The following is a 70,937-nucleotide window of genomic DNA, read 5'->3' as shown; positions in this document are numbered from 1 at the left end:
ATTTTGGTGGCCACCATGTTGTAAGCTGCTGTCGCAACTCCATCGTCGTTGTGTTAGACCCGTTAATAGCTTGCCAGGTAGATAAGCCAGTTTGTGATTGGTTCCTGCATAATTGTGAACGGAAGCAGGAGAATCAAACGTGCAGGTTTCCAGACCGAGCTGCAGGGCGAAATCAAATCATCGGCAGAGTGGATGTGGTTCACCCAGTCTAGGTGCCTCTGCGAAATAGTCTTGGGAGTGGTTGAACATTTGCAAAAGAAAATGCCACATAGAAAATTAAGTTAACTGTTCACACAAAAGAACAATGCAAGCTTTTCAAATTAGCTGGATACGTGGTCACACAGAATGTGCCCTTACAAGTGTATGGATTTGTGAACTTTGTCCACAGCAATCCCCACCAATCGGCCCCAAAATGTCCCACTTAGGTAATAATTGCTGTAAAAATATTACAATCGTTCCCCGAAAGAATCAAGCTGGCATGTTTATTAAGCTATCCGAATTTTCTTAAAAACTTGCTTGCTAGCTCATAATTTGTTGTTGTTTCCCATAGCACAGGGATTTTGAGAACAGCAACACACAGAGAGCAGAAGCTGAAAGGCAAAGTAGGCAAGCATTTTTGTTGCCTAAACTTAGCTAGTTCACAATAACATAACATAACATTTACTACATGTTTAAAACATGTGCCTGTTACTTTGAATAGAACGTTGGGGGATATCATATTTTGGGGTCTGGATGTCCTCCCCCAGGGAAGTTGTGAGCATCAACGACTTGTAATCGGATAAACTTTTACGCACCATTTTACAGTTGAAACACCTTTATTTGGCCTACGTGAAGAAGAAAAATACAGATCACAATTAAAAAAATATATCCAAATCATAATGGAAAGTATGTTGTTGCATGCGGGGCATTTTTAAGTGGGTATATGAAATTCCTGTATTTTTCTTAGTGAGTATACTGTGTATACCTGCGTGTCACGTTGACTACACCACTGGGGATGGACAAAGATTTTCAACTCTTGATTGTCAAATGTCAAAATCATACACTCCGTCTATATTTCACACAGATCTTTAGCATCTTTTTCAGGATTATTTGTGGACCATGACAAAAAATTAATCGGTAAAGGAAAAATCACAACCTCCTACCTCAATTTGTCAGCCACTGATTTGCCTCCAAGAACAATAGTGTGTGGTAGCAGTGTACTGGCATACAGCAGCCTATGACTGACTTGTTAAAAAACAAATATTACCAAAACAAGATGGTCTTTTTATTTAAGGATGCAGGAATCTGGCATAGAACATGCACACACACACACACATATATAAAAAAAGCATGCAGAGGCAGCACTAAAACATGCAACATTTTACTTTGTTACATAATCTTCTCCACATACACACACTTTTCTCAAAACAGCCACTGCAATGTAGAAGAGAGAAAGCCTTTCACACTGACAGCAGAAACAAAAGTATTGATATTAAAAAGAACATGTGTTATTATTTTACTGTTTTCCACAGTCTGTCGTGCTGATAAACACATGACAGTAGGTTCAAGTCTGCAGAGAGATGACACCCTTGCCCTGAGTTGAGGCTCCTGTATATGACCCCTGAATTTGGAGAAATTAAATGACCTTTCTCATTTGGCTGAAATACAATCCTTGATTTAATTCAAGAATGCAATTTTCATTATCTTCGTCTTATGCCTGTAAGCAGCGACACAGGTCTTGGGCTTTCTCAAACGAAGAGGGAAACTTCTAGTCTCACAAAATTTGGAGAAAGAGAAATGAGCACAAACTCTTAAACTGACTGGCAAGACAAGTTATTTGAATCCATCGTCTCCTAAGTCACTTTTCTCTCTTCCATTCTGACTGCAGGCTAGACATCCAATGGTGTGGAAGGTTATGTTTCCCCTGTAAAGTTGTTTCACATGACAAAGAGATGAAGTAAAGTGGTTTTGTGCCTTATGAATACTGTATCATTTCATACATAATGAGAAAAGTTCAGTGATCTTAACATTCCACATGTTAGATAAACGTTTTCCACATGAGTTACATTAATGCACATCTTTTGGACATATGTATTGTACATTGCATATTCTTTTTATTCTTAGTACTGTACACCTTTGCACATACCCTGGAAAGTCTTGCATATTCCTAGGTAGCTCTTTCAATTTAAACAGTTATAATGTACACATTTTTAAATTTCTAAATAGTATTATTATTTTTTTTGTATGTTGTCCCCTGATGTATGAAGCAGCAGCTATTGTAAAATGACTTTGCTTTTTGTACAATCTTTCAGTTTGTGTGCCTAAAGTATTTTCATTACAAAGTGGCTTATTTGGCTGATGTTAACATATGCTAGAAAGGCAATTTCTTTTTAGCAAATAGCTTTAACAGAAGTTGGGTAACCAGTATTGTGCAGCTGAAGAAGTCAGAGCTCATTCACAATGTATGAAATGTTGTTATGAGTTGTTTACCTTTTCTCTGTTGAATGCATTTGTAAAATGAGTCACTGTCCTTACCACACAGAGATGTGTTTGTAGTTAAACAAGAATGATTTAGGGACTGTAAACTGCATAGATGACTGGAGTAACACAACAAATGGAGATTACTTCACGAGGGGTCACTGAATTGGTTTGATAAGTATGAAAATGAGGTAAATCCTACCCTGCAGGCCTGCACATTTAATTCTCCTGCTTCAGGTCACAATTTTGTGGGAACCAATCACAAACCGGCTCATCTACCTGGCTTGCTATTTCCGGGTTTAACACGATGACGATAGAGAAGCAACCAAGCAGGTTCTTGTTTACATTCAACATAGCATCCCCCAAACACCACCAAAGCACAGCAACCCATTGATGCTGCTGTAGCTTCTACATCACCTGGATCGTTGGTCTGATTGGTTGGAGGACTATCCAATTGCGTACAGAGTCATTTGAGCTGTGCCTGTTGATGAGAGACTTGTATGAAGACAATGTGCATGAAGGCTGCATGTGTTTTTTCCATTACGTCTTAGTAGAAGCCATGAACACAACTGTGCTTAGTGCTTAACTGTGTTTAGAGGAAAAGGTGCCCACATTTAACTCATCGCCTCATGTCTCATCAGGTTTTCTTACTGCACCAGAAGCTTACAATATATCCATTATAAACCCTGCCAATTCTCAATGTTCTTTAAGCTCAACAAGCTCCCTTTACAATGCATTTGTTTCCCAGTATGGCAGTCAGCCAAAGAACAGCAAGTTCAACTTGTTGACTAAGGTGTAAAAAATTGTGAACAGTGTGTAGACTGAGCAGACGACCTGTGACCTTGCTCAATACAGACCCAAACTCTGGTCTACCATACTGCAACATAAATCACTTTAACAGTTTCATACTGCATACTGTGTTTGTTGGCAGTATGTAGGCGGTTTTGACTACAGCCTAGTCTTCTTTTAGTTGACTGTAATGAAAAGCACTGTACAAATAATGCATATCTTGCATTGGTGTTAGTATTGACTCAGCATTCTTTAAAGTGCTCACAAAGGCTTTTTGGCTTTTTCCCGTTCCTTTATTGTATTATATTTCTTTTTTGTGCATTTAATTGGTTTACAAAGTGAAAAAGCCCAAAGTCCACTCCAAAGGAACTTACCATCTCCAAGAGAAAACACTGTTCACAAACTGCTCCAAACAGCTCTGTTGTAGTCCCGCCTTTACTTCCGTGACAAGCGTGCATCACTTTGTAGTACACGTTATAATGCTCGCCTAGCTGCTGGCATGGCACGCCCTCATGCTCTACAACTGCCTAGTTAGCACACAGTGCTTAGGTACTGTGCATGTGCGACGCCAAACAAAGATGAAACAGAAGTGAGATGCCTCACTCTGTAGCTAAAACAGAGAGCTCAGCACACAGGGTGAAAAGAGGAGCTGCAGCAATGTGCAGTACAACAAAAATACAAAGTTTTTTTCAAGATTAAACCATGTTAACTTATTTTCTGGTTCAACCTCTAAATACAATTATGAACCTGAAAATGAGCATTGCGTAAGCACTTTAAGTGGAACCGAACCAAAACAACCATCTTTCAAATGTTCCTCTTTTTTTCTTTATTTTTTTCTTTTATTTACATAATTATGATTCCATGATTATTTGTTATGCTAGTTAAATATTCATTCTGACAACCACATAAAGTATGATCTCATTTCAGCATGTTTTACTTTAAATATAGGATTAAACATGATCTCAATACATGATGAGTCATTTATGGGAATCCCAACTATTACAGTAAGCAGTAATTGGGATACCCAGTGAAAACAGTGTAATAGTCCCAATGGTTAGAGGCAGCAGAATCCTCTAATTACAATGCCAGGCTGCAGAGGGGCCAAACATGAGCGCGCGCACACAAACACATACACACACACACACACACACACACACACACACACACATTCCACTTGTCATTATCGTTATGCAAATGAAAAAGAAAGCATGTCACTGTGATTAGCACACACCGTGGGCAGAGAGAGCGCTGTGGTTTGATGTTCAAGCTGACGGATTATGGAAATTCATCACTCCCTGTCAGTCAAGAAGGACAGCATGCATCATCTGTAACCTAATGAAATTATCCATCCCCTGTTTTTCATTGCTTTATCTTTTTTTGTCTTCATTCGAGCAGGGGGGAGACTCTTTTGTCTTCGCAAATGACCATGCATTGTTGCCATGGTTACTGGGTCACAACAGGCAAAATGTCATTTTTAATGGGTATTGCCATAGAAAGAAAATTTGATTCATTTAATCCATTTTATTTCTATGGGTATTGCATTTGTAGACTCATCGCATAACTGAAACGTTTGGTACAATTGGAGTTTATCAAAAAGTTCTTTTAAGCCCAGTGAGTTGTCCAAAAATATAGTCAACTGTGATGTAAGTAACACACTGGAGATCCATTTTCACAAAGCTATTACTGTAACGTGTCAGAGACCTTAATTGTGGCAATAAAACTCTCCCACTCTGCCTTTTGTTTTGGTCTAGTCCTAAATTTCCAAAGTCATGACAATATGCATCAGAATCAGCTTTATATGCCACGCATGAGGACACATGCGAGAATCTTTCTTTGGAGCATCGTTGCTAACAATGTGCTTACACTTACAAAACAACTAAACAATATTTACACACTAATACATACACACACACAACAAAAGAGTAAGAAGGGAATCCATTTTAGGTCCTTATTCATTTCAGAGTCGGTAAGAATTCATTTTAAGTAGTGTGAACTCAAACTTTGGGTTTCTTGTGTAGGGTAAAGTGCATGGTAACTGAAAATGGGGAGAAATTGCCTTTCCTCTTTACATGTAAATACAAGCTGTCACTGTCTGCATTGAGATAATCTGTTTGAAAAAGAGAAATACTTTTGAACCCACTGCATCAATCGTCAAATGCACACTGGTCAATCTGACTTCCCCGACCATCCCCCTCAAGTTATGAAATCTGACATCTGGGAGATGGAAGGTTTTCACCTTTCTACAATGTCATGCTAATCAGCAGGATGTTCGATGCAATGCTCAGAGCCTGCAGAGAATCCACTTCTGCTAATGCAGCTGCTCTAATTCAGTGTGAAAAACACTGAAGTGTGATTTAGCACACTCTGTGTGTGATTCAGCATTTTCATTCACAATAAATACAATTACTTGACACTTGATTAAATAAGACTCTTCAAGGGGGATTCATCGTCACAGCTCTGCAAAGCTCAAGAACATAACAAAAACTAGACAAACAACACCAAGTGTATTAACTAACCAAACTGCAACTCAGTGAGGTCAGTGTGACATCAGCAAGGGAGAAACCTGAACTGTGGAACCGAGCACACAGATTTGTATGAAGAGAAATTAGACATATTAATGGCAACAAATGTTTGTTTGTGATCCACAAATAAAATCTAAAATAGTAATGTGTTGGACAATTTGAGAGTATTTGGCATTCACAAATTACTTTTCCAGTCCACAAACATGTACCCAAAAAGTGGAACCAATTTTACAAATAAATCCAACCCAATTAAAATAATATTCTACATTTAGATGAACAACTTCCGTCTCATTAAGCCATTAACATTTGCTTTTGAAAGTATTTCTGTGTATATTTCTAGAAGTTTTAAATACCTACAAATTACTCAAAATCCCCACACACATTTGGAAATCTTGGTTTTATTTGTGGATCTTGAAATCAATAATGAGACTCATTTTAACAAATCAAAAAGCTGAAAACCACAATTTGATGCAGAAGTGAAGAGAAGAGCTGGTGAAAGGCTGCACAGTGCCCTTTTTCAGTCACACGTCATTGGTTTACTTCACCCATCATCGGTGAATATGTGTGTGCATTGCTGTGATTGACCATTATCTTTTCTCCATAATCAGGAGAATCAGTTGAAGAGTAGGAATAATTATAGATGTTGAAGTAAAACCTCAGTCCCTTTTTAGGTCATCAGCAGGGTGAGAGGAAGGACACAGAGAGGCTCCACATTCATAAAACATTCATTCAGCACTTCCTTCCTCTGGGAACTAGCTTCACGTGCTGTGAATACATGAAAAAATGTCAAAGACATGTGGCTCAAAAATATTCATGCTAATTATTTTGAGTAAAGGTGAGTTCAAGTACACAACATGCAGTTCAACCGCTCTGGCCCTAGGTGAAGAAAGCAAGACACGACACTGTGGAGTAACATCGTTTACAACAACAGGTGGCTAATTTGCTGTGACTCAACAGTTCAACCGCTGCTACTCAAACCTTGAGGAGCCTGAGGTCTAACACAATCGTTTCTACAATTATTAAATCAATAATATTATCTGTCTTTGTGATACGGGTCATACAAAGGGTGTGTATTTTAGAGTCCCTTGCAGGCAGAATATGTGTGCATGTGTGTGGTGTTGCTCATGTCTTGTTAGATCTTTAAGTGTCCCCATGCTACAGCTGGCCAGAGGGTACAAGGACACAAGGGGAATCAAGTGGCGACGAAAACAACAGCTGTCTCATTCAATCAGTACTCTATCTAATTTTAGATTAGAGTTTGTAATAGCCGTAGTTATAAACAACAAATTTATAAGAATCATAGAACAAGATGTGGTTGTTCAGGACCCACTGGTGCTGTATTTTTAGCTACGCTAGCCACGTGGCTATGGGAACAGCAGTGTCTGTGGTTTGATCTGTGCACCACTTTGGTCCAGACTGAAATCTCAACAACTTTTGGATGGATTGCAATGACGTTTTGTACAGCCAGTCATGGTCCCCGGAGGATAAAAACCTACAAAATCTTCTGATACCTTGACTTTTTCTAAAGCGCCACCATGAGGTCAACATTTGTGGTTTTGATTTAAATATCTCAACAATTACTTGATGGATTTCCTTGACATTTGGTACAGACATTCACATCCCCCTCAGGATTAACTGTAATCATTTTGGGGATGCCTTTTTTAATACGTTCAGTACTTTGGTTTATTACCAAATAGCCATTAGCCATTCCCATCAGCCTCCGCTGTACTTTGTGTTAAGTGCAAATAAGAAAACATCAGCATGCTAAAATGCTAAACTTAGACAATGAACATAGTAAACAATATACGAAACATCACAATGAAAGCTTTCTAGCGTTTCTGTTCAGCTCAAAGCACATAGTCTCAGCTCTGTGAGACTATGTGACATAGTCTCACAGAGCTGCTATCATGGCTGTGCACTCCTTGTAAAAATGTCTTGTCCTGTTGCTCTTGATTTGAACTTCTTCCAGAGAACTCCAAAGAAAAAACTAAACTTATTGAAACAGTTTCTTTGTAAGAGATGCAACTGCTAAATTAAACTATATGTAAGTTAATTTGTTTTTTCTTCATGTCAGAGCAAATTGCACGGCTGAACAGGAACATCTGGCATAAGGATGAAAAACAGCTGGAGAAGTGTTATCTGCTATCTCGTCAGAACTTTTGAGCTTCTCCACTGAACACATTAGGATAAAACGAGTTTACTGGGATCAATAAATAAATGTCTATCTTTGTTCATTTCAAATCAAGGTTAAAAAAAAAAATCTCTGCTTTCCATGTTTGAGAATTGATTAGAAAACATGGCTAAATCACTCTGCAAACAGTAATAAATCAAAGGAAATTCAGTTAATCATGTTTTTCTTTTGTTCATTTTGACAGCGGTATATGGAATCTGAACCCTTTGATGATCTAAATTTATTGTTTAGTCATTTTTGGTCTGTGTTACTTGTTTCCTCTCTCAGAGAGGTTTCAAGAGTAATTTGCAAAAAAGGTTGACTTTAATGCTAACAATAAAACTCCATTCATCTTAAGGACCCATCTCTTACTCCAGGGACACACCAGTCCAAGTCAAACCACTCAACACATAACAGAAAAAATCAAACACTTTTTTTTTTTTTTCTTGCAAGTGTCTTTCCCTATTCTATGCACTCAATCAACGTCGACGCTGAGTTAAAATGACTGTGTTGACATAATGTGTGAAGCCAGTGTTGCTTGTCTACAAACCTGTCTGTCAAACCTGTCCACAAACACACACACACACACTTTGTACTCCCTGCGGTCTGGCAGATGAGCACCACTGTATGTGTGAAATGCTGTTACTGTCCTGTGAAGCAGAGGTCAATGTGGCTGTGTTCTCTGGAGACACGGGTAGCTGGATAAATGACATAGGCTAGTTGTTATGCATGTGACCAATAAAATAAATAATAATGTACCATGTTATAAGAAAAGGTTAATTTCCAAGATGTTATTGGTGTTTTGATGACATATTTTGACATATCTAACAAGACACTCCTCTGTAAATATCTGAATTGATTACAGCCACAGTTCATTGCATAGTGCATTCTGTATAATTCAGAAGATATGAGTTTACGTACTTCTCCACGCTGCAATGTGAAGCTAAAGGTTAGGTCTCCTTCAGGCAAGGCAATGAGACAAGCAGCTGTGTGCTTGATGAATCTGCCAACACGCAATTAACATGGTAAATGAGGAGCCGTGATGTTTCTGAAGTGCACTGTAATTAGTGCTCACTGCAGAGGAAGGTGAAGGTGAAGCCCTCAGGTTTTTCTTCTAAATTCAGAGGGGCAGTGGAGGAGATTATAATGTGGAAATAGAATTTATTGATGCTTTGTTGTCTGTGTAAATGTTCTTCTAATGACTTGTATTATCTGTAAATTTAAACGGGTGAGGCAGAAACAGGTATTGCGTTTACAGTAAGCTTGGTTAGAAAAATGGCGGGTTACGACTTTTCTGTATTTGACTTGTCAGTAACAGTTAGTAGTACCACACTAGTTACCAAATAGAATGCACCAGCACCAGCACACACTGCACACTGACTGATCCATTGGATCCAACCTCAGGAGACGATACCTGAAGCTGTTATCAACAAAGAAAGAACCCGTCTGTGTTTATCTACGCCACCTCTTCTCCAGTAACTGTTTCTGCCTTTCATTTACTGTAGTTCAAACCCTCAAGTAGTGTACTGTAGTACTGTGGTGCATTCAGGCAATGAGGTTGACATGATACACGATACAAAGAGGAGTACAGTGATGAAGTCTGGTGTCTCCTCAGATTTATTACAGCCAGAAGCTTCAAGCTAGACCTTGAAATGCATGGTTATTCTCTCTCTGTGTGTGTGTGTGTGTGTGTGTGTGTGTGTGTTTGTGTGTGTTTAGTATGAGGGAGAATGAAAGCACAGTGCTGTTGGTTCTTCATCTGTACATTTTTTGTAATCTCAATAACGACCACATTGGCAGGAGAATTAGCTGTTGGATTTATGTACATGCAAATTAAACTTTACAAAAAGAGTACACACACTGTGTGCATACTTACATGACTTTTGGTCTTTAATTTCTTAAAAGTGTTCGGTAAGGGAAAAAAGAGACAATGTTTAATCTGAACAATTCCAATTAATCCATTCCAATTAGCTGCCAGTGTAACCTAGAGAGCCTTTTGTTTAGTGCATGGCAGAAAATGTGACATTTGTTCATTGGCAAACACTATTTAATTCTGTTTAATGTGGCAGTGCTTTTAAGGACATTTCAATCTTCCTCATGATTATCACAAAATTACATAGTTTTTTCCAGGAAGAACTCATCAAATCAAAATTTGGGACTTTTACAACTGGCTGCAAACAAGGACGCAAATAAAGACTGGTGACGATGCGTCGACATATGAGGAAAAAAATAAAGGATAAAACAAACCTAAAAGTGGCCGACCACTACAAATGGCAAAACACCTTTAATGCTCCGTGCCAGAGATCATCCAATTCTCTGCAATGCTACTGGGTGATTAACTGCTATTCTATTTCAAATCTAATTCTTTATTTGGTGTTTTGATGAGCGCTCGTCTGAAATTCCATTGTGTTCAATAGGGTTGAAATGTGGTTACTGCAGAGGCAATGGCATCATCGTTTTCATACTGATCAAGCCATCCAGTGACCCGTGCCGTGTGTGGAAACATCTGCATACCTCATGTTTCTTTGCTTGTTGATTTTTCTTTTTGATATATCACCCATCAGTATGTGTGTGAGACATAACGGGAATTCTATAAAGAATGAAAAAGCTTGTCTTTCTGTTTCCACAAAATTAATATTCCAGTCACTGTGACTGTAGACACTGGAGAGGGCTCAACTCCTGATTTAGTTCAGTAAATGTAGAGCAAGTTGTGTTGAATCAGAGTTTAGATAACAGTACACTGGATTTGTATAACTATTGTTTTTCTCTAAACTACACACACACACACATATATATATACATGCATATAAAGTAGTACATTTTTCTAGGGAACACATTTCTCAGACATATTTACATTCAAATGCAGTGTCAGTAACAACAGTTGCTTTCCCTTTTAGTGACAGTTGTTTCACCCTGCGTGATGGACATGTGTCTCTTAGTTACACGTGCTTGGTCTCTGGGTGGATGCTGGCATCACCCTTTCATCAAAAGGTCATTAAATAAGTTCAAACTAGTTTGTGCTCGTCCGCTCTGTTCATCATGATCTACACACACGACAAGTTCCCAACACACGGCCTGAAACACCTCCCACCTCCTTCTGAAACCATCAGCACCTGTCCTGCATCCTGTCAACCATCCCCCAGCCTCATCTTTTGCTAAAAGAAGCCACTCAATGTCATAACAAATGTTAACTTGCTTTTTTACACAACAAATAATTTATAACTTTCATTAATTAACTAGTCACAGACTTAAAGTAATTTCAAAGGGCTGTATTAGAAGTGGTGAATAATGTAAAAATATAATAAAAAGGACTAACGAGCCAGACTGACTTACCTGCACATTTCCACTTGTGTCTTTAAAACAAGAGATTGTTACTTTTGAGAGAAGAAACACAATTTATTTTTTTAAATGTGAAGTTGAATTCATGAGCAGTAAGGCATCCTTGTTCAATTTAAAATGCTGGCAGGTTTTCCTGCTTAAACTGTTGTGATACGACAAGTATCTTATGTTGGCCAGCTTTAGATAGTTGCAGTGTAATGGTGTTTTTACATTACATGGTACCTGCTGGACTCGACCGCGGTGCCCCGTCCTACTTTTTCTGTTGCAGATAAGTACCATCTCATGGGAGCATGAGGCGAGCATGGCTGGTTGTCATTCTCAGCATTTGGCTGTTGCCACAAACGGAAGACAAATTTAGTTTCAGAAGAAGCTGGAGGCAGCAACTACAAAAGAAAACCTGCTGGCTTAAATACTGGACACACTAAAAAAAGAACCTGTCAGCAGGTACCAGGGACTTTTTTTGTAATGGAAAACCAAAAATGGCGAGTACAGTCGAAGCGAGTCCAGGAGGTACCATGTAGTGGAAAAACACTGTTTGTGACATTAATGAGTCAGTTTGCTTACTTTAGAGCTCCTGCTCTTCCTGTGCTGCTGTTACAAGCCTTTCAAGGGGAATCTGTTGCTGCACGGTCAAGGGCAACAGTAGTTTATCCAACACAATGTCCATTAATGTAAATGTATTGATGAAATATTTGTGTTGTAAATTTTTTTTTAATTTATAGTTTGATGATGAATGACTCTAATATGGGCTCAGATAGATCATGATTTATTTTCTGACACAAAAATGCCTAATTAGCACCATAATGTTTTGTGAATTGAGTTTCCTTATAGAATAAAAACTGGACTCAAATGTAATGAGGATTGCTCTTTCTCTCTTTAAACGTACCATACGTCTAAACAGCCTTGGAGTGCTTGCCTCTGGCACCAAGATTCCACTTTCCATCACGTTAGCAGACTTTAAGCCTCCTGCTCTTTTCTGGCTTCATTGTCTCCTGTCAGAAAGAAGCAGCAGCCTTTCTTGTCCTTTAATTCTGTCGACTTATATTTTGTCTGTATTGTCTCTCTTTTGCACTTCAGTAGGGAAGCTTATTCTCACCACAGTCAAGTGCCAGCAGGTAATTAAGTTGTGACATGGTGCCACCATGTGGCCTCACACACAGTCTTCTCTAACATGCTTACAGCAGACACCAGCAAGTACAACAGGAAAACATTTTTTGAGGAATGTTTTACATTTAGGGGTGGCAGTAACTCAGACTGTAGGGAGTTGGGTTGGGAATTGGAGGGTTGCTGGTTCAAGTCTCAAGTATGGAATGAAAGTGATGTAGTGAATGGTGGATTGGTGGCTGGAGAGATGCTACTTCACCAACTGGGCACTGCAAGGTGCTCTTGAACAAGGCATTGTATCCACCCAACCAGCAATGGCAGCCCACTCACTCTGACATCTCTCCGTTTGTGCATGAGTAGGACCCGAGCGTGTTTGTGCATTTCAGGCCTGTGTGTAGTGATTACTAACAAAAACAGAGTGTAAATTGTAATTTCTGTACACACAAAACACTGTAAATTATTATTATTTCCAAGAGTGTATATGTGAACATTGTGTATGCATTACATTTGGAATGCTTTGTCCAGGTTGCATTGCCCTATCTTGTGTGTGATGTGCAGAGTCCTTTGAGAATAGCAGGAAGATGGCTGCCCAGACTTCTCTGCAGAGGCTCCATAGTTCCCTGACGCAGTGTTTTGTGTGTGAATTGACATAGTTCAGTCACATTAGGAACTTTTTGATTTAGAAAATGTTATAAAATAGCTGTTTCATTATAATTCTATAAAACCAAATCATCTGGCTTTCAACAGTGTTTCAATTTTTTTTTCTTTTAACAAAGAGACCATGTATGCTGAGCCATAGTCCAGAGTAAAAAGATGTAAAAAGCAGCTTGGCTACTGTAATAGGATCAGCACCCCTCATACTTTGACTCACACCAGCCTTCGCTATGACTAGCTTTGAGCAGGACTATTGTGCCTGTAGATGAAACTTATTTAGGTGCTGATGTGTGTTGGGAATTTGTCCATACATCCATCTTCATCCGCTTATCCAGTATCCACGTAGCTTCTTCGGGCTGTGACCGTCCGGGCTCTGTGGCAAACCCGGACACCAGGCCTCTGTCTGGGCCTGGCTCCAGACGGAGGGCCCTGGGTCACTCCCTCTCTGCCTCGCTCACTCATGGGGTTCTGAACCATTCTTTGTCTGGCCCTCACCTGAGACCACTTTGCCCAGGGAGACCCTACCAGGAGCACACAGCTCCAGACAACACAGCCCTCAGGTTCATAGGGACACACAAACCTCTCCACCACGACAAGGTGATGGTTCCCGGAGTTGGCAATTTGTTGATGGGTGTATTCCATCTCAATTCAAATTTAATGAACCGCACTGACTCTATTTCTTTTTTTCTATGTTTATTTTTAATTTATATTGGTATTTCATTTTTGAGGACTCTGTATGTCTATAACACACTTATGTTACTCCTCACAACATTACAAATATTACCATGAAAACCCAATTTAGTATATCTTCCATTTGATGTCAAGTTCTTTTGTACTTAAGTTGCATCTTGAAAGAATATGGTTATTGCCAATAAATTAGAAAAGCATTTTGTAGAGATTGTGTGGCCTTTTCTCTTATTTCCCAAATACCGATAATTTTATTATGCCTCCCTACTTGTTTGCCGTCCTTCATCCCTCAGGCGTTGTGAATCCTCTTAGAGGTGGATTATGGGACTAAGATATCTACACTGAGGGGGAGAGAGAGAGAGGGACAGAAGATAAGCATGAGGCACACAGAGTGAGAGAGAGAAAGCAATACAGGAGGACACATAGAGAAGGATAGGAGGACAATGGAGAGAACCCCTCGGCCTGAAATGGGCCGGGAATGGGATAGAAGATGGTCTGTAACTGGGGTGAGTACACCACCTTATCTACATTTGCTACAAGACAAAAGTGATTCAAGAAATCTATTTTCTGGGACAGTACAATAGTACAGTACATGTCATGATATCTGTTCATTTGTGTGTGTTTTTGAGCGAGACTTAGACAGAACACACCATATACCTATTAACCTGCCTCCTAATTAAGCTTAATTAAATCCAAACCTCAGTTTGGCTTTAAGAGCAAGTGACGCAAGCTTGTGTGTGTTTAAGTTACTTGAGGACACACTAATGTAATAAACTGACAAGATCACCTTCCTCTTAATTAATCTCACTTTTGTTTGTGTCCTATTAGTTCTACTGAGAGAAAGTAGTGTGCACTGTAAGAGACAGAGAGAAAAATTCATCTTGGTGGCTTAATGAGTTAGACAAAACTCTATTGTAGGAGCATAATACACTGATTTTTCTCAGTTTCCTTCCCGGTAGGAAGAGCCATCAGAGCCTCACATGGTGAAGCACACACTCCCGTGTCCCGTCGCTCTCACTGACAAGGCAGGGACAGACTAAGTGGGCGGCAGCAATGTCTCTTCTGTCCTTAACCAACCCTCCTGGCTGGAGCGTGTGCTCTGCTCTCTGTATCCTCATCGTGTTGCTCCCTGAGGCCCAAGCAGACGACCTGAACACTACCACTCGTATTGGCGGGGGATCCCAGTGCGGGGAGTACACTAACCAGGTAATTACATACTACTTGAATACAGGCTACAAGTCAAAGTGTTGTTCTCAAGCTTGTTTCCTCCTTTTACTCCAGAGATGTGTCAGCGGTGTGAAATTGCAGCTCAGCTCTGCTGGAATCAGAAAGAACTTCATGAATGTAATGCTCTGCCAGAAATATATAACTAAACATGCGAGACAGCCGTGGGAGAAGTTTGTGTTCTGCAATTTGGCCCCTGTGACTGATATGTTAACATTATTAAATGGGTATTAATGATATATCAAGAAGTATTTTACTAATGTAGTTGGTCATGTTGCAGGTAGAGTAGTCCAGAAGTTACCAACCTATGGCTCAGGTCCCCTCCAATGGTCTACAAGTGAAATAGGAGGGATCTTGAGTTAACAAATGCAGTTGGAAAGTTGAGTAGTTTAATCTTCAGCATCGCATCATATTCTATTTTATAAACTAAGGATATGTTTTTAATTAATATTGTAATCGTAAAATCACCTAGAATGATAATGGGGACCATCAACTAGGCCAGAATGATGTCTTTAAATACTGTCCCTGCATTGGTAGGATCGTCTGCCAAAAACCAGAGGCAGCCGTGTTTTTATTGTAAACAGGGTTAGGTGATACGGATATCCTGAAAATCGTCTGTAACATGAAAATCGTTTGTAACATTTTCGAAATGTATCAGGGTTAGAGCAAATTTCTGGAAAATCTATTTAGAAACAGTTAATGAATGGAATAACCAGATAGGAATGTATGTTTAGTCTAATACAGCAAATTTAATAATAAAATCAAAGTATTTCATTAGAATGTTGCCATTTAAAAAGCCCTGTTTCTAGACTTGCAACATTGCACACTGGCCTCATAAACATAGGCATATCAGAGAGATAGCTGTCAATGTATAGTATAGTAAAGATCTATGACTATACATTTACCAAGATGTACTCTATACAGGCATGATATGACATGTGATATCAGCACTAATTAAGCTGCAAAATAAAGTATTTGACCAGCACAAAGGTTTGAAAGCATGAGATCAGCTTGTGGCTGGTTTGAAACATTGAAAATAAAAAAAAACATACTGCAGTTAAACCTTGAATGTGACACATTCCACACAGTGGAAATAATTGATTTGCCAGAGAGAAAATCCCCCTCACAACAGGTCTATTGGAGGCTGTAGATACATTTTGTATTAACAGATATTAGGACACTATTAAGCAACAGCAGGTCTGGAAGTTAGAAGTTGTTTGTCATCTAACAGGTGATGAGGGATGGGATGTGTCGGCTGGTGGCCACGCTGCCTCAGCTGGACGAGCAGAAATGCCCGGATATGTTTCGCTGCACAGACGAGGTTTCCTACTGGCTGCATGAGAATGAGGAGAGGAAGCAGCAGATCGTGACGCTGAAGGAGACCATCTCAGAGCTTCAGGAGGAGCTAAGGGGCCACAGACACCGCATCAGAGTCCTCGAGCTGCAGGTGAGAGCTCCGCATCGACTTAGCAGAGCTGGGTCAACTATCAGCAACAATCCTTTCAACTGCTTTGAGCGCTTGCTTTAGTCCACCTGCAGCTCACCGGATGTTGTGACAATGTGACTGCTACTTTTTTTCCAGACTGGACAGGACTGTGACAGAATATACCTGTTTAACTCATTTGGGAAATAAACTTATTGGTGTGTGTGTGTGTGTGTGTGTGTGTGTGTGTGTGTGTGTGTGTGTGTGTGTGTGTGTGTGTGTGTGTGTGTGTGTGTGTTTGTGTGTGTGTGAGGGGAGCATTAACTATAGGCCTGTCTTTTTAGAGCCAGACTTTTTGGTAAATGTAAACTTTTTTTTAATTCTCTCTGCCTCTGGCCTTTTGGTAGAGAGACATTTCAGACATAACTGTTTCAAATATCATGATCAAATAAGTCTTGGACGTGGTTTAATGGAAACAATCTTCTTTCATTTCAAAGGAGGACGTTTTTTTGAATGTGTTCTGAGTATACACTGAGTAGCTGTTTAAAATCGTGCTTTGCAATTTAATGGAACTGTCACTGCGAATAACAAATACTATCCAGAGCTGTGTTTTAGTACTGTACAGGAAACAGTTCTGCACTGTAATGTAGTGCCTGGTCATCAAGCTGGCTTCTCCGCCCCCCCAGCATGTCCTTGACCTTAGTCACTAACAGGATTGGCCTCCTACTCTTCCACGTGTTGCTTCATGCGTCTCAGGCAGGAAGCCTACACAAACAGAGACTCTCAGTTGGACAAAAGGCGATAAATAGGGTTCATGTGTTTTGTGTGTTATACACGAGAGCAGGGCACAGGAGTGAGGGCTCCAGGGTTTGTGGTAATGGGAGTTAGTGTTATCCTCCATGTCAAGACTAGGAATAGACTACACACTGAAGTGTCTGACTTTAAGTTTATAAAAGAGGGCCCGTGCTTTTGGTCTGGAGGGTAGGCAGAGGGAGAAAAATGTAGTAATCATGTATAGGCCTGGTTCAAGTTCTCTTCTTTTACCCCATTTTTAACGGTTACTTACACAGTTCTCAGGTAACGCCCATGTTTTGTTTGGATATTTTTATGTATGGTGTCAGAGTGAAGGGAAGAACCACTTGAATAACTCCTTGGAGCAGCGTTTTCAAGAGTTGGAGCATCACTATACCGAAGCCACCACCCTGCTGCACCTACAGGGCACTCTGATCCTAGACCTCCAGGTAAACTCATTAGTAGTACTATTTCAATTTCAGTGTTTAAGGAACAGAAACATTACAACTTAAGTGCACTGCTTGTTCACATTTTTTTACTGCATTTCTGTTAAGAACCAACTCCATAATGTCACACTTTTGGTGGATAAAGTAAAAAGGAGCCCTGGGTGCTCGGTCAACATCGTCCGTCCCAGCCCGCTGATGAGTGCTCAGGAAGCTCTGCACCCAGGTACACTCTCAGAAATATACAGTACATGTACTCTCACCTGCGACGATCTCCCAGCAGAGGGCACCAATTTCCTCTTGCTGATTTACTCCCAATCCATCCGGTCTCACATTCTCTTCCCTCAGAGATTCAGCATGTGAGGAACTGTCCCATAGACTGTGCTTCCATCTACTACAATGGAGTGAGGAGATCAGGTCTCTATACAGTGGTGCCATCAATGGCTGGCATGCCTGTGGAGGTCTACTGTGACATGGACACAGATGGTGAGTTGCATACACAATCAAAACAAGGGTAGAAAGTTGGCAAACTGCAAACTCAAGCTGAATTTCAATCCAGTTCAATCAACGCACAAAACCCAACCTGGAGTATCAGCTCCAAGTTTGCTGTGATGCACTCCACCTGTATTCCTCCTTTTGCCAGATAGGAGCAAGTCCAACAACCCATCAGACATCACATAGTGTACGCGTTCTCATCCAATAGCCATACCTTCTTTATGCCTCAGGTGGTGGCTGGACTGTGATTCAGCGGCGTGCTGATGGCTCATTGAGTTTTGACCGCAACTGGAGGGACTACAGGGACGGTTTTGGCGACCTGCACTCAGAGTTCTGGCTGGGCAATAACCACATACATGACCTGAGCACCCAGGGAGACTACAGCCTCCGCATCGACCTGGAGGACTGGAGCAACCATCACAAACATGCCCTCTACCAGAGCTTCAGGTCGGTGGCACGCACAAGTGCAAAATATTTGACAAACACATGCTCTGCCTCTTGCATCATTTCCCTACTGTTCCTCTGCATGTGTGTGTGTGTGTGTGGGCAGTGTGGAAGATGAGGAGCATCAGTACCGTCTCCATGTGTCAGGCTTCAGTGGGACAGTGCAAGACTCTTTTAGCTGGTACCACGACAAGCAGGCCTTCAGCACGCCAGACAGTGGCAACATCTGTGCTGAGATCTCCCACGGTGGTTGGTGGTACAACCAGTGCTTCTACGCCAACCTTAATGGCGTCTACTACAGGGTAAATATACACAGATAGCCATGACTTTATTTAATACTTTTAAAGCTTTAGTGCGTAACCTTTTTACATTAATGAACATCTGTTACATGCAAGCCATTGCCAGTTGAAATAAAACTCATTAGGACTATCAGCTACACAAAACTCTCTCTGTATTTCCCAGTGTAGCTATGGTCAGAAACTGGTGTTGTCCGGCAACTTTCGCACTCAGAAAATCAAGACAAGATAAAACTACCTCTTTTTAATCCTCTGTGTCCTCTGTGGCTAAAAGCAACTGCGTCATTACTTAAAATTAATCATAGGGGAGATCGAAGTTCAATACTTCAAGTTCAATTTAATACTTTATTGCCATGTCAACACAGTTGATTGGAATTTGTTTTGGTGCCAATCAGATTTAAAAAGGCCGTACATACACAGGAACGTACAGTACATAACAGACAATCACACATGCAGTCATTTAAACCAGTTAAAAGCTGTAAAGACCTTGCAACTTCCCATATAGTGTATTGTGGAGTCTATAAAGTTCATTTGAATAAGGTGCATTTAATACAGGCTTACTCTGCAAGGTGCCTGAGCATTAAGGAGCCTAATAGTGCCAGGGTAAGTACTATTAAAAAAGCGGGAGGGTTCGTACCTGAGACTTTGAACTCTCTTTCAAGAGGGCAGTAGTTGGAGAAGGGATCTAGCAGGGTGGGAGGGGTTGTGTAGTACTTTCTGTGCTAGATGGGATGGCATGTCCTATAATTTTGGATGAGGTCTGCACCACCTTCTCCAACTGCTTCCTGTCTGAAGAGGTGGAGTTACCATACCAGACAGTGATGGAGAAGACTAGCACGCTATCCAATGTTGCTCTGTAAAACTGAAGCTCTGCATCCCTAGCTACACCAAACTTCTTGAGAAACACAGAAACGGAGGCCTCTGGTGGGCTTTGCTTATAATGAGATTGGTGTTGACCTCCCACTTCAGGGACTGAGATATATTGGTGCCAAGAAATAAAAAACTTGACACTTTCTCCACTGCCTGGTCATCCATGATAAAAGGAAGTAAACTTACCTGTTTTTCCTAAAATCTATGATTACTTCCTTTGTTGAGTTAGCATTTAAAAATAGGTTGTTCCTCTTTCACCATACCTCTAAGGTTGCCACTTGAGTGACACTCACACCTGTCACTAATCTGCCCTACTACTGTTTTGTAATCAGCATATTTGAAGATTTTAACATTATTATAACTGGACACACAGTCATTGGTGTAGAGAGAATAGAGCAACCCACACCCATTTTGACCAAGTTGCCTATTTTGACCAACTGCCTCCTGTCTGGTAAAAAGTTTAGGATCCAGTGACAAAGGCATTGATTGATTCACTGTAATTTTAAAGTCATGAGATTGTTTACTACTTCCTTATCCTGCAGGGAGGCCATTACATCCCTAAAGGCCAGGGGCCGCTGGGTCCTGATGGGATCGTTTGGTACTCCTGGAGAGACTCTGACTATTACTCCCTACGCAAAGTCAGCATGATGATCCGACCACACTCTTTCCGAACTCGGGTGTCACCATGAACCACTGGGACCATGACGTTGGTTAGGACCCAGGAAGAATCCCAACAGCAGCCCACATGGGCCTGTCACTGAGACACCAGGATGATGATGATGATGATGATGATGACATCCAGTGATGTTTTTTGACAGAGCTTATCAAGGACGGAATGCTGTCTCTTATGAAAATACAACAATGGCCTCTCTCCTGCTATTTTTAAACCACTGTATGTGCAGATGTGGTCGATAAGCTCATTATCCTCAAAACTCTGGACTCGTTGTCTGCTGTATATTTTTGAAAACAAAAACTTTGTACTGTAGAGTTCTTTTTGGTACACACTCATTTTTCATTCAGCCACAGGGAAGTGAGTTCTTCCATATTTTCTACCTTTAGTTTGTTACTTTGACACCTACAACACTAATAGCAACCCAGCCAAAAACAAGGTACATTTGTACGATGAGATGACATACGAGGCTCACAGAAGAGGCCTGTGCAACTGGCAGGAAGATCATGTGACTGTTTATTGAATGTGTGCTTATTGCATATTTATGATTACTCTATTATTCAATTTTAATCATTTTGCATTTCAGCCAACTATGAGTTTAATCCATTATGTAAAATGTTTATTGAAATAAAAAGGGTTTTATTAATATAATAAGTCAGAACATAAGAACACTGAATTATATTAGATATAATAACCCTTTTGATTTAAAAAAAAAACGTTCTACTGTATCACAGTCTAGGGTCAGGCAGAGAAGATGTGTGTGTACTTGCATACTGTATGGACTTTACAATAAACACTATATATACAAAATGTGACACTACTTTTCTGACAGATGGAAATTAGAGATACCTCCTATCTGAAAGTACACACACAGACACACACTACTTTTTATCTGCGGCATCCAGTAAGTGTTACTTACATTCAAATAACTTCACGCATGGGTTTCCACAGAACTTTAGCCTATTGGCAAGTGTGTGTCAACATAGCAGGCATGTGTTGAGCAGATGTAAAGTCCGTAGGCCAAAGGATACAGAATTATAAATGTTTAACGACATCTTAGAGTTTGAGTATTTTTATTTAAAAAATAATCTGTTAAAACTGGAAGGAGTGATCCAAACTCCAATGAAGCCCTAAACACCCTAAAACACATACTCAAAAATAACATGAGAATGCCTTTACTGTGTATCTCTACGTTATGTGGCCTGCACATCCAGCTGCACGCGATGGGGGCCCAGAGCTGGATGTGGGGTAAGCGGGCTCTTTCACTTCCTCAGTTACAAACACAAACACACTCTTTGACCCTTCGCACAGGCTACCAACTCATTCTCATTCCCTTCCATCTCTACACACGAATCTGCCGAGCAAATAAGGGCTTTACTGTGAGTAAGTCAGTGATTTGTGGGTTGTGCAGAGAACAAGACAAGGTTTCTTTCTCTCACACACACACACACACAGTGTGAAGTATTACGCTTAAAACAGCAACAGAGTAGAAAAAGTAACCGCCCCTAGATCTAGCATCTGATGCATGAGCAAATTGATTAACTAACCCTACACACACACACACAGACAGACACACACACACAAACTTACAAACTCCCAATGAGTACAAACTGTTTAATAAATCAAAATGAAAGTTTGCTCCTCTTTGAGTTAGACTTTATTGCAAATACGCCTATACATAAAATAGTATCTCAATGACAAGAAGCACCTGATAGGTTAGATAGAATATATATATATACATATACATATACGTATATATATTTTTTCATGTATCAAGTGATAAGAAAACAGAGTGAACAAGATTAGAGACTGATTGAAAAGTGGGTTGTGAAAAGCAAAAGCAAAACTGCATGCATGACATAATCCACGGCTCTGTCCCAAACTCTTTTGATAGTACAGATTTTAACAGATAACTAGGCTGTTACACCTTCATATAAAACACTATAATCCAGTAAAAATAAGGGACACATATACTTCGGGAGAACTGGTAGTGAGGAGGAGGAAGGCATTATTTAATTGACTTTTGGCGTTAATGTCAAACTCTTAATATAATTAACCCAAACTGAAAATCATTTATCCCCCACATTTTGTCTTTCCTGAAATGAAACTGCAGTGTCACGGGACGCATGCTGGGGTCAATATTTCTATTTTCCCCAAAGGGGCAAGTCGGGAAGGAAGTTGAGCTTCCTGTTGGCTCTTGAGGAAGAGCAGGGTGAAAGGGGGGGAGGGACTGCCAGCAGTGGACATGCAGAGGAGACACTCTGCCTTTGACAACTCTTCCAAGACTTGGGTTAATAAAAGGAATGCCCCAATGCTTTTTCATGAAGATGTTAGGGCTCTCTCAAATGATAACGGTAATAATGCGAAAAAGGTCTCAAAATATTGTTTGAGAAAAAAAACGGTAAAGCTCAGATTTGTTGCAAATGCTGCATTCAAAATTCAAACACCCCCTGCTGTCCTCTTGACAGAAGGGAAGGAGGCTTTGGTTTTTTGGTTTCAGTATATCACTACATCACTGTCCAGACAACGCATGTAAATCTTATCCTTTACTATTTCTAACCTGGAAAAATGAAAAACTGCGTCATTGAGTATTGCTTTAAAATACGGAGATGTAATGTGAGCAAAGGCATGTTGTCACTTATAGCTGTACAAAACTGCTGCACCACATTAGAGAAACTCAACGCAATATAGCAATTCCCGGTGTTTACTTCGGTGTCACAAGCTGCAGACCTTGGACAGAGGAAAGGGTGTGTATGTCACAAGTGTGTCTTGTTCAGCTATCATTTACAGCTCTAAAAGACTTTTCAGCTGCTGCACATGCTCATTAACTGTTCATAAACTTCTGAGACGAAAGTAACGCCATGAGCTGAGACTGTTCGCACGAGCAGTAAAGAGAGAAGAGATGAGGTAAAAGCAAGAGAAGTGAAATTTAAATTAAAGACAGGGAAAAGGATGCAGTTTAAGAAAGAATATTTGGGATGTTTTCCGGGTTTTAACTTCTTCTTGACTTGTAGTGCGAGACTGAAGGCAATTGCTTTCACATTGTTGTGAACTGACTGTGTGCTTGTCTCAGCTTTGCGGCAATCTGTAGATTCAGACAAGGGAAAAATGGGCTTGAATACAAAAGCAGAGGCTGGTGAGCACTATGTGACTGCTCAGCAGGTAATAAGGCAACAAAAAGGACAGGCTGTTACAGACTCCAATTTACGCTGATGGATGGTCGATAAAAATGCTTTACCGTCTCGTAAAACTTGACTTGCTCTTCCAAGTACAACTGCATGACCCTGTTGTAGTCGTAGATACGGTTGCTATGGAAGTGGTTCATCTCAGCTGTGGGAGACAAGGGGATAAACCAGATATCAGATTTGATACGTAGATAAACTCCACTGCTTAAATGTTTCCTGAGTGAGTGTGCTACCTTGTAATGCGTATGACATGGTGCTGACTCGTTTAGCCATGGTGACTTTGTCCTGAGGGGTAATTTTACTGGTGGCCACCAACTTGTCGGCCTCCTTCACCTTTTCTAGGGCTGCCTGCAAGAATTTGAAAAATAGGCAGACAACGCAATGTCTTCAGTGACATAGTATGAAGACAAAATACCATTTAACTCACCTGCAACCAGATAAGGTGATGCAATTAAAAAAGAAGCTAAATGACAGTAGTACACGTTCACTATATTGTGACTCCTCTGGACTCTGACTCACTGAGTTCTAAACAACTACAAGCTCATTTCTAAACTAGTGGTTCACTAAATTGAGTTGCACTATTAGGCTTTAGGAATGTCTGAGCTAGTGCAGACTTTAATAACTTGTGTTAATTGGCTGCTGCTAGGAAACACTTGTGACGCTTTCTAACCAAAAGCAATCAAATATGTACATAGGAAATGTAGCATCATTAGCTGTAACATATTTTCCAAATCAATACTATATTAAACTTGTCATTGCTTCGTAAAAGTAGGTAAGATTCTTATAAAATTTTCTTATTTGTGAATACGTAGAGAATAATATGTCTTTTTCTACCTAGTAAAAACTACTAAGGCTGAGCTTGAATGTAAGAGCAGCTGGTGCAACCGGCTCCAGCAGCAGAAACAGTTTACCCCTGAAGAAAATGTGCTTTCTTATAAACCTTTCCTATTTCCCAGTGTACCTTGTGGACTCCGATGGTGTCCGGGAAGCATCCAAGAAGACCCTTATATTCATTGTTGGTCTCCATGACGAAGTGCAAGTCTTTCTTGGGCTGTAAAGGGAGCACAGACAGAGACAAAAGCATATAAATATAACCTGAAATCAAAAACAGGAAATAACACATATCTAAAAAAGTGATAAGAACACAGGGAAACAGGATTACACAGAAGTAACTTCTCAAAGTTTAATTTTAACACAACTGCCTAAAGGCTTAAAAAAAGACTAATGCCTAAACAATGGAGATCCAAGTTTGTAGAGCAGATTCTGACCAGAAGAAAATGCTTGAATTTATCAATGGAATGCTGCAATGTTTTGGACTTTTGGCTCTTAACATGAATCCATGTCCAAAATATAACAATAGCTAAACTAAAACCAACAATTCCACAGTAGCACTGACAAAAAGTGTCTGGAGCAGCTTAAGCTTACCAGATGAATCGTCCCTCTGGAAGCTGCTGGGACATCAAAAAAGGCCCAAGTTTCATTTTATTACACACCACACCAAATCAGACTACACAGCACGGTCAGAAAAGCCACAAATACGGTTAGTGGGTTAAAACAAGATTCATGCTATCCTAGAGAGAGGTTTGCTAGTGGCCTCTTCCTTTACAGATACAGATTTCACGTAGAGGACGCTGGGTTAAAGGGGTCAATAAAAACGCCACAACCAGGATGTAAACACTAACTGCGAGCAGGAAACGTTCAAAGACATTGTGAAATACTGTGAACCCTAAACACTGCAGTTGACAAACAGGTCTAAAATAAACTCAAAAGACGTTTTGAGGAAACAGAGGCCTTCAAGTTCTGCTCCACTGCCTTGTTCGTGAAAAAAACAAGTGCAGTATTTTCAACAGCCCTGTCAGGACTTTTGGTGAATTTTAAGGCATGAGCAGTAAAAGAATAGATTGTTTGGGTGAGAATAACAAACACATGAAGGAAACACTAAAGGTTTCTAGATCACAGTACCAACCTGCTCTGCCACCATCTGAGCTATCTCCTCATATGTCTTGCCTGCTGCCGTCATGGCATCAGTCAGAGTTGACTCACCTACAGCAGAGAAGGGGTTGAAACGTATCTGAGTACCAAATTGTTTTAAAACATACTTCCACATAATGAATGGTTGCATAGGAAATTGCATCTACTTCTGCTGTTATGATGATTACAAAGGTGTCCCTCAAATAAACATTTGACCGCATATTTGTATTCATTGTTTTATTGTTGTACCTTGGTATCCACTGCTGTTGAAGACGGCAGAAAGGTTTTGGAAGGCTTTGCCGATTCTCATGTACTCTTTAGGCAAAGCTGTGGAGGGAAAGAAATGAAACACACACACACACACACACACACACACACACACAGACACAGACACAGACACACAGACAGACACAGAATCTTGTCTTGAGTTGACAAATATTCAGCACAAAGAACCATTCTTTAATACAAACAGTACTTAGGGCAGAGTAAAGGTGTGTCCTGTGTGTGGTAAAACATGTATTTAGTGCAGTGTGTACATACGGCCTGTACATCTCTTCCAGTGCTCGTTGCCCACTGTGAGGATTTCCTTCACTCCGTCATCCATGGCTTTGGTGAACCTGCTGAACTGCTCACATTTCTGCTCTCTGTGGACAAAAGACACATTTTACACACAATAAACTGTAGGCAGGCTAACAAACAGTCAGCCACTTGCTTGATGTTGGTGCTTTTGGAGCCGGGGTTCTATTGGTAGCAGTTTAGAGTAAAGTCTGAGGAAACTCACACTTCCACAAGATCCAGGTCTGCAGCTTCAGGCTCTATCGTGGTAAAGATCATCACTCCCACTGTCTCGTCCTTTTCTGCTTTTCTCTTCCCCATCTTCCAGTCCTGTACCAATGAACCATTTTAATTAAGCAATAATAACTATAATAACTATAATAATAACAACAAGACGATTCTATCCTTCCGCAATAAAAGGGAGAGTAGAGGAGGAACAGCACACCTTCTCGTCCTTGTAGGTGAGGAAAATCTGGAATACTTCACTGCTGGAAACGACCGGGTGCCTGCACATCCTGGTCATCCAGCCCTGCAACCGCTCCATACGCATCTTAATAAACTCTTCCTCAAAACGCCCTGCAGTAGAAGGGAGGATGCACAGAAAAGATGTTATAGTAGTCATGTATTTATCAGCAGTGTTCATCTTTTTTTATGTCTTGGTCACAGAGTCAGGCCCGTACCTGTCACTTGCTTGTCTGGTAAAGAGGGAATTGGAATGGCTGACCCAAATTTGTCTAGCAGCCTCTCATACAGCCAATCAAAGTGCTTGTATCTGTGATTGACTGGTCGGTTTGTGGTCTGCAAACCAATAACATGGAATTATAGGCAAAGCAAGTCAAACACACTAGAGGTAAAACTTTTATCACTATTTTAACCATATAATATCATATTTATTTTACTGAATATGTAAAAAATGTTTACATGGTACTGGATACTTACGTTGGGTGTGATTTGGTACTCGATGTAGCTCTTGAGGCCGTACATCTTTGAGCCTTTCTTGGGATCAGCCACAACACAGTCCAGCTGAGTTTCTGGGTAAAACCACACCGGACCAACTTCTCCAACCTGAGTTTGAAAACACAAGGTTTAGAAGCCTGCTGCTTTGCATTTTATGGCATATTAACTAGTTAATAAGGCTTAGTGGAATAGCGGTCGTCTGCTTTTCGGAAGTTTGGTGGTTGGATCCCTGGCCCTACAGTCCCAAGTAGTCCCATGTCGAAGTGTCCTTGGGCAAGACACTGAACCCTGAGTTCCCCCCAATGCTGCGCCATCGGAGTGTAAATGTGTGTGAGTGTTTATCTGAGGAGCAAGTGGCACCTTGTACGGCAGCCTTGTCCACAGTGTATGAATGTGTGTGAATGGTGAATGGTTCCTGCACTATGTACAAGCGCTCTGAGTAGTTGTTAAGACTAGAAAAGTGCTATATAAGAACAGTCAATTTATAACATCTGTTACTGCAATAATCAACTCTTTTTTCTGTGTTTCTTTTGTTATGATACAGCATATTGTATTTAGTTTAGTCATTTAGGTTAAATTGATTTACCACTACCACTGATATAACAAGGAAAGACATCTGATGATAATCTGTAAACACTTTGGGTGGATATTTAGAGATAACCTACATAGATTGGCAGCTTTTCTTTGCCCTTAGCGATCTGCTTGCATAGGAGGTAGAGCTCTGGGCCAGACTTGGAGAAGCCAGGAAACCTGCTCAAAGAGAAAGATAAGTTTGAAATTTCACCATGATGTTGTGCATGAATTTCTGGGAGTACAGAGAGCCATAAACCAATATCTAAAAGGCCCATTTCAGCTTATGCACAGTGTTCAGCACCAACTCAGATCAGCTCAATCTAATTGCAAACCATTTCATTTTTCCTCTCAAACACAGTGATGTGTTGTATTGTACCCAGTGCTTGACAATGATGTTTGCCATCAACACTGTTCTGCTGCTTAATTTTTTTTTTTTTATAAAACTAAAATCAAAGCCTTGTGTCTTACTGCCTTATTAGGTCTTACTTGTTGAGGGAGATTTTCATTGAAGACGCATGAGCTCCTCTCTGTATTGCTCCGGCATCTCCAGATTCTGACTCGGCGTAACCTCCAGTGGACTTCATGTCATCCCACTCATCATCCCACTCATCATCCTCCGCTCCTAAGGAGAAGACACATGCACACAAAGTTGTGTTTAAGGCACAGAAAGTGCATATTCTATGTTCAAGAACCTATGCACCCTGGTGTAAAATAAGTTAGGTACAGCTAAAGACACAACCAGCCAACAATTTGAACCAGATTCTAAATGGGAACCAATTCTCACTTTCCACCCCTAAATAAAAAATATTAATACAGAACTTGCACAGCAAGATTTTCTCAAATGGCTGTGTACTCTCAAAAGGAGAGGTGAATACACACCAATACTGTATATAGAGTGTGCTTAAGACACTGTGGTGCTAGGCAAATCTTGAGGGTGGAATGTGGCCTCAAGCTATTAGAGAAAACATTCCCGCACACATGCACAACAGATATGTTAGAAAGTGCACTGCTGCATTACACCTGCCCCAAAAAAAGCTAAGATGCAGTCACTACATATTTGGTCAAAATTCAGTTAAGACCAGAATCAGAATTTCTGCCATTTGTTTTACCTTATATACTTTTACAATGCCATAGAAACATTTCAGAGAAAAAAGTATGTATACTTTGCAAAACTACAAAACATGCTAATGAGAAAGAGCTAGCACAGCTAGCCTGAGCTAAAGCTAAATGTAACTACTTTTTTCTAGTTTCCTGTAACTGAAGAATCAATTTTGATGATCAAACATCAATTCAGTATGTTATCCAAGATAAAATGAGGGTAAAGCTGAATCCAACCATGATTGGACAAACCAAAGAATTTAGAGAAACTTCTGAACTAAAAGTACTGCTAAAAGATTACTAGCCTAGCCTAGCCAAAGTTGTAGCCGTCATCTGTTCCAAAGTTTGGCTAACCAGCCTGAAAACTTTAAACCTCCCTTTGTCAACTTCATTCTGTTTTTAGTTTCCACTCTGTGTCTTTTGGCGGGCAGACATGCTGTGAAACTCGTCAACTGCAGAAATACATTGCATGTATCAGATATAATCCAGTGACACTCCTCAGGTCAGTTACAACTGACACATTCCCACATCACAATAAAGTTAATATAGTGTTAATATCAACATACAAACGGAATGCCTCACACACATGCTTTTTAGTCTGTAAATCATTTCCTAAAACTATTTGCTGGTCTTCATGAGCATTTATTGCCAGCCCACATACATTCAAAAATGAGGAAAAAGCTTCCACCAGGCAATGCACGGGATACCTGTGTTATCGATAAGGTAAGGATATGGGTAGATGTCTTTGGTAAGAGAAACAAGAAAGAAAAATCTGTTAATTATTCTCTTTGCCATTTATTCAACCAGTTCACTTTCTACAATAACAACTGGGAAAAAAAAAAAATAAGCCAAGTAATTTGTCCTTGTAAATCATGAGTGAGGCTAACTTTTCCCTAGTGGCAAAAACAGAGTCACGACTTGATTGTCCTGTCGACAAGCTGCAGCGTGTCTGTGGAGGGACTGGCCAGAGCCAGGCGACTGATGAGAACCTTATCTAGGAGTTAAATCAATGTTAAGTCAATGCAAATCTGTAAAGACCAGAAAAAAAGTATTTGCAAATAATAAACACTACATCAAACTACCTGGAGTTCCAGATTTGAGTTTGCTGTTTATTCTCAAGGTATTTCACTTAGTATCAGGAAATGGCATTCAGGCAAAAATATTTGTCTTTCCTATATTGTTCTATGATGAGAACCCTATTTGGTACTCCAATTAATTTTCAGCATTGTTCGCCAGGACTACTTGGCCTAGATTTCATTCTGTGAAACATGAGTTTTAAAATCTTGCTGGTGCACATAAAACACAAGTTAAAATATACATATAAAGTAAAAACAAGTGGGGGGGACATTAAGCACCTTTTAAAAATCCCTAAATCCTCTTCTGTCTTAAGACCATGGCGTGTATCATAGTTGCAGATAATCTTAGTCATCTGAAACATTTAGGAAGTCCTCCTTTTCCACCCAAACAGAGAACTTTCCCCACATGTCTACAGAGGTGGCTTGTAGAAAAAAATGTAAACATTTATGTTTGATATAGCAACCTCTATCGTAATAATACAAAACAAGCAGCGGATTCTGACAACAGTCTGACTAGGCTGTTCTAAACGTACAACACGATTCACAAGCCACATAACCCAACTGGGTTGCAGTGCAGTGTTACATCAAGCTGGCTTATAACTACAAACTTTGATTATTTGATGAATTAAGCTCACACCTCCAGAGGGATCCACAGTAGGTCTTGGCTTTCCAGAACCTCATCCAATCCAGCCATATATATTTATTTTATATTTATCCCGGCCCCACAATTACAGTTTAAAAATAAAACCATCTGCAAACAGTTTAACCGTTTAGAAAGATAATGACGCAAAGAGCTAAAAACTGTGTGACCTTCCCATGCGTGGACTCACAATGTAGAGGTTTTAATCTCTGTTTTTAGCACCAACAATTTCTGGATCATGATGTTTGTTCCTTCAGAAATCTTAGATTTAAATACTCTTAAATGGTCCTGTTAAAAATTAGACAGGAAACAAGAATAATCACCTGAAAAGATAGAAGAAGCACTTCAGAATGAAATGTGCAGCATAGTCTTTGTTTCTTAATTTCGATTATCAAAGGTTTTTTAATAGCAGTACTACCAAGTAGTGAAAGTACAACCCCAAGAATGAATTATAATATAATCAAATTTACTATTTATAAATTGCACCAGATCATAGGCATTGATTTCACTGTAACATCTTCTGTTTCAAACTTCAGGCTAACCACGGTTGTTAAGCTTATCTTACCTGGACCCTGGTAAGCCTGCGGGTGACCCTGTGATACGGAGCCCCAGGGGTCACCAGGACCCTTCCCAGTCTGGGTGCCCTCTGGATTGGACGCCCAGTTATTGTTGGAGCCCCCCGTAGGGTCTGCGTTCCACACCGACCAGGGATCAATATTGTTACTAGCCTGGAAGAAACAGAGGGAGAAAACATTTGTGAGGGACGAAAGAATGACAGATCAAGTATGGAGAAGGAGTGAAGAAAGAGAGAGAACACAGAGTCCAGACTAGTTTGGAGTCTGTTTGTAATGACAAGCTGACAGTAGTCTTTAAACAATGCTTTTTCAAACACAGGATGCAGACCTGGCCCCTAACAGGGAATATGTTAAGATATCTAAGTTGACAGTGTAGTTTGTAAAAACATGCAGTAACTACAAATACCACAACCATATGGAATGCAGACACTTGCTTACAATGATGAATGTTCTTTTTTAGGATCTTACAAGCTGAAAATGCAACTACTTGCCATGCTTGCAAAGGCCGACGAACTGTAAACCACTATGACAACTTGTGGTCATAGACATGCAATAGAGTGACTGTGTGCCTCTTGTTCGTTGCAGTTAGCTTAATGCTAACCAGGTACTGAGCTGCCTGAACCCAGAACTAGTGCAGCGTCTCTTAAAACACCACAAAATGCACACAGGCATACAGAAAAGTACTATAAATGGACTAGTAGTTTCACAAACAACTGCTGCAATGACAAATAATCCCAGCAGTGCAGCGCAAAATAACACTCCAACAGCATTTTCCAGATTTAGCACCTCCTTCTTACTGTACATAAACAGATAACATTTTAAACAACAGTCAGTCAAAATGGCATTAGAAACATTTTGGAGGTAATTCATGAGATTCTGATTATCACTGAGTAAATGCTTGTGTCCTGGTCTGATGATTAATCTGTGTTATTAGTCAATTATACGAGAGATACAATGATCAATGACTGAATGTCGTCTGCTGTTGTGCTGATTCATACAATTGAGATAAAAAGTGTGGGAGTCGATTGGTGACGTGCGAGTGTGCACTGTACTGCAAGATGTACGGAGAGGGTGAGATCATGCTTTCTGCAGGCAGTGGGAGTACTGTAGGAGGGGGAATTTGCCAAAGCAGACCAATCAGAGAGGAGGGGGCTTGGGGCAGAGAATGGTTGAGGTCGGAGGGCTTGGTTTCATGCCACTGGCCTCACCCACCACCCCTACATGAAGGTTACCTCATCAGGGGACGAAAGGTAGGGGGAAACTGGGGTGTTGGGGGAGTCCGGCTGGGGACTTAAGCCCCCAGCATCCACCTTAAGGGGAAAAGAAGGTGACATCATCACAAAGCGGCAGCAGTGAAGGTTTACATTCAGCACGGGATGGAATAAAGTGATGCTAGACATGTTTATGTGTGTTTATGTGTGTCTGTGTGTGTGTGTGTGTGTGTGTGTGTGTGTGTGTGTGTGTGTGTGTGTGTGTGTGTGTGTGTGTGTGTGTGTGTGTGTGTGTGTGTGTGTGTGTGTGTGTGTGTGTGAGAGAGAGAGTGTGGGTGAAAGGAAAAAGAGCATAAGGGATAACGGCTGACACATTTCCTGCCTTGACTCAACCCATTCCTGTGCCTAGATTTCTAATGATCCAGCAATACGCTCATACTGGTGGAACCTCCTGCCCAGAGACATATTTCACTGAACTTATTTCCTCTTGGTTCAATTTTACTAGAGCAAAAAAACGTGTCGGTTATAAATGACTTGACCACGATGAATGTCTTCCACAGCAGCTGCTCTCACTTCTGCATCTCTGGTGATCACACAGGCTGCATGAACGTCATCGACCACTTCTGCTTCTTATTCAACATCACACATGCTATTGATTGGACAAATGGAAACACGGCAGGTGCTCTGTGCATGGCAATGCTGTAGGTATCTATAACTTTAACTAAAGGTCCGTAAATAGCCCAAAAAAAAGGCAGGCATTTGATATGACACTATTACGAATTTAAAATACCCAAACCTTCATTAAGTGTGTGCATTACCTGGTTTTGTGCAGGTGCTGCTGAAGGAGCGAAGGAATCGAAGATGGCGAGGTCTGGAATTGCAACATTTCCCACACTTACAGCAGGTGCTGCAGTTCCTGCTCCTGGAAACGATGGTACCGGCTTACTGAACTACAAATTAACACATAACAGACAGAGGGAGAGACAGAAAACAGTCCCATTAGAAAAACAAATCCACATATTCCAGGGTGAGTTAATGACTTTTAAAGGTGCATTCTTCTGTGGTAATGTGATCATGTCTCCTTGGCATTCCCCAGCGTTGCAAACTGGGCTTTTAAACGTTCTCAGTTTATCCAAAGTGTGATAGCACTGGCTGGCTACACTTATTATATACATACATACATACATACATTATACAGTATATTTACACCTTTAAATCTGCCATTTGCTGTCAATATGAAGATCCCACACTTAATTATTCTGGCTATTTCTGTTTTTGCAAATCTTATTCCTACCAGTAGAGTGCAATAAAATAGAAAGTAGTTGCTTATGAAACGGCGGCAACCTGATGTTTTTCATTAGATGTTACATAAGCTACAAGTGCAATTGTCTTCAGTGGGTTTTTATGATTTGAAGAAAGTAAAACAGTCTAGGGGCAGCTGGGGAGGTAACTTCAGATCAGACAAACACATCCACATGAGCTTGCTTGTTTGTTTGCTACATGAAACAGACGGATAATGTCGATCTCTCTTGTGCACACAGACACCACATTGTTAGATGTTGCAGTGAGGGTTGTTTAGAGTGCGGCTATACTTTACTTTTAATCAAACTCTCTCTGTGTCTCTTTCTGGATGTCTTTAGAGTGAATCATATCCCCATGATGAGGTCAGTTAGTGGACACACTCACACACAAAAAAAAAAAAAACAGAATCAGCAAAACACTAAAGGAGGCATATCCTGTTCTGCAGAAGAGACAGCTCCACATTCAACAGACAAAGTAGGAACCTATCCTTGGCTATAACGGCACATACCTAATGATGGAGCCATTTAACGGTTGAAATGTCAAATGTTTGGTATCAATCTGATATAGACAGTACATAGTGTGCATCTTGACCTCAAAGTGTGATAGCAGATGGCTTTCCTGGTTTATTTTTCTGTTGTGAAATCACCATCATACACTGAGCAACTGTCTGTCTTACCTCAATGTAGTCTTCTGGCACCAGTCCAACCTCTCCTCTGGAGTTCTGTGCTTCAATCCAGCCGCCTCCAATACTCTGAAATAGAGAGAGAGAGACCAAAAAACAACATCAGGCCAGCAGAGATAAGTGTGTCTGCATCACATCCAAACAAAAGACCAACGTGCCGGGAGAAAAAAAACACATTAAAAGGAAATCTGGGAATGTGTTTAAATTCATTGCAGTAACTTGAATACTCTAAAACACAGATTTCCATGAGACTGGTTAGTATTCAGATGTATCCTCTTGTTTCTAAAGGATGTGTGAATGCTGCTGCAGCCTTGACATAATTTGGAGCATTTGGGTGATAGCGAGAGGACAGTAAAAATGAGAGAGCTAACTCTGTATTGCTGCTGTGGAATTAGTCGTCCACTGAAACCAACTCACTTTCAGTTAAGACACTATGGATCTTGTTGACACATTGCTATGAGTAAATAATGCCTCCTTTGATCCTTGCTGCCACAGCAATAATTACTTTTACCGTATAAAGTATTTGAAAGGCACATGCACTTGTGCAATAAAAAGTGGAGAAATCCAGTTTCTCCAGAAAAACGTAACTGGGTTACTCTAACTGTGTTTCTCTTAATTTACCACTGCAGTAACGGAAAGCAGGTTTTCTCATGTATGTATGTTATGTAGCTAGCTAACAATGACCAGTTTACACAGGTATCTGTAAACACACTGAAAGCTCCAGGACAAATTCCTCCACGGACGAGAAGAAGAAGAAAAAATAAATAAAAAGTGTTTTCCTTATAGTTCCTGATTAGCTTAAAACAATGTAGATCAGCACACAGTGAGTGACCTTCGAACTGTTGGCAACAGGCGGTGACATCATGTTTACTCCCTTCTTTCCTTCCTTTGTACGCGTTTGTGACACTCCTTGTTTATATGCAACCTGAGATCATGTGAGTTGGGCCTTCCATAGGATGGTGGTTTGCAATCGCGGTGTTCGGAAGAGTCACATGACCATTAATACTGTATGTTGAGGCTACAACACACAAAGGTATTATAGCTACTATAACTAATACCAAACCTTTAGGCAGAAAATACAACCACTTCAAATATGAATTACTGAAAAACTAAATGTGTTCCTCTTCCAGTGTCAATGGTGACCAACAATTAGGTCCAGATTCATTCTTCATAATCAGATGAGATAATACAAACTACATCAAACCCAATACAAATTTGACATGATGAACACAAAACAGGAATCACCAACAAACCCACACATTAAGGCTTCATGTAAACAAGCTGAATAAGTCATAAAAAAAGACACCTGCCAATGCAGCAGTAGGCAGTGGGATCCTGCACCCAGTGTCTACTGCGTATAGGGGAGATAGAAGGAAGCTAGAGACGTGCTGGTATAGATTTACCTGATTGGTGATAATAAGTGTCTCGCCTTCTTTCACCGTCAACTCGTTGTTTCCAGCCTCAGCAGTGAAGTCATATAAAGCTTGTGCCTGAACACAATCAAGAAAAAAACACATACAACATGCATATTTGATGAAAACTTTTATGTCTAACAATATTGTTTTTTTATGCCTGTGTGCGTGTACACACCTATACCAACACACCCAATATTACCCTCAGGATTATAACTGTTGTAGAGTTAGTTAAATTAGGGGCTGTGAACAAGCCAAACTAGTTCTTCTGGACATGTTATGCTGACTCTGAACTAGGCACCAGTATCAACCAAAAACAAGACCAGAACCATCACATTACCTGCTTCAGTTTAATACAGGACAGCCTGCACTTCTTCTCACGCTGACCCACATTTATTAATCTGTACTTCCCCCATGTACCCACACAAACACACACACACCCACACACCCAACCACACACACACTCACACACCCACACACCCACACAAAAACTATGTGAAAATTATTCTAATTATGACCCGCTTTTCACAGTTCACATTATTGCTGATTTTAAGGCCAACCCACTCAATTATTTTTAATTTTCAATTTTACTATGCACATTCACTTGGATTATCATTTCCTAGCTATACTAAAAAGTATGCATGCCATATGTTTTTAAAACAGTATTAACTTCACAGATTATCTACCTAATTTGTTCATTAACCCATGGCTATTTGCTCTTGGCTGAACAGAGATCTATTTTAGTGCTGGCCTGCCAACCCCCAGGAATCAAGGACGCTGGATGATGTTTTTTAAACAGGGACTACACAAATGTTTCTGTCCTCAGCCTCGGGTATTATTTTAATGTAACTAATGTTTTACTTTACTTGGATGTTTGACAGGTTTTAACACGTGCCACCAGTAAAGTTTAATGACATCACAAGACCAATAATGGTACAATACGTAACTTCAACAAAAATCTAACCCCTTTCAGTGTAGTAGCAGTCATCTTGTGTGGAGCAGTAACATTTTGAAATTAAGAATATTTGCATATCTATAGATTCTGGACAGTTGACTTCTTTTTATTTTTTTGTTTCTTTAGTTTGTATTGTTTGGAGGGGATGATTACCTATAATAGCTGCAATTAAAATAAACCTCAGACCTACCCACCTATTATAGTAACACTCATAGGCTGCTAGTACTATTAACATTAACAGTAACTCAATTGATTATATCAATAATACTACAACTAATTGTATTAATGATGATTTTACACAGTAGTCTATGTGAAGATTAGTGAACAAAACCACACACACACACACACACACACACACACACACACACACACACACAGAAGACTACATTTCCCAGAATTCCACGGAGGTAAAAACTGGGACGGTAGTAAAATGTCACAAGACACTATCCTAATGAGACACATTTTCCATGTATAGCAAAAACATTCTTGTCACATTTACTGTATACAAACGTGTCGTAAGCGTCCATTACGCGATTTTCACCAGAGTATTAAGTTTTGACTTTTAATATGTAGCTTATCGAGTGAAGTGTTCCCTACAAACCTAACGCGAGAATCTACAACTCTGTCTGTGCCTGTACAAGTCCACAACCCGCGTTATTAGTAAAGGAAAAATGAAATAAAAACACAGCTGGAGGAGACAATACACCCGGGTTGACGTTACAACAGCCTAGAAAAGTTGTCACACTAACCTTTAGCGCCATTGTCGAAGCATTGATCAATCATTACAAAAACGGGCCCTGCGGTTTTCAGGATTTCCAATCCTCAGCTGGACATTTCCCCCGCTGCTTTTCAACTAAAAGCGAAGACAAGACGGTAATTCTTCCCGGTGAAGAGCCGCCGCACCATAGACTTCTAACACATTACGAAGAACAGTGTGTTACTTTAAAAACTCAAAACCTGGAAAAAGACGGTAGGAATGGATTAGTTCAATGTGGCTGCAAGTTTGAACCGCTCAGAGAGCTGCTGACAGTAGAGAGGGAGGGAGGGAGGGACCCGCTGCGGAGAGAAACCGGAAAGGTAGTTTCGGTCCGACTTTGGCCCTCGAAGACATGACTAGTTGATGTTAAAAAATATTTAAAAAAAATTGAATCCGGCTCACTTTAGGTAAAACGTAAGAAAAAAATAAATTAAAAAAATATTTAAAATAATATACATTGAAAATGGTTAATGTTAAATTAGAAAAAGACAAATTGATAGGCCTAATAATAATAATAATTATTATTATTATTTATAAAAATATTAATAATAATAATAATATGACCACTTCAATAACTGTAAATAATAATATCGTCAGTCAAATTGGAAATCTGCCCGATAACACAAGCTATGTTTCCTTTTTAAAATATATTCTATGTCCAATTCGTGTTTCAATGGTTAATATATTCATTTTTTTTTAAATAGGCTACATAAACAATGCTCATTGGGCTTTGGTGTTATTATGAGTCCAAACAATAGTCAAAGTGGTGTATTATTGTAATCCCAAAACGGCTAATACAGTGTGTTTACTGTTGTTGACAGCTCACAGCTGGCTCAACGGCTGAAAGGGAGTGACCCAAAGGTTTTCCTTATGCTAAAGTCGGCCTCTGCTGGGCTCAATGTGCTATTACATTACATCTCTGTGGTCAGAATTGGCCATTAAGTGAAAAAACACAAAAACAAAACAACAATGGCAGTAATGATATAGTGGTCTGGTTATTTTGACAAGCTTACATCTTTATATACACTCTTTGCCCTAAAAGTAGAAAAGGCTCGATTAAAAAAAAAAAAAAAAAAGGAAATTCCAGCATGCTCGCTTGTAACACTGAAATTCATCAAATTCATCTGTTGAATGGGAATTGAAGTTGAAGTACTGAAAGGGTTGAAAGCAATTAAAATCATTTAAAGCACAACTGCTGGAATTATTTTACATGTCTAGTTGCAGCCGTAAAGGTAGTTGACTTTTCAGTATGTAGCATACTGTATGTGTTGTAAGCAGTGAAAGCAGTGCAACTGTCAGTTGAGGTGTGAATAAAGGGAGGTCTGCAACTTTTATTCCTGCTATCTCCCTCTCCTCCTTATACAACACCTGAGCGGTCTCATTTGTCTTTGAAAGAACCGGTGGAACAGGTTGATATCAATGAAAGAGGAGCTGTGAGGGGGTTGTAAGTAGATGAAGTCTGCAGCCCACCTGTCCAATAACTTTAAAGACTTTGAAGCTTTAGCATTTCACAGCTATGACATCAACAACAGTGATCTTGCAGATTTGTAATTGGATCAAGGCCGAAGCCAATGTGATACGGGTCTACAGTGTTTTTTTTGTTCTACAAAGTCAAATGCGAAATGACTGAGCATTTTTCACCTGTAGCCTATCACTTGAGTTCATCGAGCAAAGCAGGTGTGCTGGAGGCGGGTGGGACGGTGTTTGGCAGCTTCACAGACACTGAGCTCAGTTTGGAAATCCTCAACTTCACAGAGACATCATGAACTCTCTGCTTTCTTTTCTCTACCTGTTCTCGGTTTGGACAAAAGGAGCCAGGGCGGTTGACCCCACCTTGCCCTTCATGGAGTATCTGGACCAGAACCGCTTGGTCATCCTGCAGTGGGGCTTTGATAACCCACAAGGAAACATTACATTTAAGCTGATAGTGAACACAACAGGCTGGGTGAGCTTTGGCTTCAGTCCGAACGGAGGCATGAAGGGGTCAGACATGGTCACAGGTGGAGTTAGACCCAATGGAATCTACTTCACAGTAAGTCATCACCAAAACTTTAACATGTGAAGTTGTTTGTTTTATGTTTCCACCAAACTTGGATGTCTTTGAATATTACAGGCAGGGTTGTAGTCAAGACCACCTTAGTCGAGTCCAAGACAAGTCCAAGACCAGGACTAGTCGAGTCTAAGACAAGACCGAGTCCAAAAAGGTTTGTGTCCGAGTCAAGACCGAGTCCAGGACAGAGAAAAATGTCTTATGCATGACAGTATCACAACAATCATTTTGGGTTTCACTTTCCCTCCAATATTATTATCAACATAATAAAGACACCGGGACTCGGTCAAGACCAAAAGCCATGTTTGGCAAGACCAGTGGCCGAGACCGAGACAAGTCCGAGTCCAAATCCCAGCAAGTCCAAGACAAGTCCGAGACCTTCGAAAAAACGGTCTCGAGTCCGGACTCGAGTCCAAGACCGGACTCGAGTACTACAGCCCTGATTACAGGCAAAATGTCTTGCATTTATTTTTTTTCATGTTGAACAGCAAACACAACCCAATTTTAGGCCAATATCTTTCTGCTTTGTGAAAGTTGTGTCTTTTTGTCCATTAGGATGAACATGCCACAGGGAACTCCAAGCCCTTGGTAGACGAGCAGCAGAGCTACACTCTCCTCTCTATGACTGAAAGCGACGGTCAAACCACCATGACCTTTCGGAGGTCAATTCAGTCGTGTGACGGCCAAGACTTCCAAATCACTGTAAGACATTCAGATGTAGATCTAACTGAGGTATTAGATAGATAGCTGATGAGGACCTAAAAATGCTAAAAATATCAACTTCAGTTACTAATAATATAGAAAATATATGATTCATCCATTATTTGGTTTAAATCATATTTAATTTATTTTAATTTATTCATGTTTCATTGCTACATCACACTAAATGAGTGGTGATATTGGATATGTCCTCATGTCAGACTGGTTGAAACTTTATACAGTATGAAAGAATTGATTATTGAACCCTTTCTTATAATAGTTCTGGGTTACTCACTTTAAGAGGCTGCTGATGAATGGGAACAATACAATGCCAACAGGCTAACATCCCTCATTAACGCATTAGACCTTGCGTTCCTTAAACTTTGGTTGTTGTTTCAGAACATAAAGCTGTAATCAAAACCACCATCTTTTCAATATTCCTCTGCGGCTTATTTTTTTGTAATGCTATAGTCTTTTGTATTGCTGAACTAATTCTTCTATGTAGAGCTCAAGTTCCCTGATGGCATTTCTGTACAGTTAGCATCATACAAGTTCTTTTGTGTGGAGTGTTCTTACCATACATTGAATTGGGTGTGTTCAGATATAAAGACAATAGCAACAAAAGAAAGAGTCACACAATATTTTGTTTTGCATCGAGCACGTGAAATGCTATACCATTTTGGTAATGACACCTGGCTGTGTGTTGACATTTGTGGTAGTAAAATACAAAACCAGAATATTAAACCTTTGCTGTTCATCACTTGAATTTTAAAATGAAATAGTTTTGTAAGGTACACTTGATTTATTTTGAGTGTTTTGAGAACCCATTAACACCCCACATCCCTTTTCTTCCCCCGATGAAATCCCTCTCATGTTGCTGCTGATGTATTGTATTATATTTCTTGTCTAAAATTGCCGTCTCTTTTACAGGATAAACCCATTAAACTAATCTATGCCTATGGAAAAACAGATGAGATCACTTACCACGGGAATCTTAGGGGCACCAAGGAAGTCAATCTGCTGAACTATAAGTCCAGGACGATGTCAACCAACCTCAACTATCTCAGCGCAACAGTGGACAATGTAGGAATAAGTAAACAATGACAATGACAATACATTAGACAAGCCATGTTTGTGGGTATTATTTTTAAATTGTAAATTTGGCTCAAAGTTTTCAATATAGTTTGGATAAATGGATGGAAAACACTTCAAAAATACAAGCAAATTGAAATTATTCTAACACAAGTAGTTGTCCAGACTAAGACAAATACAAAGAGTGTTGTTTTTACCTTTCATCGTTATTTCTTTGCAGATCACTATCCCTCAGAGTCGTACCTACTACCACTGCAAGGTCATGCAGTTTCCAAACTTAAAAACAAAACAACATATATACCAGGTAATCACCCTTTTTTCATGTTATGGTCATCTCTCTTCAGTCACCAGTTATTGAAATCAGCAATTGAATGTTGTTCTTTACCCAAGATGTTGGATTTACACATCACACTATCGGCTTTTAAGTGGACTGGGGTTTGCAAAACACCTGGAACAAAAGTAGTTGCACTGAAAATACTTTTTAAACTACTTTGATCTGGTCATAAATGAATTCCTAACTGTGGAAAGGTAACCCTTAGCTGAAAAATGAACTACAATCATTAGGATTTCAATATTTATGTCTTCATTTATTCACCATTTTTTAAACCATCTGTACCCAATGTCTTCTAACTTTCCCTTTAGATCGAACCAGTGATTGAGAACGTTGACATGGTGCATCACATGCTGCTGCACCGCTGCCCCACCTATGTGGTGAAGCCCTACGACAAGCCGTGCTTCATGGGCGACATAGGGGACGCCTGCTTCGGGGTGGTGGCTGCATGGGGAGTGGGAGCAGGGGTGAGGGAGAATCAAGTGTCTGTCTCTGAATGCAAAGATTCAATTTGTTGTCTGTGTTCTTGTGTGTACATCCTTGTCTTGTTGTGTTGTGCTGGTGCAAGCTAATTCACAGTTTTCTATTCCTGAAATCTAAGGCATATGAGCTTCCAGAAAATGTGGGTATTCCAATTGGAAGTGAAGACACATTCTATCGGCTTGAAATCCACTACAATAATCAAAACAAAACAGCTGGTAAATACTGTTTTGACACTGTCTGTTTGGTATCTGTTTCTTGAATGTTGATATTATGTATTATACGTAGGTACATATATAATACTGGTTACAGATTAGAAACATTTTGATGTGTGGATAAAATTCCAAAATCATTTCCCATGATGTAATCAATATCTTCTAAATGTCCACCCGACAATGCCACCTACAGTAACATCTATGACTCAGACTTGAAATAGCTCTCTTGAGGCGACTGTGGCTCAGGTGTTAAGAGCGGTCTACTGATCAGAAGGTTGGTGGTCCCTGTTCCATGCCAAAGTGTCCTTTGGCAAGACACTAAACCCAGAACCAGTGTAACGCCACCATTGTGTTTAACACAATGGTGGCATATTAAGGAGAAAGGGAAATTCTAGAGTAAAGAATAAAGAAGACCTGCTCCACTATTTATACACTCTGTAACACTGTGATAGTCTAACTCTACACGGTGTATTATTGTCCAGACAGCAGTCAAAGCACACATTTTTAATACAACGTGGAAAACGTGTCTTTTTGCTGCTGTCTGGACAATAATACACCATAATATCACAGTGTTACAGACTGCATGAGTAGTGGAGCATGTCATCTTGTTTCTGTACTCTCTCTTATTCCAAGATGCAATTTTTAAACTTCTGTCTCTCTGTAAAGGTAGGACAGACAGCTCAGGAATGAAATTGCACTATACAGCCCAACTACGGCAGTATGATGCGGGCATCCTGACCACAGGGATGCTGCCACTTCACCATATCCACTACAACATCCCTCCGAAAGCCACTCAATTCCACACCTACGGTGTGTGTAATACCACCCTCTTTTCAAAGGTCTGTATTGGTTCAGTATGGATTTCAAAAGTTAAGAGCTAATTTTTGTGGGTTGTTTATTCCTGATGGTGTTAACTTTCCACCTCTAGCTTTTAAATCCTGTGCCTGAACTGCAAGTGTTCGCTATTATACTGCACACTCACTTGGCTGGGAGGAAGGTTAGAGTTGGCCAATACAGGTAAAAAATATAGCAAATGCGGATTTGATCTATATTAGTCAATATCAAAGCTGATGAATTAAAAAAAGAGAGATTTGTATGATTAAAACTGGTTTAGAAAGGCACAATTATAAATTGTTGGTATTTGTTTTGAAAAATAATTCAATTTCAATGCTGATTATCATTGTGTCATTGTTTTATGTAAACGTAGTGTGATTTCATATGTCTCTGTAGAAATGGAGAGCAGATAGACTTCTTGGGTTTGGATGAAAACTTCAACTTTGAGTATCAGCAGGTCATCAGTTTAGGAAACATCAAGACCATTAAGCAGGTAAGTCTCCATTGCCTCCATGACCAAATAGTATGCCCATATGTTACAAGCATAGACCGTTAATATACGGTCTATGGTTACAAGGCAGTTTTTTTGGAGTAAGTTATTAGATGTCCGAGCTTTTAAAAACTATACTATAATATTAACAGTTGTCTATATTATATCCTAATACTTGTCTCCCATTACAGAGTGATGAGATTGCAGTGGAGTGCACCTACAGTACTACTGATCGCACCAATGCCACGAAGGTGGGTAAATACTGAATGACCTCATGTCATTTCACATACCATGTACTTTAAATGAAATCAGTGTTGTCCAAGAAAAATAAAGCAAATGTCTCTAACCTGAAAGATTGGCGAAAAATGTATTGTGTAAACTGTGGAATTTTAACCTAATGACGTGGGCACCTTGACATCCTGTACAAATGAAATACAGTATCATTTTTACGGCTGGACTCCTTAAGAGGAACAGGTCAATAGCATATAGGATACAACTTAAAATACTGTTATTATTTAAAAATCCATCTGCAGAAAATCTCATGTCTTTAATCACATTTTTCTGCATCAGATGGGATTAGCAACTACTGATGAGATGTGCCTGGCTTTCCTATTCTACTACCCTGCAATCAAGATCAACACATGTGTTAGCCACCCAAATACAAGGTATCTATCAGTGAAACACAAGCTACCAATAAGACCCCATGCGGTCCTTCACGTAATATTTCTGCTGAGACAGAATCAACAGCAGCAGTGGTGGTTAACAAACAGTTTACAGGTTACAGACATGTATGCATTACAAACACTTTTCTTCAAGCAGCTGTATCTTGATATGCTCTGATGAATAAGTCTATACTTATTTCTGACAGCATGTATAAGGACCAGGATGACATAGCTGCACAGGAGAGTTCACTAAAGAAACTTCCTCAAATACAGTACATCTCTGATGACAATGTAAGTAACAGTCTGAATTGTTTGATAGTGCATTTCTTTTCTGCCTACAATCTAATAAATACATATTTGTGCATAACTGAGGTCATTTCTTCCAACGGGTATTGTAAAAGAAGTATTTCTATATAATATATTTTCTTTCTCCACAGACCAACTCATCATTTAACTTCTATGGCACAGTCAGAGAGATGATGAAGACACCAAGTGACACTTGTCAGAACAACAACGCAGCAAGCAGACTCAGCACTTCCTGGATTATGAACCCAGCAGGAATCATGCTACTGCTACTCTGGATTGCAATGATGTAACATGGTTGTATGAGCAACAGCTCCAAACCATTGCTATCTTGATTTAAAAAAGGCACAGTTGATCAAATCTTATTCTAATCAACTGGCTATATTAAACTTCACAGGACAGGGTATATAACATTTTTTGATTTATTTTTTTCCATGCATAGCACATCTTTGTCTTTATTATTGATTATTAATCACAGGTTAGGTTATAGTATTAGTAATTTAATTACTTACAAATATATACATAAATATACAAAATTAAATGCATTCGACAAGAAGGTTTTATCCATATTGCCCAACAATTTCTCATTTAGTCCATGCATATGACATGGCTATGAATGTAATTAATGGCACTAACACTGTGATCTGTTTGTGTACATGTAACGTTCATTTCATGAACTTAGGCCTAATTGCTGGTATTTATACAGTATAAAAGAGCCAAACTGTTTGATTATTTACCACCTAATAAAAGACATACTGTACACCCCAAATTATATATAAAACTGGTGTTATGACAATCTTAAAAAAAGAAGAAAAAAAAAGATTGGATTCAAGTGTAGTTACATGGGCTTTCCTCCAGGAGGAGCTCTAACTTTTTTGCCTCCTGTCACTGTGCTGTCAGGGAATGAATGTGAATGGCTAGCCGACTGGTAGCTTTGGCAATGTTGTCACTATCAGAATGATATCGCAGCGGGACAGAGGAGAACTGGCTCGCTTTTATACTGTAACAGATCCGAAAAAGCACCTGAAAGGCTATACTGTGTATAAAGTCACCGCAAGGGTAAGTAAAGGGAGGATGGGCACTCTGACAGCAAGCTATTGCTAGGTGTTGTTAGCTAGTTTTCTAGCTTGAGCTGTGCTAGCCAAGCTAATATGATGCAAACACAAGTAACGTTACTTTAACCTTTTAATGAATCGCTGGCAATGGTAAAAGCTTTTATGGACGCCGTAGATGTAGTTAATATGTACGTTCAGACTTGCTTATGTTATAACATATGGCGGGTTTACCCTTAGTGGCAGTGGATTGTCTGTTGCTAATTTACAATAGCAATATTAGCCAGACTGATTTAATCCGACCTAAACGCTGTGTTAACCGCTAACGTTAGATAGCTAGCTAAACATAGCTAGCTTATGTAGTGTTATAGAGTATGTGGCGTTAAAATAGACGATAATAATGATATAATAAGGAGATAATGTTAGCAACTTTAATGAGAGAAAAAAGCATGTTTAGTCCTTAAAATCAACAACATAGCTGGTTCACATTGTCACATTGTTTTCCCAGAGAAATGCCTTAAAAGAAAACGTTTTGGGTTATTCTGATTGACCTGGATGGTGAAATGTCAAATCCTGGGTTAACTTCACTTACATGTTAATTGATTAAACTCCCTGTAAGGTAATGTTGTGCTCTGAAACTATTTCAAGTTAGGAGAAAAACCTTAGACAAAATTCACTTTCACTTTTGAAAAATCAGGCTTTCATTTGTATTAATGGGCTCATACCTCCATTGATCAAATACTACAACTCACAGGTAAAGTGCTTGTACAGAGAAGTAAGTTATCTGATGTTAAAATGAATAGACAAGTATCCTTATATTCATCCAAACTTCTGCTAGATCTCCAGTTACCAGAATGTGCAGTGGTTTTACAGATGTGTTGGCACACTCCCAGTTCAATAAGTAAGAATAAGGGCCGGCTGAGTTTCTTTGTCTCTGCCTGCCTGCTATTCTGGTTGCTATGGTTGTTGGGGATGTCTCGTTCCTACACTCAAGACTTCTGTCATTCGCTATATAATGTACTCATTGTCACACTCAATGCTGTGTCCCTGCTAATACTTGTGCCAGCGTCACGAGAAAGTGTAAACCAGCACTGCCATTTTATAGGAATCACTCAAATGAAGTATTTAAATCATTGAGTTCTCATATCTTGTTTCCACATAGATAATCTCCAGGAAGAACCCAGAAGATGTCCAAGAGGTAAGCCATTTTTTGTGAATGCGCAAAGCCTTTGCAGAGAGTTTTCTTTCTTGATCTTGAGCTTGATGGAATGTTTTGGAGGAAATTTCCCCTGCAGGGTTGGAAGATAAGTACTGTTTCTGTATATAGTATAAACTGTTTGTTATCTCAAACTAAGTTGGTTGTGATCTTCTAAGACCAATTTAATAACATTTTTGCAGTTTTACAGTATTTAGAAGTTATAAAAATGTACAAAATATATATAATTTGAAAGTGACAGTTACATTTGTGTTAAGAGATTTTAAAAAGGCAAACAGCTGCCTCTGTTATGGAGAGAATTCTGCTGGAAGAATGTGTGACACGCCTTGTGATATACCAGCTCAGAGAAAAAACATTTTTCAGGAGACTACTTGCTGGAGACAATGTGGTTTTGTGAATTTAATCAATATATTTTTGGGGACGGCAATGTAAATTCATCTCTTTTAGCAGGACAAACAATGTTAAAGAGAGGGTACTTCATATTAAGATTCAATTTATACATAGATTAAGACAATTTATACATACATACATTTTGGCGGCAAGTAAAAAAAACTATAACAAGAAAATGGTTACTTGCGGCCTAGTCTACATCCACGATGTTCCACTTCCAGGATTGCTCCGGTGCCACAGGAAATTCCGCCAAATGCATGTCTTTTTGCCGAGGTCTTTGTGTGGGAATTTTATACTTCGGTCGATTTTATGACATGTTTTTTTTCCCATTGTGGAATGCTGTGTGGACTTGCCAGACCCTCTTCCCTAGCGCCATGGAGGAAGGTCTGGCAAAGAGACTACCTGCAGCCTGAACTGCCTATATTACAAGACTTTAATGAAATTATGAAGTAAAGGAGAAATTATCCTTTTCTTCAAAGCTGCAAGTTAGCGGAATTTTGCTTTGAACCTGGATATTTTGTTGTATAATTTTAGGGTGAAAGTAATGAACTACAAAGTTATAAAGTTAAATTAACAGTAAAGACACACACGCATGCTGCTTATGTTTGTCAAACACTGAGGAATGCAGTCTAGCCTGAAGCCAGCGCTAATGTAGCAGGCATGATGTTGATTACTGCATGTGTGTCTGGGACAGAGTGAAAACATTTTGCCTGGAAACAAAAACCTCCATTATGAAGCAGTGCTCCTGTTTGGGAGTGGTGTTTTCCTCACACCAGCAGGCTGTCGGGAACTCTCATCTCAACATCAGGCAACATTATTTATTGCTTTATGCCACGGAGTAAGGAACTACTTCATCCATGTTTGTGTGTGAATGTTGTGAATTGTGTTCTTTTGCACACAATGGTGGTAAGATGAGTAATTTAACTTGTCATATGCGTTAGATTGTTTAATGTGTTGGCAGATGAGCAATAGCTGCATAACATGCATGTGGTCTTTAGCAATACATAATGAATATTTTAAAATAAAAAGGGATAATGAGATTACTTTTAACACACAAGTCCAAAATCAGGTAACTTCTTCAAGCACAATTTGTTGTATAATCTATTTGGTGAAGCTGCACATGTCCTTTAAACACAACATGATTCATTCTCCAACTCCTCCTCCCTTTCTTCATCCATCTGTTGTCTTGCTCTTTCTGTAGATAACGGTATGGAAGAGATACAGTGATTTCCGGAAGCTTCATCAGAACCTCTGGCAGCTGCACAAGAATGTATGTAGCCAGTCAGAGCTGTTTCCTCCATTTGCCAAGGCCAAAGTCTTTGGTAAGAATCTAATCACCTCTGTGTCAAACGCTTGTCCAGAGAAAGAGACCAAATGCTTGTCTTTTTATTTAATTTGTAATGCTTAAAGTATGTGTGTGTGTGTGTGTGTGTGTGTGTGTGGGTGTGTGGGCGGGCGGGTGTGGAGCCTTCTTGTATTTACAGGTTTTGGTCCTCTGCTACCTTTTACATTTAGTGGTTAATGTTAGTGACCTTATCCAAAATGTCTTAAGAAAAACAGTTGAAGTGACAGACTGCTGTGATACCAGACAGTGAATCCAGGATCTTTGGATCATTGGAGTAGTATTGATGGCTCTGCCCCCTTGAGGCAGCTCAGTGTTATTACTAAGCACTACTCTTCCTTGGCATGACCATTTGCTTAAAAGCAATATCAAGCTGAGTCATATCCTTCTATCAATGAATGTACAGGTCGTTTTGATGACTCAGTAGTTGAGGAAAGAAGACAGTGCTCCGAGGATCTGTTGCAGTTCTCTGCTAATATTCCGGCTCTTTATAGCAGTCAGCATATTCAAGATTTTTTCAAGGTACCCAAACACACACACACATATATGCAAATACAACATACTCCCAGACTATGGAATGCAATGTTTGCAATTCTTTTCAAGGGAGGTGACGTTCACGACGGCTCTGAGCTCATTGGACCAGCTGAGCCCTTTTCTGACTTCCTGGCAGACAGTTTATCAGACTGCAGCTCTGATGGTAAGCTTACACACTATTAATATTCCTCAGAATGAATCTACTTCCTAATTAACAATGACTGTTAATGCACACTTGCTCAGAGATGTGTGGACATGTTTTTCAGTTCAAAAAGACATCAGTGGTGCAGATGATTTGACTATCACATCTGAGTATGGAGGTAAGGTTTGTTTATGCATCAAATTAACACCCACCTACATAGAGCTCATACATAGAAACATTGAAAGGGCTTTTCCTGGCTCAGAATGAGCCTTTGGGGGTTGACTATGCACAACAATAAGCATGATCGGTCTGCGTACAGGATAGGCAATGAAGTTGTGTTACCTTATTTGACAGAAATCTGTGCATTTTCCAGGTATTTGTAAAAAATTGATAAACAAAAATATATATTATGCTTTACTAAATGAAACTCCAATTTACAAAACCGGTACAGACTGACTCTGGACAATAAAACTGAGATTAGTTTTCATATTCAAGTTTATGTTCTCCTTGTTCTACGGTTGTTTGGTAAATTGCTCGTAAACACATTTGGAGAGGATTTGAATTGATGTTTTTATTCAGAATTGTTTTATCATTTTGGTGCTGGCGATTTTGTGTCTGTAATGACTCCGGCTTTGTTCTCCTCCCTAGGCCCGTTCAGTGAAGGCGACCTGACCTCCCTGCCTGTGGACACAGACTCTTTGGCTGGGCTAGATGATGGCATGGCCTCAGGCCGCACCTCCCCAAACCAGCCACAGGGGGGAGCCACCAACATTGGCAGCAGCTGCAGCCCTCGCTTGCCCTCACTGCACGGTCGCCGCACTCCATCTCCTGCCCCAGTCCCTGCCTCCCCAGCCCATAACCCAGAGGTCAGCTGGTCAGGCCGAACGCCGCTCTTCTCCGGCAGTCTGAAGAAAGCCAGTGGAGGTAACCCGAAGGACGTGAAGTCAGACTACCTAGACAGAGCCAGTGAGCTCATCTGTTTGGCTGTACAGAAGGAGAAAGAGCAAGACTTCCAGGCAGCTTTCTTCTGCTATCGTAGTGGAGTGGACCTGCTGCTGCAAGGAGTGCAAGGTGTGTTTGGGAGAGAACTGGGTATCTACATGTGCAGCAGTGACAAAACTATTATGTGTGTGTATATTTATACAGTATATATATACACATTCTTTCTAGGCTGACACTTTTAATCCCTAGTATGTTTTAAAGTTCCCACGACATGAAAATTTCAATTTATGAGGTTTTCTAACATTAATATGCACTCCCCCAGCCTGCCTATGGTTCCCGAATTGTCATGCACGATGTCATGGGACCTTTAAAAATAGTGGATTGTGCATGTTCCATAATGTAAGTCAGTAGCATCTTTACTTTTGACTACTACTTTCAAACTTTACTTCCCCAAATTGCCATGCTGGCTACTTGTTAAAACATTTTAGTCTCTAAGACCAAGTCCAGAGTCAAACATGATAAAGCTCCCACTGGAGTCACAGAGGACATTTTAAAACATCTTTCACAGACAGACAGAGTGGTATTCACCATGACAATTGGTAAAGAAATTAAAAATCTTCAAAGGCCCACAGGTACTGTAGACCACCTCTGTTGAGTGCAAGACAAGTCCAAGACCAGGACTTGTCGAGACCAAGTCAAGACTGAGTACAAAGAGGTTTGAGTCCGAGTCAAGACCAAGTCCAGGTCAGGAAAAAAGGTCTTATGCATGACATTATCAAGACAAACGTTTTAGGTTATTTGTTGAAATAAAAGCAAAAAAGGAAAGACGTGCATTTTTGGAAAAATAATTTAAGTTTGGTTAAACAACAATGGACAGAATTTAATGTTCTTTTTATTTGAGACAAAGTGCAGAATTTTAACATAAATACATCAGGATGTTGTTTAGGGAAGGAGTAGGTTTGGACACACACACACACACACACACACACACAGATTGCACTCACGGAGCTGGAGCCAAATACAGTTTTTACAGATTAGGATTAACTGAGAAATTCACAAGAACCATTTTTCACAGCATACTCAACAGTATTAACACACCATATTTATACACCTTTGTATCTTTCTAAAGGCACAATATGTGTGTCTCCATTTCAATAATCACTGCAGGTTGACTGCAGAGGTTGATTGTTGATGACAATACTGTTGAGGTTAGCTTTTCAAAACTCTACTGCCAAAGTTGCTGGCTGGCTATAAACATCATAAAGACACCTGTGAGACCAGTGGCTGAGACCGAGACAAGAGTTCAAATACAACGAGACCATAGAAAAACGGTCCAAGTCAAGTCCAAGACCAGTCTCAAGTACTACAGCTGTGGGTCAGACTACTGTAAACGATCCCCTCAGATATGTGTGACAAGATGCTTTGACTATCTGTTTTCCATATTGTTCTCCATTACCTGATGAAGTGAGTTAAGGTGATGGTCCAGAGTAATTTCACCCTAGGGTCCTTTGCATCGTCACCTTGAGCCGAACAACCCCCCAAAAGCTTTCTTTCAGAAGCTGCGCACTATAGCTGTAATACCAAGTGGTAACCATGGGTGTCTACCTGTTAGGATGGTTGGCCTTGGGTTTATGAAGACTTTTCTGTCACCATCCAAGAACTGTTGCTGTTCTTTAGTTAGCCACAACATTGCCAAAAAAAGGACAAAACTTTTACTTTGTGTTTTATCAGCTTGTCTCACAGTAATACTGTGCTTCTTTTTCAGTAAAAAAAAAAAATGCTTTACAGAAAATTGTAACCCTGCACTTTAAAAACTGCTTGTTAAGAAAACTGATTGATCCCCTCACCCCTTTTCAGGTGAGCCCAGTCCCACGCGGCGAGAGGCAGTGAAGAAGAAGACTGCAGAGTATCTAATGCGCGCAGAACTGATATCCAGTCAGCATCTGAGGAGCAACATGGGTCAAGGGTCAACACAGACAGTGGTGAGTGGGAGGGAGTCTATGTTAGATTATGCAAATGTAGTTTATATGTGTGCATCCACCAAGGTCCTCAAACCCCTTGAGGCAGTATTTAAGAGTACCGCCGAGTTTATTACAGATGTAAATACCACAGAAAGTCTGTTTTGGAAAATCTCTTTAACACATTATCATAAGGCAGAAACAGCAGCTGTTTTTTTTTAAAAAGCTCTAAAAATCCATTGTATGCTACTTGTTTCTGATGTCTGGAGCCTGGAGTATTTTGGGCTAAGACACTGACTGTATCTCATATTACTTGGGTCACATGTTGCAGGAGGTTAACATACCTAATAAATGGGACCATGTTTAAATGATAAAATAGCACAACATTAAAGCACTATGAAATGTTTGTTTTTTTGTCTAAGGCTTTAGGGGCACAGTGCTGCCCATCCACCAGCAGAGGAGGCCAGCAGAGTCCATCCGAGGAGCTGAGAGCTTACAGAGTGTTGGGGGTGATAGATAAGGTCAGTTTACTATTGACAAGTCTTGCAACTTGCAGCCGCATTTTGCGAGTTTACTATGCTTTTGTTTCTTTTTTTCTACCAAGGCAGTGAGTAAAAGACATAAAAAATTGTACTTTGTTTGATCGGATGTCAGAATCTTCTCCTTGGGTATTATATTAACTATGGAAGGGGAGACTTCTCATGGTGAAAACAAAATAATAATAACTTAGGCCCGGCAGACACTCATTTATTGCAATTTACCCGGCCCAGATAAATATGGCTGTGTCAAATTTCTCCTCTTTGTGTCCTTTCCTTCTTCGACCATCTCTTTTACCCGAAGCAATAAAGCGTAATAGATTCACTGAATGGTACGGCAAGGGCTGGGTGTGTATGTTCAGCGTCGGTTATGAGTACCACAAGGTCAGTTTAGGTTGCTGGTCCTCTCAACCAGCTGCCGGCGAAGCAACTTCACCACTCAGCCATGAAATGACTTGGCAAGCAGCTCAGATAGCGGTACATAACATTGAATCAATGATGCTCGTCCTCCCCACACACACACACACACACACAAAACCCAAAGGAAAATGTTGACACAATACTAACATGTGTTATTCTACAGAGGTGCATGCAAAATCCACAATATGTCAGACACAAATCAGACAAAAAAAAAAAAGATACGCCATAAGTGGAAACTACGCTATGCAAAAATGAACTGGCTTTCCTCTCCTCTTTCTCCTCCTCCTCCTCCTTCCTTCCTCCTTTCACTTTTAATGGGGACAGAGGGGACAGATGGAGAGAGCTCCTCACCCTCCTGCCCCCCATGCCCCTTCTCTCCACCTCCCCCCTTCCCTGATGTTTGTGTCTTAATTATATTAGCGCCCTGGCTAGCACTGCCACTCTGTTTACTTACAGCTCCATTCATATCCATTTAGCCTGCACCTGTTTGGTCCCAGCCAGGGTCACATGGAGAGAACGCACCCACGAAACATACGCACTGCACTGCACAACGCACAAACACAATCCGGGTTACACATATAAACTCAAGCTCTCCCTTGAGATGGTAAGGGAGCAGAAGAGCAATGAAGATGTCGGGGGTCAAGGAGGGAAAAAATTAAGTTCTTAGAAAGAGCCAGAGGGAGAACGTAAAGGAAAGTGAACTTATAGATAGTAGAAGCTCTTTTTTTGTACAAATTTGGGAACAGATGGAAAGAAAGGTAGGGATATGAAGACGACACTGCTAGCAAACATGTCTGCCGTGAAGAATTGCACGGATCTGTAGTGAGATATTTCACATGCTCCAAAATAACAATAAAAATGTAGGAGCACAGGAAAGAAATGTGCGCATCAATATATAAAACATAAATGTGAATAACCACACTGGCTTGCAGGTTGGTTATGTGTTTTTTTTGGGTGGGGGAATATACTTCTTATTTTGAATAATACTAAATCTGCCTGTTCTGTGTTGTTAAATCTACAAAATGAATATTAAAAAACATTTCCAAGACAAAGAAGTAACCTCTGTACATTCTAAGTCTAAAATTAGTAAATTTATAATGATTTATAAAAAAAAAGGAAAAGAAGAAAAATAAGTTGTATACGTTTTTTTTTAAAGTGGTTTTCATAGATGTTTTTCGGTTAATCAACTAATCGATTGATTCAGATATCATGTATTTCTAAAGATATGTGTTAATTCTAACACATTTACATTCTTCTTTGTTTTGGGGGTTCTAATCAGCTGGTATTGCATTTATTTAGATCCCTTATGGTCATTGTTGCCATGGTTGGTACTTGGTTGGATCGACACAACAGGACTCATTGCGTTAATGCCAATTTTTCTAGTGTCATTTAGGAACCTCCATTTATCTTGCAGGGGCCCTCATGTGTGCCCTGACCCAGTCATTGAGAAACACTGCACTAGATGACACAACCACTACATCATCTTAGTCTGTGTATGTCTGTTCATGTGTGGCAATTAATGGCACTCTTCCATCACAGGTTCTTTTGGTCATGGACAAGAGAACACAAGAGACATTCATCCTCAAAGTAAGTTTTTTTTTTTTTTTTTTTGTGCATGTGTGTGTGGGCATTCCACATCCTCGTTGTCCCGACTGTAAGTGTTGAGTGTGCCAGAAGCCCCTGTGTGTGACCGGTGTAATTGATTCTAATGGGCCTGTCCCTGTCAGCTCCTCTGCTCTCAGGTGTGAGACGTGTGCCAGATGCCAACGCACAGCGCAAGCACAGATGAATACACACACGTGCGCGCACAAACACGCATGCCTACACACACACGCAGCCAATGTGAACTTTACGTGTCGCGCTGATAGATTTGTGTGGCTCTTTTAAAAAGTCACGCGCTGTATGTGGCTTGATGAATCCTGTGACTTTGGGTTGCCAAGGGGCAAAGCTGGCTCCTCGTTAATAGGAGGTTTCTCCTTTGCCACACTCAAATTAGCTTTACACCTTATTCTTCACACAAACTGAACTCACTTTCCTTTACCTTATCCCATTCATTCCCTCCAAATTGGGGTACATTTTTCTTTGCTCCTCTTTAAATTCAGATATCCATGCTTACTCCACCTTTTAACTACTCACCTCCTCCTCCTCTCACTTCTTATTGCAGGGCCTGAGGAGGAGCAGTGACTGTGGGCGGACTAAGAGGACAATCATGCCTCACTCGGTGCCGAACATGGTGCAGCTGAGAAAGTTCATCGTGTCTGAGGACACAGTTTTCCTTTTGCTGCAGTATGCGGAAGGTAAGACACGCACATTTCATGCTTCCTGGTTTCATCTCCCCTCTTTTGTCTTTTTTTTACCTGCGACTGTCTTTTCCCCTACTTCTTCTGATTCCTCCTCCTCCTCCTCCCTTCTCCCACCCCTCTCTCTGCCCTTTCTAGACAGATGTTTGATAGAGATGGGTGTGTGTCACAGGTCATTATTCTGAATACCAGGTGGCGCCATGCTTCATTAGCTATGCCAACACCTGGGCCTCCTTACATCCCACTCACTCTCCGATGTGTGTGTAGCTCATGTGTGTGGGTGAGTGTGTACAATGAAATGCAGCCATATTTTTTTAATGCCTCATAACCTATTCAATCTGGTTCACTATATAACCACCCTGCACTAATATTAGTGGACCGTATTAAATATCATATGAACATGATTTAATAAAGTTAATCAAATGCCATCAAAGGCATAGTTTCGCCACAGTTAACATCTGTTTCACAAAATCCAGGCTTGCTCCTTTTGCTTCTCAAGTATGCTGGGAGCAGCTGACGGGTTGAATGACGATTGACAGGCAGACGAAGAGAGGCAGTGACCCGAGTGACTTTGGACAAAATAAAATGTGGATGGTTTTACTTTCTAAGCCATCGAGTTGTCCCACTATCATTATCATCATTGTGAACTCCCTATTCATTCTCATCACACACAACAGATGCTGCCTTCCAATTGCTCACACTACAGCTGTGTGTGTGTGTGTGTGTGTGTGTGTGTGTGTGTGTGTGTGTGTGTGTGTGTGTGTGTGTGTGTGTGTGTGTGTGTGTGTGTGTGTGTGTGTGTGTGTGTGTGTGTGTGTGTGTGTGTGTGTGTGTGTGTGAGGGACGAAGAGATGTCAAAATGCTAACATTACACTGGGAACCTAAAACGCAGACCTTCCCATTTAGCCAAATAAATTCTTGTTTGCCTTGGTTACTCATTCCTTAGTGGAAACTAATGACCATTTTTACCAATTAGTCTGAGAAACTAAGGAGCCCCAGAAGCCAAAGTCAGGAACTAAAAGGCTTTTTTGTGTATTTCTTTTTGCATTTGTTTAGCTTAGATGCAATGTAATCATGTACAGCAAAGTGAGACACCTCTGAAAATGGAATGACGTTTCTGGTTACTTTTCCCAAATGGGCAAAACAAGCAATAGACAGGGACCCCGAGGGGCCCTGCGGGTCATTCTTTGCCACAGGCCTCATAGCGGATTGAACAACTTCAACTCTATTAAATCAACTTACTCAAGAGTGGTTTATAAGTCTACCTCATAATCAATAAATCATATGTAGATTCAGTAAGTGCTTACTGTATGAATGAATCTTGTACACAAATTATTGCGGCCTTGGGGCTTGTGTTTGACAAGTCAGTAACTCTATGTGCTGCTACCTAGGGACTTTTTGGAAGATCTATATCCTAGGAACTAAATTTAGACCAAGGTGTCCCCGGTTGAAACACAGGTGGCTAAAAATATTCCTGAAAAAGTTAATAATGGGAACAAGCTGTAATTATCCAGACATTTCACAGCTTTCTCTCTTAACTCCTCATTCATCCTCTTAATACCTCTGCTTACAACTGTAATAAATACACCACAATACACTGTCTTTAATTCCCTGTTTATCTTCATCTCTAGGTGGTAAGCTGTGGTCTCACATTGGAAAGTACCTGCGTGATTCCAGCCCAGAGGAGAGCTTTGACATTCCATTCATCCAGAAGAGCCACACCGCGGCTGTACACTCTCCACAACATGCTGTACCACAGCTGGATGTAGGTTCGGCCAGTTCTGGTTCTGGGCCGGTTGCTTCTTCTGATTCTGCTTCAGGGCTTCAGGACAAAGGGGAGAAACTCTTTGCGTCTCCTGAGAAAATTGTTCTCCCTCCCAGGCTCATCGAACAAATTGGTGCCCAGTCAGATTCTGGAGCTACGTCTGAGGAAGAGTGCACCAACAGTTATTTGACTCTTTGCAATGAGTATGAACAAGACAAAGTAGAACCAGATGCACTAGAGGAAGAGAAGGTGGAGGAGGAGAAGAAAAGTGAACAGGAAATGCTGTCCTTGCAAGTGCCCGTTGTGAAAACCACTACTTCCTCGCGTAGCCGCTCACTGCTCAGCAATGATAGCCTATCACCTATCAGCTCTCAGGAACTTGGCTTTTTTACAGAGTCGTCCGACAACCATGGCCACAACCTTGACAGGGAGCAATACCGAGGCGAGGGACAGGACCACGGTGAAGTGTTCAGTCCTTTGCCCTCACCTGCTGTGCCTCTGTCTTTGGATCAGTCCAAGCACACGCCAATGGAGTTTTTCCGTATTGACAGCAAAGACAGTGCAAGTGAGGTGAATTGTCTTGACTCCGGAGAGCAGCGCCTCTCTCCGGTTCCCCTCTTTTCCACATCAGACCTGGGCTCGGATGTCACTGAGGAACTTCCGGAGCTGGCTTATGAGGTCAAGTACCACCGCTCTGAGCTTTGGGAGTTGGACTGTAGTGATAAAGACTCCAATGAGTCAGTGCCAGTCATCTCTTTTAAAGAGGCAGTAGTGGAGGATGAGGGTCACCCACCAGACCTTTTGGTCAACTTGCCTATAACAGGTGGGACTGTAGACTCTTTACAGGAGGAATTAGACACTATGGGGGGCGGTGTGGGCATCGAGGTGACAGCCTCTCCTCAGAAGTTCATTCAGCCGGATGTTTTACAGCTTCTTGTTCACCCCGAGGAGGAGGAGGAGGAGCAGCTGCTGGAGCAGGACCTTTCATCTTTATGTACAGCCTCTGAAACATATGACACCAGTGTTGCATCTTCCTCTCCCTTCAACTCGCTGTGGGATGACTGCAGCGCGGCGTTTGGGCAAGAAGCCTTCGACAAAATGGTGGTTCATTCTGCATGCCAAAATAACGAACTGCCCCTTGACCTACCTGTCACTGATCCTCTAAATGTGAAACCAGAGGCCAGTACAAGAGTAAATACAGACTTAGTTCCAGACCCAAGTAGAAATAGCACAGGCTCCAACCCTGCCACAGATGATGGGACTAAGGCATGCACAGTGGTTGAGAGTTTATTAGGTCTTGATGGTGAATCAAGAGTTATTAGTACTACAGGTGGCAGCGAATTTGATAAAGAAGTATCGCGGCTGTTTGCAGAGCTGGACGAGCTGTCGTTGGCTGCATCCCAAGCTCGTATCCCGGAGGAGTTTGTACGATGCTGCGCGGTAGAGATGGTTAAAGCCCTGGATTGTTTGCACCAAGAGGGCATCATCTGTCAAGACCTTAACCCCAACAACATCCTGCTCAACCACCAAGGTTAGACATCCTTTATTCCCACAAGTTTTGTTCAGCAAGAGCCCCATTATCTTTTCATTTATCCCATAGCTCTCTTAAATCTTAAACTACAGCTTTACACGCAGGGATGCCAGTATATGTCTTGAAATGTAGGGAAAATAAGCTTAAAACCCCCCCAAACTTTTAGTTTATAGTTTAATACTGCTAAAATAATACAACTGCCTATGAGCAATAATATCAGGCAAGCATTACAATGAAGTTTAGTTACAGAAAGTTTAGAAAAAGATGTAGATTATCTTAGTGCATGATACATCTGCAAGTAAGATCAAACTTGGAACCACTTACGGCTTTAGTGCCCACTCAATGGTTAGTATTGTCCCAAAAGAAACACTTTTGTTAAAAGATTTACCGGAAAGGACGAGCTGGATGACCATGACATGAACGCAACACATGTGAACTTGATTTTCAAGCCCACTTTCCTGTATGCAAATAAGGTGCGGCCGGCTTGGCGCCTCTCAAAATCTGATGAAAATCTTTTAAACTGACCTTTGTTGATCTAAAATGAAGACCGATTTAGCAACTGATTGACATATTTCTCGCTTTAAATGTTTTCAGAAACGCAATTCCGTGAACTATTTTCATAAAATCGATATTCCGAAAGAAGCGCCATTACGGTCTGTTTGAAATTCTCAAGCAGCCAGACCCATGTGGTCCAGGGCTCCCTTCCGCTTTGTAGTCAAGATGGCACCCGTTCAGTGTTAGTAGCACCATCTTCCCATCATGTATTGCTTGTTAAACTAACAAAAAACTTGTATGAAGTCGAGATCTCTGCTTTTTCCTTTCTTAGAGCAGATAATATTTGACTAAGGGACTGGCTCTGTCAGTAAGCCATGATGTAATCTATTTACTAAAATGAAGGCTCTTCCAGAAGCGAAAGTGTTGTTTTACCAGGAGGTTACAGATTCCCTATCAACTTCTTCCTTTGTCGTCCTACAATCATCTCTCTCCACCTCGTTATCAACAAGCGTCTAATTAGCTGAGTGGCTGTTTTCGTCTCCCTGGTGGTAATTATTGTTCTAAAGGGCCCATCAACGGCGTAGTGTGGTGCATCAGTCTGGCTAGCCCAGGCTAATGGCCACGGCTACCTAATGACACCATTAGTTCTAATGATAGCGTTAACGGGTAGCCGCTAAACAGGAGTAATCGCTGGGGCTGTGTGCTTGAAAAGCTCGCAGAGAGATGTAGAGAGGCAGAAAGGAATGGAGGAAGGAAGTGCTCTAAATGTGAGTAAACAGTTTGAAAAGTAGCGAGTCGGACTGATACTTGACTGTGTGAGGTTAAGCATTAAATGAATGTTTCTACTGAGACTTTGAGCTGACTACTTTCCCCCTCTTCCTGTCTCCTTAGGTCATGTTCAGCTTACCTACTTCTGTAGCTGGAATGATGTGGAGGAGTCCTGTGACAAAGAGGCCATTGCCAATATGTACTGTGCACCAGGTGAGACACACATATACATCCAAAAAAAAATGATCTCCATGATTACTCTTATGTACTCATCTTGTACCTTGGAACCTTTGCGTGTCAAGAGGTTTTATGTTGGGTTCCTTTTATGCAGACATGGAGGGCCATAAGTAGGCCACATTCCCATGGTCACAAAACCTTTATTTAAAGCCAGACATGAATAAACAATATAGCGTAGAAACGGATAAACACTGATTCCTCTCAACTATGAAATCAACAAATCCATATGCAAGGCTGCTCTTTCTATTCTATTCTTTTGCTTTTTTTTGCCATTAAGGGCACCACCTCTAAAGGCTAGATATAGAACATCATCATGGCAGTGTTAGTTACCATTTCAATTAATATTCACATTGGTCCAAAGATGGGGGTTCACAATATAAACATCTGTGTGTTTTTTTACTCTTGCGTCAGTTTCGAGAGGCTGGCCTTTTCTAGTCGTTCCTTTATTGTCCTCTAGAGTGTGTTGTTGTGCAACGGTGAGCCAGCAGTGCGGAAACCCCATGTGTTGCCTTCAGCCGGTTTGTGGAAGCTCTGGCATGCTGTTTACAAGCTGCCTAAAACAAACTGCTGCTAGACTACAGCACCATGTCCCTACTTAGCACTTGTGGTGTGTGTGTGTGTGTGTCTGTGTCTGTGTGTCTGTGTGTGTGTGTGTGCTTCTGTGTCTGTCTGTCTCTCTGTCTGTCTGTTTCTCTGTCCGTGTGTCTGTGTGTCTGTCTGTGTGTGTGTGTGTGTGTGTGTGTGTGTGTTTGGGTCTGTGTGTGTCTGTGTGTGTGTGGGGTTAGTTAATGAGTTTGCACATGCACCAGATGCAAGATCTATGGGCGGTTACTTTTTTTTTTACTATGTTGCTGTTTTAAGCACAATGCTTCACACTTAGGCTGCTGCATAGAATTCTGTGTGGTCTGTTTTATTACATCTTTATTAAATATTCAGAATGATTAACTGTTAGCTGAAAACACCGGGCGCGCTTCGAGACATACACAATGACCCTCGCGCCCATTCACTCTCCCACTTACTTATATTAAGCTATTCTCTCATATTCATCCTCTCTCTCAAGCCAGGAAGGTCACTTCAGATTTAAATCCTCCTTGTGATGTGAACATACAGCATACCACTGTTGTAATAAATCTGAAAGCAACAAATGCTCTATCTAATATCTAAAGTGTGCATTTTTATTCCCTTAGCAACAGCTCGTTTAAAAGCCTACTAATGGAAATAGAAGCACGTAGAGGCATATGTTCAGTGGCCAGCAGTAGATGACCTAAAGACACACAGGAGTGAAGCTCAGCACACGGAGCTTTATGCATAATGTAGCATCAAATTTAAGTGCCAAGCTGAGACATGTTTTCATTTTTTTTGTTTTGTTAATATAAGCAGCATGAGATTTTTGTACCAGTCTAAGAGTGTGGTAGGATTGAAAGGACACCTGTCATGTGATGAAAAAACAAAAATGCATTTGGTATTCAGATAAAAAAATAGATATACAAAGGTAGATTTTGACTAAATGTACACTTGACTTCCAGTTAGTTATAACGACACTGTTAAGCCCCTTCTGGATCAGTAAAAGAAAAATGTTTATGGCGGCAACCAATGATTATGTTCACCAACAAATCATTTATCGATTACTTTTTAGAACTGCTAGCCAAAACATATTTCTCCAGCAGTAGTCAACAACTGGAAAGCATTCATTTTAAAATGACATGCAACTGGGATAATTAATCAAGTATTCAGAATTGAGCAGCTTTTGGTTTCTTTAGTTGACAAATTATGGAAAGGATTAATTGACTTTTGTCATTTTAATACATACATAAGTTAAAAGACTAGTCATTTTTCAGCACTGTAAAATGTTAATGTAGTTTGGTTTGAAGACAAATCAAAGTCTAACCAGCTAGTAGTAAAAGCCAGCACTGAAAATGCACTGGAATGAAACTGACCTCAGCCCAGGTGTGAAATGTCTTAGTTAAGCGACTGTTAATCCCATGTGGATACATAGCTGTAGTACTTATTAGCAGCCAGCAGGGGGGGTGTAATGCTTTTATTGAGTGATAATATCAGTTCCACATCCATCGTCCTGCTCAAACATTTATAACTTTTTCTCTTTCTCTTCTGTGTCTTTTCAGTCTACCTTTCTTTCTTGTTTTTTTGTCAAACTACTAAGCAATGACTATCCACTATTTTACACGCTTTTATTTAATACCTACAAACCACTACATTTGGTACATCCATGCATCTGTAGATGTATGTGCATGTTAACACACACACACACACACACACACACTCTAACGCAGAGGTTAGTGTGTGTGTGTGTGTCTTTCCTGCCCTTGTTATGTATTGCTGTTTATCCATACAGGGTCAGCTCTGGTGATGGCTTCATTCCTGATGACAGATTTATGAGTGTTTGCCAGAAAGCTAGCAGGGTGGCCTGCTGTGTGTGCTTGTGTGTGTGTGTGTGCGAGCTGTGTAAGACGGAGAGAAACATGTTTTTAAAGCGCACACATTCACACCCAAAAAACACGGGAGGGGACTCGGAAAAATACAGTGGCAGCTGGGAATTAATCTATTTATTCTGCACTTCTGCTTATTTACTTTCTCACCATTTTAATCATTATTGATAAACATCAGATGGTTAATGTTTTTGTTCTCTAATAAGAAAAAAACAAGCTGTTGAGTGACAATGTGACACAACCTGATTTTAACAGGATTGCGAGTTGTCTATTGTTCCACTGAGAGGGAAGCAAGGCCAAAACCCATTATCTTCAATGTCTAAGAAAAGGGAAACTCAATGTTCTTCCCCTCTGAGGTATTAAGTCAGTTACTGATGACTCCATCATCATACTCACTATTTAGTTTTTTTTTTATACCTGCACAGCCACAGTGTGATGATCTAATGAAAGATAAAGTGTAGTTCCCCTTTTGATAAAGAGCTGTCATCTCATTGTTTTGAAAAGCTTTTCAAGTAAGACATTTTACCGGGGGGTACTTCTGCTTTATTATTTGAATATGTTCAGATATTCTGTCCTTGTAGTAAAGATGTGTCATATAATCATAGTTAGATGCTTTGTTTTTGAAACAATAACAGCTGTTTTTAGCAACAATTGGCACCATTTCAACAGAGCGTCCCCAGCTTACGCAGTAAGACACACACTCAGTCTTGGAAAAGCGTACACTGTGCCTCCTTACTTCCTACCTGCATACACTTTACTTCCCCTTTCAACAATGACTTCCTGTTAAGTTTTTAGGGAAGTTGGTCTAAGAGGAGAACAGAGAAAGTTCCTTATGGCCCCCAGGAGATAGGAGATGGAATGTGATTAAGATACAAAGCAAGAGGGAACCTCATTGTGGGGAAAGGGAAGAAGAAGAGCCCACAAGGTGAACACACTGTATTGTTTTATCAGTGAATCTGAACTCCTCCCTTTTGTTTTCTTGAAATTCTCATGATTTATTTTTAAAGTGCTTTATATGTTGTTCAAGAAAGAACAATGCCAGCATAGTAGAAGTATGGTCATTCTCAAAATGTACACATCATACCGTGTAACAGAAGGGTTTGAATGACCCATGGCCTGTGGATGCATTTAATTCTTCCCTCCCATCCTCTTTCTCTCTATCTCCCTTTCTCCCTGCCTCGCTCTGACAGAGCGGTAAGTGTAGCCAGCTCCACTGTACTCTCCCTGCAGCTCCTTAGACATTAATCCATTGTGATGACATCGACCTTGCTCTGAGACGTGTGCTTGTGTGTGTGTGTCCAGTAACTCCCCTAGAGCTCATAACTACGCAGGTATCACTAGTCTGTTCAATGACGATCTTCTCTCCTTGGCTGTCAAAACAGTAGTCCTGGGGAGCCCTGAAGACTGGTTGCTCAGTTGGGTGTGTGTGTGTGTGTGTGTGTGTGTGTGTGTGTGTGTGTGTGTGTGTGTGTGTGTGTGTGTGTGTGTGTGTGTGTGTGTGTGTGTGTGTGTGTGCGTGCGCCTGTGTGTGTATGTGCGTGCGCCTGTGTGTGTGTGTGTGTGTGCGCGCGTGCGACATGCAAGTCGTATCATAGCCCTCGCTAACCTTTGCCGCAAGAGAGCCGCGCAGGCCCCTGGAGTTCCAGGCAGCCTCTGTGAGATGAGGGGTCTTTGTCTCTTACACTCCCCCAGCTGAGAAGCCAGGTCTCTGGGCACATGCAGCCGTGACCCTGGGTGCGGCCCTCTGGAGAGAGCCCAACAGAGGGAAGCTGAGTGGCACAAGAGGCCATCTGGTACCCAGTGGAGCTAGAACACCCACACACTCAAAAACATACACTTTTGACTTTAGCAAATAAGTATCATTCTTGATTTATGTGTTTTACTGAGACACATACTGTGGAGTCCCAACAGCCCCGCATCACGCTGAATGTCGGACTGCTTGTGGATCAGAATCTCACAGAACGTGGCCATGATGGTTTTCCGACACAAGTTAAAGAAAATTTAAATTTAAAAAATGGAAGAGATCTTAAACTATGTCTTTAATTAATGAGAGCCTTGAATTAAAAAACCTGAAGGACAGACAGGGTCTGTGGTAAGACTGCAGCGATTTTGCAGAAATGGTGATGGATTGAAAAGTTATTTTTCAACGAAAAGATTTTCTGCTTTTTTTTTCTGGGGGGGGGGGGGGGGGGGGTGTAGTAAAGATAACTGAACAAAAATTTTCTCAGTCCCCGCTTTGCATTTCTTGTTGTGCGTGTGTTGTACGAGTGTATGTGTGTTTGAGGTCAGGTCATGCAGATGGTGTGAAGTTGCAGCAGACGGTTTCCTCAATTTAACTGCTTTTTTATTATGCAAATCACCCTTTTATGAGACACACACTTGTTTGTGTGTGACTGTGTCCATGTTTTGTGCTCATTTTGAGTTGATTGTATCAATTCAGTGAAATATTAACTTTACAGCGATGTCTGTCTGAAACACTGTTTAATGTTGAGTTTTTAATGTAATCAAAGTTTATGCACTAAAATGAGCTTAAAATAAAATAATATAATATGTAGATGTGTGTGTGTGTGTGTGTGTGTGTGTGTGTGTGTGTAAATAATTATACACATATTTGGTTATTATTTTCCATCACTAGTTGGTTATTCTTCTCCAACACAAGATAATTCTTTGCTTGTTGATTTATTGATGAAGACGTGTCTTCCCTCCTTTCTGCTCCTGTTTCAGAGGTGGGAGGGATCAGTGAGGGGACTGCAGCATGCGATTGGTGGAGTCTGGGCGCCATCCTGTTTGAGCTCCTGACAGGCATGGTGAGTCAAAAAGCTTGAAAACTGTTATCTTTGTTGCAGAGGTGTTGTGGGATGTCTGTAGGTGTCTTGGCTTTCAACTCTCTCACAATCTTTATGGTTGTGCCAGGTTGTGTGTGATTGTGCGCGTGTCTGCATGTGTTTGTAGGTGGAGTTTAATGTTTTGGCGTGTATGTGTGTGAGGTGCGTCTTGGCTGCCATCTCTTACTCTGGTTCTTGGGGAGTGCCAGGGGTGTCGGTGTGACTTTCTCCCCCAGCCTGAGCTCCATCTGCTGGGCCATGGGGTCAGCCCTCCCTGGGCCCGTTTGCTGGCTCCTGGAGCAGCGCTGGGCTTGGAGCGCGCCGATCCGAGGTCAGCGTGGAAAGTTAAGACCAGGGCAGCTCTCAAGGTGCTTGAACTCGGCTGGTCCAGGATCAGGGCAGCGTCTAAGACAGGCTTGGGAGGAAGGGGAGCATCTGAGGGCCTTTTGAAGTTTTGGAAGACAATAGATACATATTCAGCTGTTATACATGTACACAAACAAGTGCACATGCTAATTATAACTTACTGCTCTCTTGAAGGACAAATTCACACACAGTTGCACACCAAGTGCAGGTGCAGAGCGTCCCTTCAATTTCTCTTATTGTTTATTCAATTTGAATAAATGCTAAATGATCGCCAGTCGGCATATTTTCATATCAGTGGTTTCTATCAATGGTCCCAAACATGATTTGGGGTGTAAGGTTAGTGTTTCTATGTTGAACAATACACACCCCCTTACCTGGAAAACAACAACTCAGTCACACAGATGTCTTTGGTGATTATGTCTGGGTACAGACCTGGCAAAGATACACAGGCACACATAGTGTCTCTTGATCCTTGCTGGATAAAAGCTTGCCTGGAGCAGTCTTGACTGCGGCTAGAAACCCAGCCAGAAAAAGAGAGAGAGAGACACAACTAGCCTAAGTGATGGGAAAAAATACACAGGGTCCCCTAACACAAACAGTTAACGGGCTTTCTCTTGCTGCACACGTTCTGTTCTAGCATTTTCAATTTGTAGGTGTAGATGCACTGAAAGATGTGCTGTTGCAACATACAGTGATTACGGTCATTATTGTCAATTATTTTAACAATGGGACTACATTCTGTGGTCGGAAAAGCATTTGCAGGTCTTGACTTCTGACATTATTTCTTTTCTTTTTTTTCTTTTTTTCCCTGTAAGTGCAACAATTCCTTGTAATTGACAGTTTTACCTGGTCACGTTTTACTCTAAAAACAAATGAAAAGCAGTACTATGTACTGCTGCTTAACTGTCGGTTCTTCCAGTAAAATTGCTCTGTATACATGAAGAACAAAATAACCCAAAAGAATATGTTTTTCCATTTCATTCTTTCTGACACACAGACACGCACACACAGACACACACATGGCAGTTCTAAGAAAACGCAACAGTAGTCAAAACATAACCCTGTTGTAGTTGGTGTGATCAATATTGTTTCAGGTGCTCTAGCTCTTTGTCTCCTCCTATTTGTCCAGTCCTCTGGTGCTTTCACATTGGCCTAGGCTCTGCAGGTGTCATTATATCTGTCCCGTTAGCTCTCAGTCTGTTAGGTTTTCTTTGTTTTGATTGATAGTTATCTGTTTTTTTCCACCCCTCCTTCCCTCTCCACAGTCTCTGCTGCGGTGCCATCCAGCGGGGATTGGTCGCCACACTGCTCTCAACATCCCCGCGTCTGTTTCAGAGGAGGCCAGATCTCTGCTGGAGCAGGTAAGAGAGTCTTGGTTCTTATATAGATTTTCCCCACCTATAAAGATGCTGTCTAAAAAGATTAAAGAACATCACGCCACAGTCACAGCTTTTTCTAGAGGGGGATGTGGGAGTGAGAAAATAATAATGTGTTCATTTTTCTGTAAATCTAAGTTACTACTCTCTCACTGGTTGGTACACAAAGATAAATTAGTTTATAAAAATGTGTGTATGTGATATTTAAAATACCCATTTTTGGCAGGTTCTTCCCATAAGTATGCATACTAATTTCCTACAGCAGCAATAGTGGTTTGTTTGTAATAATTACAGTAGAACAAGAACTGGGTTGGCATCACCTGCTTCAGTGCCCAAACTGCACCTCATAGGGCTGTAAACACTCTCGGATAGGTGAGGGATCTCTAGACATGACAGCAGTAAGATCCAACCCCAATGAATGATTAGGAATGTAATGGATGTATTTTTTTCTGACAGATTAAAACAGTTAAACACCCACCCAAGACATAGTGGACATTATCCTTAATAACCAAGCTTGCACCATGCTAATATCTTAAAGCTAATTCCAAATCCTCAACACTGCTAATGTTTAAATGTATATTATTATGGTTATCATGGATTTATCTCTGCTTAATGTGAAGCTAGGCCTGCACGAGGAATCATTATAAAATCGCGATTACATATTTAAATAACTATTTTATGACTTTGATTTTTATTAAATTTGACAAGCCAACTTCATCACAAACGCTACTACTTTCCTCTTTGAGTTTTAAACAGACGGAATAAAATAGGTTTGTTCTTCCTTGTCTTCAGTGAAGCTTCTATGTTTACAGGCAGGGTGGTGATGAACAATGTGCTATAGGTGCCCAAAAACATCTTATGTTTGGTACTGCCAGTCTGTTTTGTCATAGTTCATGTGTGCAATAAACATTACACTTTGTGATTAAAAAAAAAAAAAAACGTGGCAAAGAATCATCTCATCAATTCTAAGCAAAATAAATTCGGATTCATATTTTATCCCCGAATTGTGCAGGCCTACGTGAATCCAGTTTAGTTTGTGCTGTGAAGGAGTGGACCTGCAGCCACTTGTACTGAACTAAAAGGTTGGTCTCTGTCTTGTCCTGCAGTTGCTCCAGTACAACCCAATGGAGAGACTGGGGGCAGGTGTGGGAGGCGTGGATGATATCAAATCCCACCCTTTCTTTGCCAAAGTGGACTGGCCCAAATAGACGCCGTGCATTGTGGGACCGTGGAAACCAGAGCTGCATGCTGGAAGGCTGTCTCTCCTAAATAAATCCCTTTCAGAGTGAACACACAAATAGAGATACAGTAAATATGCATTTCTCCACACATCACCCATTTCTTGGCCATTGAGTTTCTCTTTTTGCCACAAAAGCAGTATTCCCTTCCTTGTAATTTGTTCATTTCTTCATCTCATAGAGGGTTCACTGTGTAACCTTTTGGTGCAGGGAACACTTAACAACATGGGTGGTGCAATAATTTATACATTAAGTGCTGGTACTGAGTGATGATCCACTACGACATTCTTGCTTTTACATAACTCATGCAGTAGCCAAAATGACTGAGAGGTTTTCTTCGGGGGACTTTTTTAGTCTTTTCACTGCATTCTGTATGTAACCCATTTAAACTGACACAGACTTAGGTCAGCTTTCCTGAACGTACAATACACTGAGTTTGTTGACACCTACACATTTTTATCAGTCCTCACTGAGTCCCTTTAGATTAGCTGGAAGTGAGACGGGTTGAGCTTTTTTCATGTTGCTCTTATAGACACTTTTTTTTTGCCAACAAGCACCCACATACCGTACAATAAAAGAGAAAGACACTATACTAGGTGAATAAACAATATATTTTTAGATAGGAGATGGTTTTGTTGTTGAGTGAAGTATGTAGTTGTATGAGGATAGAATAGAAGCGATTATAGCTAAAAAAGAAAAAGAAAAGGGCCTTCTTCCTCTACGAGCAGTGAGTGTGTTTCATTCATTCAAGAAAGAAAAAGGATGGAGGGCTTGAACTACACATTTGAAACCAGCCCTTTTACATAGTTGTTTTTATGAATAACAGAGGGAACTCTGTACTGTACAACACTGCATTTTTTGCATGGAAGAATATGATTTATGTAATATATTTAATACTATGATAAATCTAACAATAAATATTGTGCGTCTTAACGTCTTTAACGTTAACATTTTTAAAGGATGTTGTGCTGAGTGAACAGTACACCCAGATCTCAAAGCCTTGATTATGTCCAACTTATCAGTCGCTCACTGCCTCATCAATCAGATCCTTTTTATTTGATTGTTTTATTTCTGTGCAACACATCTGCTAACTTGCCACACAGATGCTGATGCTGATTTAATATCCTTAATGATATAATGGTCTACAATGATAATATCTATATGGTAAACATTGCCATGGTTACATTACATGCCATATATCGCTTTCTGTATAAACGATGAGATTTTTGAGAATTATCGGAGCATAGACAATATATCAAACACATTGTAATATCAAACGCATTGTAAAACATTTCTCTAACAATACACAGATAATATCTCCACTGTAGATGCTGCACTCTGTTGTACTCAGCTGTGGTATGTTAACTGACCGATACTGTCCATATTTCACCTATTAACCCTTTTTAATCAGACATAAACATCACAGTAAGATCAGATTTGTTTTATCAGTTTTTTGTTGAATGCTAACTCTTGTTTGTGCTATACGTCTGTACTGGTCTGTCAGTGCACCCTGGATAACAATAAACATACCTGGATAGGAACATCTAGTGACTATGTGTGTGTTGTTTGTTCTGAGGCTACAGCCCCTCGTATCAGCAGGACCGCTGATACTCCTAGAAAGCCGCTGTCACTCTTGCTGAGTGTCACCGTGACAGTAATATGAGTCAACACACACACACAAACACACACCACATGGTGAAGCCCAAGCACTCATTGATACACATGGGCCCTCTTTGGGTGCAGTTATGGTATGACCAGCTTTAAGCCTTCATTATCTGTCTGGGAAAAGTGACAACTAAGTACAGTATGTACTTATTGCAGTTGAAAAGGTTTCATCCAAAAATCTGAGTTCAACTTAAAGGGTAGATAAACTCTGGCTTCTTAAACATGTAAAAAAAAAAAAAGAATTTGATTACTTCTTTGTGGCTCAATACGATCATTTAACATTATTTTCTTCTTAAATGTTTCTTAAAAACTGACATAACCTTTTTTACATTTGATTTTTTTTTTTTTACATTTTTAAAAAGTACACCTAGGCTAATTAAACTGAACATGAACTTGTTCCTCTATTACCTAAAATTCACACACACAGACAGACAGGTCCGGGGAGTTGTTAGCATTGTCAGGGTGTAGCCCCCTGTGTCAGCCTCACTGCCACGGGGTCAAGAGTCTGGGATGATTAGTGCTTGTCATAGGACCTGTCTCTCATTACACACACACTCAGGGCGAGAGGTTCACTTCAGCTCAGAGAAGAAACCTGTCAATCTTACTCAGCCTAGATGTGAGATGTGCCTTCAATGGGTTCACAATCCCTCCAAGTGTATTTTATGCTTCTTTACATGAATTTATTTCATTAATGGTTCAAATTGATCCTATATGGACTTACATGCCAACATGTAAGTAACAAGTAACATGCCATTGTATTATCTCAAATTCTCAAAAGTGACTTCTATTTGCAGTGCTGTAAAGTAACTAAATACATTTTTAGGAAGTATTTAAGTACCGCACTTGATTACAGTTTTTTGGTACTTCTACTTTAGTAGTTCCCTTTTGTGGTAGGATCATCTCACCTC

General features: G+C 40.4%; 4 protein-coding genes across 11 annotated transcripts; 3 read left to right on the top strand and 1 right to left on the bottom strand.

Moving 5' to 3' along the window:
- The first annotated feature begins 14,066 nt into the window (after nt 1-14,066).
- On the top strand, nt 14,067-21,197 carry si:ch211-203k16.3 (angiopoietin-related protein 7). Of its 2 annotated transcripts, none has more exons than XM_034900882.1 (9): nt 14,067-14,228; nt 14,682-14,928; nt 16,178-16,393; nt 17,491-17,610; nt 17,716-17,830; nt 17,953-18,090; nt 18,330-18,546; nt 18,650-18,845; nt 20,252-21,197. In XM_034900882.1, exons 2-9 carry the CDS (start codon nt 14,776-14,778, stop codon nt 20,396-20,398), a joined length of 1,302 nt encoding a protein of 433 aa, XP_034756773.1. In that variant the 5' UTR covers nt 14,067-14,228; nt 14,682-14,775; the 3' UTR covers nt 20,399-21,197. The 2 variants fall into 2 exon arrangements, with proteins under 2 accessions (XP_034756773.1, XP_034756774.1); XM_034900883.1 differs by having other exon boundaries at nt 14,081-14,228; nt 14,667-14,928.
- Nucleotides 21,198-21,979: 782 nt separating this feature from the next.
- Nucleotides 21,980-37,640, bottom strand: snx9b (sorting nexin 9b). 7 transcript variants are annotated; one of them, XM_034900873.1, is made up of 20 exons: nt 37,321-37,640; nt 35,608-35,694; nt 34,199-34,273; nt 33,039-33,170; nt 32,242-32,319; nt 31,000-31,162; nt 29,426-29,461; nt 28,107-28,242; nt 27,713-27,800; nt 27,030-27,155; nt 26,771-26,888; nt 26,536-26,666; nt 26,317-26,420; nt 26,076-26,179; nt 25,785-25,862; nt 25,531-25,607; nt 24,526-24,615; nt 23,798-23,912; nt 23,618-23,709; nt 21,980-23,464 (listed from the first exon to the last, which is right to left on the bottom strand). In XM_034900873.1, exons 1-20 carry the CDS (start codon nt 37,330-37,332, stop codon nt 23,417-23,419), a joined length of 1,890 nt encoding a protein of 629 aa, XP_034756764.1. In that variant the 5' UTR covers nt 37,333-37,640; the 3' UTR covers nt 21,980-23,416. The 7 variants fall into 7 exon arrangements, with proteins under 7 accessions (XP_034756764.1, XP_034756765.1, XP_034756768.1 ...); XM_034900874.1 differs by having other exon boundaries at nt 27,713-27,797; nt 37,321-37,639; XM_034900877.1 differs by lacking the exon at nt 32,242-32,319 and having other exon boundaries at nt 37,321-37,639.
- Nucleotides 37,641-38,697: 1,057 nt separating this feature from the next.
- Nucleotides 38,698-45,188, top strand: moxd1l (monooxygenase, DBH-like 1, like). Its single transcript, XM_034900880.1, has 13 exons — nt 38,698-39,360; nt 39,934-40,080; nt 41,008-41,160; nt 41,390-41,473; nt 41,812-41,967; nt 42,102-42,198; nt 42,862-43,034; nt 43,124-43,212; nt 43,426-43,522; nt 43,711-43,770; nt 44,090-44,184; nt 44,388-44,472; nt 44,619-45,188. The coding sequence occupies exons 1-13, from the start codon at nt 39,091-39,093 to the stop codon at nt 44,775-44,777; spliced, it is 1,665 nt and encodes a 554-aa protein (XP_034756771.1). The 5' UTR covers nt 38,698-39,090; the 3' UTR covers nt 44,778-45,188.
- A 163-nt stretch (nt 45,189-45,351) lies between these two features.
- On the top strand, nt 45,352-69,923 carry rps6kc1 (ribosomal protein S6 kinase polypeptide 1). Its single transcript, XM_034900872.1, has 16 exons — nt 45,352-45,543; nt 46,699-46,734; nt 48,344-48,464; nt 48,891-49,006; nt 49,088-49,181; nt 49,285-49,338; nt 49,809-50,231; nt 51,960-52,084; nt 52,483-52,581; nt 54,556-54,603; nt 55,181-55,313; nt 56,948-58,612; nt 59,999-60,088; nt 65,284-65,366; nt 67,016-67,111; nt 68,233-69,923. Exons 1-16 carry the CDS (start codon nt 45,442-45,444, stop codon nt 68,332-68,334), a joined length of 3,387 nt encoding a protein of 1,128 aa, XP_034756763.1. The 5' UTR covers nt 45,352-45,441; the 3' UTR covers nt 68,335-69,923.
- The last annotated feature ends 1,014 nt before the right edge of the window (nt 69,924-70,937 follow it).

This window comes from Etheostoma cragini, chromosome 18 (genome assembly GCF_013103735.1).
Source record: "Etheostoma cragini isolate CJK2018 chromosome 18, CSU_Ecrag_1.0, whole genome shotgun sequence".
NCBI lineage: Eukaryota > Metazoa > Chordata > Actinopteri > Perciformes > Percidae > Etheostoma > Etheostoma cragini.
This window is presented reverse-complemented; position numbering and strand designations above follow the sequence as displayed.

What these genes read in the sequence shown, in the direction of transcription:
- si:ch211-203k16.3 (XM_034900882.1), top strand. Translation starts at nt 14,776, where the DNA reads ATGTCTCTTCTGTCCTTAACCAACCCTCCTGGCTGGAGCGTGTGCTCT. An exon ending in TCAGAGTCCTCGAGCTGCAG is followed by an intron (nt 16,394 to 17,490) that starts GTGAGAGCTCCG and finishes GTATGGTGTCAG; the next exon opens with AGTGAAGGGAAGAACCACTT. An exon ending in GCCCTCTACCAGAGCTTCAG is followed by an intron (nt 18,547 to 18,649) that starts GTCGGTGGCACG and finishes GTGTGTGGGCAG; the next exon opens with TGTGGAAGATGAGGAGCATC.
- snx9b (XM_034900873.1), bottom strand. An exon ending in CACTTATTATCACCAATCAG is followed by an intron (nt 34,274 to 35,607) that starts GTAAATCTATAC and finishes TCTCTATTTCAG; the next exon opens with AGTATTGGAGGCGGCTGGAT. An exon ending in CTGGAAGAGATGTACAGGCC is followed by an intron (nt 25,863 to 26,075) that starts GTATGTACACAC and finishes TTCCCTCCACAG; the next exon opens with CTTTGCCTAAAGAGTACATG.
- moxd1l (XM_034900880.1), top strand. Translation starts at nt 39,091, where the DNA reads ATGAACTCTCTGCTTTCTTTTCTCTACCTGTTCTCGGTTTGGACAAAA. An exon ending in GCCAAGACTTCCAAATCACT is followed by an intron (nt 40,081 to 41,007) that starts GTAAGACATTCA and finishes TCTCTTTTACAG; the next exon opens with GATAAACCCATTAAACTAAT. An exon ending in CAAAACAACATATATACCAG is followed by an intron (nt 41,474 to 41,811) that starts GTAATCACCCTT and finishes CTTTCCCTTTAG; the next exon opens with ATCGAACCAGTGATTGAGAA.
- rps6kc1 (XM_034900872.1), top strand. Translation starts at nt 45,442, where the DNA reads ATGATATCGCAGCGGGACAGAGGAGAACTGGCTCGCTTTTATACTGTA. An exon ending in TGTATAAAGTCACCGCAAGG is followed by an intron (nt 45,544 to 46,698) that starts GTAAGTAAAGGG and finishes GTTTCCACATAG; the next exon opens with ATAATCTCCAGGAAGAACCC. An exon ending in ACCCAGAAGATGTCCAAGAG is followed by an intron (nt 46,735 to 48,343) that starts GTAAGCCATTTT and finishes CTCTTTCTGTAG; the next exon opens with ATAACGGTATGGAAGAGATA.